This window comes from Rattus norvegicus, chromosome Y (assembly GCF_021556685.1).
Source record: "Rattus norvegicus strain SHRSP/BbbUtx chromosome Y, alternate assembly SHRSP_T2T, whole genome shotgun sequence".
In the NCBI taxonomy this organism is placed as follows: Eukaryota; Metazoa; Chordata; class Mammalia; order Rodentia; family Muridae; genus Rattus; species Rattus norvegicus.
The window spans coordinates 41,798,870-41,870,958 of NC_141555.1; the positions used below are offsets into that span (position 1 = coordinate 41,798,870).

Below are 72,089 nucleotides of genomic sequence, written 5' to 3' on the forward strand. Positions count from 1 at the left end.
TCTTTTACCTTACAGAAGCTTTCGTGTTTTATTAGGTCCTATTTGTCAATTTGTGATCTTAGAGCCTACATCATTGGTGTTTTGTTCAGGAAACTTTCCCTGTGCCCATGTGTTCAAGACTCATCCCAAACTTTTCTTCTATTAGTTTGAGTGATTCTGGTTTGATGTGTAGGTCCTTGATTCACTTGTACTGAAGCTTTGTACATGGTCATAAAAATGGGATAATTTGCATTCTTGTACAAGCTGACTTCCAGTTGAACCAGCACTAATTGGAAAATGCTATGTATCTTCCTTTGGAAGGTTTTATCTCCTTTGCCAAATATCAAATGATAGGTGTGTGGGTTCATTTCTGGGTCTTCAATTCTATTCCACTAGTCCATCCATCTGTCTCTTTACAAATACCAAGCAGTTTTTATCACTATTGCTCTGTAATACTGCTTGAGTTAAGGAGTGATGATTCCTCCAGAAGTTCTTTTATTGTTGAGGATAGTTATAGCTGTCCTGGCATTTTCTTATTCCAAATGAATTTGCAAATTGCTATTTCTATCTCTATTAAAGAATTCAGTTGGATTTTTGATGGATATTGCATTGCATTGAATGTGTACATTGCTATTGGGAAAATAGTCATCTTCCCTATATTAATCATGTCAATCCATGAGCAAGGAAGCTCTTTCTATCTTCTGAGATGTTTCTCAATTTTTTTCTTCAGATACTTGAACTTCTTGTCATACAGATAATTCACCTGCTTGGTTAATCTCACACCAAGATATTTTACATTATTTGGGACTATTGTGAAGTGTGTGGTTTCATTATTTTCTTTCTTAGCCTGTTTATCCATTGAGGAGAGGAAGGGTCCTGGTATGTTTGAGTTAATTTTATACCCTGACACATTATTGAAGTTGTTTATCAGGTTAAGAAGTTCTCTAGTTAAACTTTTGGGGTCAATAAGTGTATACACTTCATCTGGCAAGGAAGACACGACATTGTCGGATTCTTCTCTACAGCCTTTATGGCAATACCACCTCTTAGGTGATACAGGGACCTCTAGTGGCAAAAGCACTTGCCTTCTATACACAACAGGCTGTGGCTATGCTAATTGTCCTTCAGGGATTGGCGGAGAATGAATCACCCCACTATCACCCCTGCTACTTTTCCTTCAGGTATTGGCGGCGCATGAATTCCTCATTAGCTTATTACCATCCCGTCAAACTGATGCCAGGGGCAAAACCCGCACATGTGCAGTATCTTTGGTCACAACAGGAGGGCACCGGATCACCTAATTACCCTACAGCCACCCTGGCAAGGAGACAAGCCTGTGCATATGCAATAAATCGTTTACTTCCAGACGGGACTGGATTTCGGCACCATTTATGCTTTACCTCAACGCTCCCTACACTGAAGTGTTGTTGAATTTTGTCAAATGCTTTCTCAGCATCTAATGAAATGACCATGTGTCCTTATCTTTGAGTTTGTTTATATGTTACATAACATTGACGATTTTCTGTATATGAAAACATCTCTGCATCCCTGATCATGATGGATGATTGTTTTTTAGATTCGGTTCACAAGAATTATATTGAGTATTTTTGCGTCAATATTCATAGAGGAAATTGGTCTGAAGTTCTTTTTCTTTGTTGGATCTTTGTGTGGTTTAGGCAGTTAACATGATCTACCTGTGTCTCTCAGGAAATATCTATATCTGGTTGCTAGCAGAATTTACTTTTTAGATACATCAATCTTATCTAGTTTTGGTGGCAGAGGTATATATATATATATATATGTATGTACATAATTTTGATGGCTCCTACAGCTATGTGGTTAGATGGAAGTGTAAAATGGATTCTGCGCAACTAGTTCAAGAATGTAGAGTTGAGAATTGACACAAATAGAATCCCTCTTGTCTTATGTTTCTACTGAAATTGAGGTTATACTGGTCCTCAAGCCATTCTTATTTCTACCCATCTTCTCTTATCTTATGTTTGGCCTTCAGAGACAATGATGGTAAAACATCCGACCCTCCAGTCTAGCAATGGGGACACAGGAAGATAGATAGTGTAGTACTGATTCCAAAAAGTGCTAAAAAAGTGATTTCTATAGTCATTTTGTCCTTTGCTTTGATGAAAATGGAATTAGAAACAATTTTTGAGTACACATACAGGAATATTAAAGTCTCTTTTCAAGGAATGTACAATGAGAAAGTGAAATACAATATTCATTCAATTAAGGTCTGTAGGCAAAATAGTGGACTTTGGGAAATAGAGAAAACCTGGGATACTGAACTGTAAGTCGCAGGAATGTACCTGGGAATAAAATATTATCTGGAAGAGTCTCCTCCACTCTATATTCCTAAATCTTTTCTTGCCATGCTAAGCACCTGACTAACTTTGTTCATTCAGAGCATGTACCCACTAATGAAGCAAAGGGAAGTCTCTACCTTTAGAGAGAATTAGTATGTAAAGGTTTCCACTGTGTCACAGGAGAAATTCTGGAAATGGCACCCTCAAATATGGTCATTGCAAGGGAAGCTGTTTAGTAGGTAGGCTATGGCAATTCTCAGTGACATCATCATTAGTCCTCCCTGAAAAATCTCTTGTATCCTGGAGAGCCCAAGCTTCTTCTGTGATGTCACAAGTGTTGTCATGACTGCAACTGCCTCTCAGATTCTCATTCAGTACCTCTAGGGTTTACAAAATGGCAACTAATGGGGGGTAAACAGCCATTTGGGAGGGAGAACACAAAGGATGAAGTGACCAGACATGGGGAGTAGGAAGCTAGCCTTCTGTCTTGGTATAAAAAAAGGAAGGAATACGTGGTCAATGGGTAAGCTCTTTAAGTATTGTGTAGGGGTTGAGTAGGTTCACTGAAGAGATAACATTTATCTGAGCTTCACACTTATGGGAATCAGGAGCTGGGAGCCTCTCAGAAGCATCTGGACTTTCCTGCTTGTTATTTTTCTTGGGAGTCAGACAGTTTATGTATTTCATTTCTTTATCCCAAATGTCAGGTTTTGGTAGGGCACTCTAGTTTTTCCAAGGAGCTCATAGCTTTTATCCTTTTGCTAAGAAGGAAAGGTCCTAAAGAAGAAAGTAAAGCAAGTATTGTGTCCTCAGCACAGAGTAAACTCCTGCATGCATTGGATTCTAATAATGAAGTTCGTGTCTGACACGGAGATGTGGGAAGGAGAAGTGCTTTTAGATGAAACTTAATCATATCAGTCTTTCCACTTGTATTACTCTGAATACCATTCCATGACAGTGGCCCCTTAAAATACTGAATCAATTGGTGTGATTAGCTGGCAGATTTATTTTCTTTTATTTCTATCATTTTTTTTTTTTTTAGTTTTTAAACAAATTTTATTGCTTTTTTAATTGGATATTTCTAAATTTACATTTAAAATATTATTTCTTTTCCCAGTTTCAGACTATATGATTCCTTACCGGTCCCCTTACCCTTTTCCTATAACCACCCTTACCGCCCCTGGACATTTACTTTACCGGGAGCCAAACCTAGGCAGGACCAAGGGTTCTCCTTCCATTGTTGTCCAACAAGGTCATCCTCTACAACATACGTAGTTGGAGACATAAATATGTTCATGTACATTTTTTGAACATTGGTCTACTACCAGAAAGATCTGCTTCATTAGCATTCTTGTTCTTAAGGGGTGGAAAGCACCTTCACCTCTTCTAATCCTTTCTCAAAATCTACCAACAAGAAGTCCATTTTCAGTTCACTTTTTGTCCAATAGGGTTCATGTTGTGGTTTGCCCTGAAGTTATCTGTGTTTGATACTAATTCCAATGCCCCAAGGTCAGCTGCATAGTCCTGTACTCAGGACTCAGGTTACTTCACCAGAACCACCTGCCTATTGAATTTGTGAAGTATATGTGAGTGGCAGGAACAGGATAGAAGGAGGGTTGTCATGGGAGGAGAAGGAAGAATGGGCGGGAGAGAAGTTTGAAAGAAGAGGAGAAGACTAGAGGAAAAAGGAGAGAAAGGAAGATGACAGAGTGAGAAGCCATGGTAAGTGAATCTAAGATTTTGCTCTGTGTATTTACATGTTATTATTAATGTTCCTAAGGGATGGATGGTACCCAGATTTGTATGTTAAAGTGGGCAATTATATCTATTCTACTAGATCAAAGATTATTGTGTTGTGTGTTTTTTATGTAAGGGTTTGTGTATAGGAAAGTGTGTGGTGGCAAAAAACACTGTGCAGCCGAGGAGTGGGAATGTGTTTCCTCCAAGATATCTAGCAGAGAATTTCAGACATATTGGTGCCAGAGTTAGCAGGGTAACAGGAAATTTTACTTTTTTATTTTCATATTTTTACAAAACACATTCTTTTCTGTATATAATATGCTCTAGCTGTGTCTCTCAAGAAATATTGGGGTTGGGGATTTAGCTCAGTGGTAGAGAGCTTGCCTAGGAAGCGCAAGGCCCTGGGTTCGGTCCCCAGCTCCAAAAAAAAAAAAGAAATATCTATATCTGTTGCCTGGCAGAATGCACTTCTTAGCGTCATCAATCTTATCTAATCTTATCTTATATATATATCCTTTGCGTGGCTCCTGCCGCTACGTGGATAAGTAGAATTTTCACATGGATTGTGCTTATCTAAGTCAAGAATGTAGAATCCACAAAGGACAATGTCAAATAGACTCCCTACTTTTCTTATGAACATATTGAAGTTGAGGTTTCCCTGGACCTCAAGCCATTCCTCTCCCTGTCCTTCTTGTATCTTATTATTCCAGAAGAATGAATAAATGTAGAACAACCGCAAACCTCAAGTCTGGCCACGGGAACACTGTAAGGTAGATAATGCAGAACTGATATCAAATGGGACTAGAGAATCGAATTCTATAGTCCATGTTGTCCTTTGCTTGACTGATCCCTGATTATTTTGGGATAAATTAAGGATTTGGGAGTTTATCATTTCAAGTAGGTACACAATATTTACACTCTTATACTCATTCTATAGCTAGGCCACATTTGTTGCCAAAATCATTCCAGAAAATGGAATTGGAAAAAAAAAAGTTTTGAGTACACATTCAGCAATATTTATAAAGTCCCATATCGAGGAATGTACAATACGAAAGTGAAATAAAATATACATTCAATTGAAGGTCTGTAGGGAAAATACTGGCCTTTGGGAAACGGAGAAAACCTACAAAATTGAACTGTATTTCACAAAATGTACCTGGTTATAAAATTAATATCCAGAAGAATCTCCTCCACTCCATGTTACAAGATCTTTTCTACCAATTCCAGGACCTTGACTAAATTTTCCCGTTCAGAGCATGTATCCACTAATAATGCAAAGGGAAATCTCTAGCTTTAGAGAGATGGAGTAAATGTTTCCACTGAATCATAGGAGACAAACCAGGAAAGGGCACCCTCAACTCTGGTCAATGTAAAGAAAACTATTTAGCAGGGAGACAAGGGCAGTTTTCAGTGACATCATCATTAGGCCCTGCCTGAAAAATCTCTTGTAACCTGGAGAGCTTTGTCTTCTTCTGTGATGTCACAAGTGTTGTCATGACTGCATCTGCTTCTCAGGTATTCCTTCAGTACCTCTAGAGTTTAGTAAATGGCATCCATTTCAGAGTAAACAGCCATTTGGGAGTGAGAACAAAGAGGATGAAGAGATCAGATATGGAGATAAGGAAGCTTCCCTTCTGTTTTGCTCTAAAAAAAGGAAGAAATATGTGTGCTTCTGAAAGCTCAGTGACTCCTTGGTACGGGTTGAGTGATATTTCTGAACAGATAGCACTGATCTGAGTCTTCCACAAATGGGAGTCAGGATTTGGGGTCCTCTCAGAAGCATCTGGACTTCCCTGTTCTTCTGGGTCCTGGAAATCAGAGAGTTTATATCATTCATATATATCAAAAGCCAAGTGATGGGAAGGGCACAGTTGTTTTCCTGAGAGCATATGGCCTTAATTCTTTTTGACAAGAAGAGAAAGGACCTAAGGAAGAAAGGAAGGACAAGTATTGTGTCCCTAGCTCAGAGTAAACTCCTCCATGCTTTAGATATCTATTGTGCAGTTTGTGTCTGATACAGATATCTGGAAGAGAGAAGTGTTTCTAGTTGAGTCTTCACCATCCTAGTCTTTCCACTATTATATCTGTAACTACCATACCCTGACAGTGATCCATTAGATTTCTGAGTCAACATCTGTGTTTGTGTTTAGCTGTCAGTTTTCTTTTCATTTATTTCTTATATTTTTTTTATTTTTACAAATTTTATTTGTTTTTTTAAACAAATAAATATGTACATTTACATTTAAAATATTATTTCTTTCAAGAGTTTACTACCATAAGATACCTAACTGGTCCCTCTCCTGTTCTTCTATAAACTACCTTACTGTCCTTTCACATTTATTTTAACTTTGAGTCAAACCAAGGGAAGGACCAAGGCCTTCTACTTCCATTGGTGCCCAAAAAGCCATCCTCTGCCACATATGCAGTTGGATTCATAGGTCTGTCCAAGTACAGATTTTGAATATTGGTTTAGTACCAGAAAGCTCTGGTTCATTAGCATTTTTTTTTCTTTCGGTGTTGAAAGCTCCTTCAGCTCTTGTTATTCTTTCTCAGAATCTACCAACAAGAGGTCCATTTCAGTTCACCTGTTTGCCACTAGCATTCAATTCTTTATTTGAAATGCTCTAGCTGTTTCTCTCAGGACATATGTATATCAGTTTCCTGGCCAATAGCAATAGCACTACTTAGCTTCATCACTCTTATCTAGTTTTGGTGTCTGAAAAGAAAAAAAAATATATATATATATATGGTGGTTAGGTGGAATGTCAACATGGATTCTGTGCAACTATGTAAAGAATGTAGAAATTGTAGAAATTACTAATGTCAATGTCTAATAGACTCACTCCTATACTTATGAAGGTATTGAAGTTGAGGTTTCACTGTCCCTCAGGCCTTCCTTTTCCTGCCCATACCCCTGTTTCTTTTATTTGGCCTTTAAAAGAATCATGGTAACACATCTAAAACTTTCAAGGCTGGCCATGGGACCACAGGAAGGTACATAATGTAGTACAGTTATCAAATTTGATTAGAGAACCGAAATGTATAGTCCATGTGGTCCTTTGCTTTATTGATGTATGGATATCTTTGGATAAAATAAGGATTTGGGAGTTTATCATTTGAAGTAAGTACACAGTATTCACACTATTATACTCACTCTATAGCCGGGCCACATTTGTTTCCAATATCATAGCAGAAAATGGAATTGAAAACAGTAATTTAGAGTACACATTCAGAAATATTTATAAAGTCCCCTATCAAGGAATGTACAATAAGAAAGTGAAATACAATATTCATTCACCTAAAGGTCTATAGCGAAAATACTGGCCATTATAAAACAGAGAAAACCTAGAAAATGGAACTGTATGTCACAGGAATGTACATGGGAATAAAAATATTATCCAGAAGAATCTCCTACACTCCCAAGTTCCTACATCATTACTACCCATGTCAGGACCCTGACTAACTTTCTCCATTCAGAGCATGTAACCACTGTCGAAGCAAAGAGAAGACTCTAACTTTAGAGAGATGGAGTACATAAAGGTTTCCCCTATGTCACGGGAGACATACCTGGAAAGGCACTCTTGAAACTGGTCAATGTAAAGAAAGCTGTTTACAGGTAGGCCAGGGCAGTTCTCAGAGACATTCATCATTAGGCCCTCCATGAAAAATCTCTTGTATCCTGGAGAGCCCTAGCTTCTCCTGTGATGTCACAAGTGTCTGCAAATGCCTCTTGGATATTCCTTCAGTGCCTATAAGGTTTACTAATTCTCCTGTAGTTCAGAGGAAATATCAATTTGGGAGTGAGAACAAAGAATATGAAAAGCTCAGAGATGGGGAGAACAAAGATGGTCTTCTTTCTTGGTATAAAACAAAGGAAGAAATATGTTGACCCCGGGAAATCTCACTGACTCTTTGCTAGGAGTTGAGTAGGTACGTTGAAGAAATACAATTGATCTGACCCTTCCACACATGGGTTCAGGGGCTCGGAACCTGTCAAAACTAACTGGACTTCTCTCCTTCTAATGGTTCCTTTAAGTCAGAGAGTTTATATCATTAATATATTTATCAAAAAAGCCAGGTGTAGGGGAGGGCACTGTCCTTTTCCTTACAGCTCATGCCTTTTATTTTTTTGCCCAAAAGAAAAGGGTCCTAAGGAAGAAGTGAAAGACAATTAATGTGTCCTCAGCTCAGAGGAATCTCCTTGATTATTTGAATACCTATAGAGCAGTTTGTGTTTGATACTGGGATTTGGGAGTGAGATGTGTTTATAGTTCATCATATCAGTCTTTTCGCTAGGATTACTCTGACAGCCATTGCCTGATTGTGACCCTTTAGATTTCTCATTCAATATGTATTATTCGATGGCAGTTTTCTTATTTTTAACTTAGTTAATATTTATTATTTTTAGCAAGATTTTTTTTTGCTTTTTTAATTTGATTTTCCATATTTACATTTCAAATATTTTCCTTTCCCAGATTGCTTTCCATGAGATCCCTAACCGGTCCCCATGCCCTTCTTCTATAATCCCTCTTATTGCTCTTTGACATTCCATTGAATTGGTAATAATACCTAGTTTAGACCAAGGGCATCTCATTCCATTGGTGACCAACAAGACCATTCTCTGCTACATATGAAGTGGGAGCCATAGGTCTATTCATGTACAATCTTTGAATATTTGTATACTGCCAGAAAACTCTGGTTTGATGGCATGTTTTTCCTTATAGGATTAAAAGCTCCTTCAGCTCTTGTAACCCTTCTCAAAGTCTACCAACAAGAGATCGGTTTTCAGTTCACTGGTTGGCCACTACCATTCACTTCTGTATTTGACATGTTCTAACTGTGTCTCTCAGGATAGACCTATATCCGTTTCTTCTAATCATGCAATAATAAGATTCATCCATCTTATCTAGTTTTGCTGGCTAATATATCTATCTCTATCTCTATCTATATCCATATCTATATCTGTATATCTATATATCTGTATATCTATATATCTATATATCTGTATATCTATATATCTATAAATCTATATCCATATATCTATATATCTATATGTCTATAAATCATATATATATATCATCTATACACACACATACACACACACACACACACACACACATATATATATATATATATATATATATATATATATATATATATATACATGATATAGCTATGAATTTAGATGGCATTTTAACATGGATTCTGGGATACAAGATCAAGAAGATAGAATCCACAAATGACAGTGCCAAATAGATTCTCTCCTGTTCTTATGAACCTAATGAAGCTGAGGTTTCACTGGACCACACTCTATTCCTCATCCTGCACATCCTCCTGAATCTTATGTTTGGCCTGAGGAAAAAATCAGGGTAAAACATCCAAAACCCTCAAGTCTCGTCATGGGAATCCAGTAAGGTAGATAATGCAGAACTGATATCAAATGGGACAAGAGAACCGAATATTATAGTCCATGCTGTCCTTTGCTTTAATGATGTCTGGTAATGTTTGGATAAAATAAGGATTTGGGAGTTTATCATTTGAGGAAGGTACACAGTATTTACACTGTTATACTCACTCTATTGCTGTGCCCCCTTTGTAGACAAAATCATTGCAAAAAATTTAATTGGAAAACTGAATTTTTGAGTACACATTCAGGAATATATATAACGTCCCCTCTCAAGGAATTCAGACAAAATAATTAATACAATATTTATTCATTTGAAGGTCTGTAGGGAAAATACTTGCTTGGAGATACAGAGAAAACCTAGGGAATTGAAGTGTATGTCACAGGAATGGACCTGGGAATAAAATTATTATCCAGAAGAATCTCCTCCACTCCATATTCCTAGATATTTTCTTCCCATGCTAAGCCCCTAACTAACTTTCTCCATTCAGAGAATGTAACCACTAATGAAACAATCGAAGTACTTAGCATTGGAGAGATGTAGTATGTAAAGGTTTCCACTGTGTCACAGGAGACACTCATGGAAAGGACACCCTAGAAATTGGTCAATGTAAGGAAAGCTGTTTAGCATGTAGGCCATGGAAGTTCTCAGTGACATCATCATTCGGTCCTGCCTGAAATATTCTTGTATCCTGGATAGCCCTAGCAGGTTCTGTGATGTTTGTAGAGTTGTCCTCAAAGAGACTGCCTCTCAGATATTCCTTCAGTAACTCTAGGGTTTACTAATTGGCCTCTAATTCAGAGTAAACAGCCATTTGGGAGGGAGAAGAAAGAGGGTCAAGAGAATAGAGATGGGGAGAAGGAAGCTGGCATTATATCTTGCCATAAAGAAAAGAAAAACTATGTGGTTCTTGGGAAAACACACTGGGAAGATGGCTTTTGTTCTTTTGTTCTATGGGTTAACCAAGCTAATGGAGAAGTTGCTGAACATCTTAAGGACCTTTGGGCAGATGATAAATATTCTAGATACTCCTTTTTTAGATTTTAATGATCCTGGGGATTCTATGGCTGATGGTATATGTTTCCCAGGAAGAGTGCTAGAAACAGATTGATTTTTTTGATGCTTTAGAAGACATGGAATTTTTCTGATACACTTGGGCTAATGGCACAAGGTATAAATGAGTTTTTTTTCGATGTGGAGTTTCCATCAGAACTTTGGAAGTATAAAAAACATTTTTGTATTTTTGAAGTCTAATTTTCACAATGACAAATTACTTTGAGGACCGAGAACAGTTTCTGTAACCCTAGAGAGGGGTGATGAAATTCCCTGAAATCCTAGGGCAGACGGTGAACATGCCTTTTTGGTAGAAGGAGGAGGTACTTGAGCATTTTGGGACAATATGGAATATCTAGCATGCCCTTGTAAGGATTGGCAACTTTCCACAATTCCTTCATCATTTTTGGAAAATTACAAATCCCTTTGGACATATGGAGAATTTGTGCGACTCTCCTGAGGAATAGTTGTACCTTTTGGTTTCTCTTTGGCAGCATAAGATGGCAAAGGATACCTTTTGGCAGAAGGGGTAAGGTTGAAACTGTCTTCGTTCGAGGAGAAATTTCTCAAGACTCCATCAGAAGGGTCAAATCTTAACCCTTTGTTTCTAGAAACTGGATTCCTGAGGTCCATTTTGGTAGAGGGAGAATGGTGACCATTTCTCCCCAGAGTGGACATGTGAAATAAATCTACTTGGGTAGATGGGGACAGTTGTAAAGCAAGCTGTTGAGATGCAGTAGATCCTAAGACATCCTTCTCAGATGAGGAAGGTCTTAATGTACCGTGTATACGTGTAGAAATACTGACTGTGACGTCAGAATGTGGTATAGGTATTAGAGCGACCTCAGAAGATGTGACCTCTCCTAGACCATCATGGACATATGTGAGAGGGCTGAGAGCCTCATGATCAGATAACGATGTTTCTAGATATTGTTGTGTAATTGAGGAAGTTCCAAAAAAAATTTCTTCTGCTGGAGAAGTGGAAACAGACTTTCGTGTAGAAGTGTCAGGTTCCATAGCCTGCTTGATAGGCAAAACAGGTTCCAAGGCCCCTTCAGAATATAAGGTAAAATCCAAAGTCTTTGATGTATTTTGCAGATGTTCTGGGCCAGCTTGTGGGTATAAAGAAGGACTGGAAACCCCTTGTTCATATTTGAAAGAGTGTGTAGCATCTTCTGTATTTGGGGAAGATGGCTGACCTTGAGGAGATAAGGAAGGTCCTATAGCCCCCTGTGAAGTTTGCAGAGGTTGTATGCATTCTTTTGCCCAAATGGAAAAGAAGGAATCCCTTTCCTCAGTTATCAAGGATGCTGCAGAAACTGGTGTTTGCATATCATGTTCCCCCACTCCTCGTTAACATATGGTTGAATCCATAACCTTCTCTAAGATAGAAAATGTCCTACAACATCTTTTTTTATTTGTGTCACATCCACAAGTCATTTCTAAAGATGTGGCTGTGGGTAGATATCCTTTTGTAGATGTTTCTTGTCCCACAATCTCTTTATGAGGTAGAGTACTACTCAGAAAATCCTGCTCAGTTTTGGGAAATTCTAGCATCTCTGATGTATATGTGGAAAATTTTGGAGCCTCTCCTTTCAGGACAGAATGACCTAGAGTTCTCTGACGAGGTAGGGGGTGTTTTATCTTCTCTGTACATTGTATAAATATGGACAGTGCATGGCTCATTGACTGTGTGTTTAGATAAACTTGTCTCGTTTTGGGCCTGATGATAAGTCAAGAGGGTCCTTTTCAATTTTAGAGGATATTTGAGTAATGTTCTGTATAGGGACATTGGATGTACTGGGGGAGATGGAGAGTGTGCTAATCATATTTTTTATGTACAGAATGCACAAGAGTCCCTTGGGTGGACTCAGAATTTTCTACCACATTTTCCTTGGGTATAGAACTCTCAAGAGCCCCTTCTGAAGCTGGCAATGGTCCTTGATCTAAAGGTGTACATGCAGAAAATTTTGTCTCTGCCAGGGCTGGTATGTGTGTTATGAGGTTCACTTGGGGATTTGTGACTGTATTTTGTCCCCCTTGGAACATAAGTGATGATTTAAGCACATTTTTTAATAGTGGAGGACTTGGAAGGTCCTCTAGGTTTAATAGGGAAGTTCTGAAATCCCCTTTGTCAGCAGAATCAGGTTTCAAACTCATTTTACCCAAAGCAGATTGCATAACGCACTTTGTTGGAGATGGGGGACACATTTGACTGTCTTCGTGAGTGGACAAAGCTCTCTGCCCTGCTTTGGCAGCTGGTGAAGGTAATACAGTCTCGTATGGAGAGGGGGCAGTACTTAATCCATTTGTGGATTATGAGAAATCACTGAGATTACCTTTAAGATAGGAAGTTTTGCAATCCTCTTTGTATTATGGGGCCTGTTGTACCTCCCCTTGACCAGAGTTGTCTTCTTCACCACATTTGGAGGATAAGTGCAAAGACTGGAGACCTGTAGGATAGGGAATGAACATTTGAAACTCCTTTGGGAACTCTGTGGGACAAAGAAATGATCACTAGCCTGAAGATGCAGAAATGAATGCACACACCTATGGTCACTTTGTCTTTGACAAAGGTGCTAAAATTATGAAATGGAAAAAAGACAGAATTTTCAAGAAATTATGGTTCAACTGGATTTCAGGACATAGAAGAATCAATTATGTAAATAAACTCCTGGGGGGGAAATAAATGATCATCTTTATAGATGCTGATAAAATATTTTGAAAAATCAATATTTCTTCATGTTAATTGTCTTGGAAAATATTAGGAATTCAATGCCCATACTTAAACATAGTAATAGAAAATACATAAAAAAAGTTGCCAACAACAAACTTACTGAAGAGAGACTTGAAGCACTACCACAAATATCACGAACTAGAAAATTTTGCCCAATATCTACTTACCCCATCAATATAGTACTGGAAGTCTTATCCACAAAAATTAGACAAAAACATGTAGGAAAACGGAAAAATTTAGAAAGCAAGAACTTAAAATATCATGATTTAAGATGTGATTGTATATTTTAGACCCCAAAATTCCACCAGGGTACTCGTTCATCTGATAAACAACTTCAGCAAAGTGGCTGGATGTAAACTTAACTCAAACAAATCAATAGCATTCTATTTCAAGGATAAACAGTTTGAGGAGAAAATAAGGAAATGACAGCCTTCAAAATAGTCACAAATAATAAAAAATACCTCATCTTGACTCTAAACAAGCAAGTGAAAGCTCTGTAGGACAGGAATTTCAAGTCTCTAAAGAAAAATTTTGAAGAAGATCTCAGAAGATGGAAAAAATTCCCATGCTCTTGCATGTGCAGGGTTAATATTATAAAAGTGGCCATCTTGCCAAAAGTTATCAACAGATTCAAGGCAATCACCATCAAAATTCCAACTCAATTCTTCACAGAGTTAGAAGGAGCAATTTGAAAATTCAGTTGGAATAACAAGAACCCCATGATAGAGAAAAAGTTCTTCAACAATATAAGAACTTCTGGGGTAATCACTATTGATGACTTCAAGCTGTATTACAGAACAATAATGATAAAAATTGAACGGAATGGTAAAGGGACAGTCAGGTAGATCAATGTAATATAATTGAAGGCCCAGAAATGAAGGCACACACCTATGGCCACTTGATATTTGACAATGAACCGAAACCAACCAATGGAACGATAAAATTGTCCACAAACGGTTCTCATTCGACTGGAGGTTAGCATGTAGAAGAATGGAAATCAAACAATTCTTATCACCCTGTACAAAGATCAAGTCGAAGTGGATCAAGTATCTCCACAAGAAACATATAATCTAAAACTAATAGAAGAAAAAGTGGGGAAATTTACTGAACATAACACCAATGTCTTTGCTCCAAGATCAAGAATTGACAAATGGGACTTCATAAAGCTTTTGAAAATCATAGGGCACAGGAATTTGGAAAAAGGTAATAAAATAGGTTAAGAAAAAGATCTTTGCCAAGCTTCCATCTGATAGAGGGCTAAAATCTATCTATAAAAGTCTCAAGGAGTTAGACTCCAGAATATCAAATAGTCCTTTCAAAAATGGTGAATAGCACTAAACAAAGAATTCTCTACTGAGGAATATCAACATCCTTAGCCATCAGGTAAATGCAAATCAACAAATTCTGAGGTTACACAGCACACCACTCAGAATGGTAAGATAAGAAATTCACAACAGATTCTGAAAAGGAGGTGGAGAAAGAGGAACTCTCCTCCTTTTTTGGTCAGATTGCAAGTTGGTATATCCATTCTGGAAATCAGTCTTGTATTTTTACAAGCTGGCAATACTGAGACCTCAGGGAAGGAAAGATTGACACTTCTGCCCACCTGTGCCCACATCCCTAGCCCAAGAAGAAACTGCATAATGCCTCTGGACACATGAATATAGGAGCAGTTAAGCTGAAGGAGCCCTGTAGTCCAAACTGCACCTACTACCAATTCTCATGTGGGGTGGGGAAGACTTAGACTGTCTGAGAGGCAGAAACTCCTGAGAACTCTGCTCACATTCCTGACTCAAAAAAAAAAAAAGAAAAAAAAGACCACCTAGCTCCATCTGGGCATCCTGCACATAGGGACCTACGTGCAGTAGGGGCAGGACCTTTCTCGCTGAGGCTCTCATAGTGAGCTGAAAGTCAGCCTGAGAAGCAACTTCAGGCCTTAGACCAGAAGTGAATCCTACTTTTTTCCTCTAAGTGACCTAAGTGGTGGACTCAGGACAAGCAAAGAAACAACATGTCTGGTACCAGGCACTTCCAGTTCCTAGCAAGCTCCTGAACCTTGCTGATCCCAGCCCAGAGCTCCCTGCTCCTAAACACTGTGGGAGAGAGATGAACACCCAGGAGTGTGGGCAATACTGAGCCTAGAAGGCACAGAGACTGCCATGTCTGCCCACCCATACTCTCATCTCTGGCCCTAGAAAAAACTCCATAGTGCCTCTGGACCCAGGAATATAGGAGGAGTAAAACTGCAGGAGCAGTTCTAGACTGTGAACTGGTCAAACCCCTCCCTGCTCACAAATCCTGAGGGTGGGTGAACTAGATCTTCAGAGGAGCAGATACTCCTGGGAAACCAGAGGAGACTACTTTCTGCCCAGATTCCTGACTAAAGAGGAAAACACCTTGGGCCTTCTGTGTCATCTACCCCCACAGAAGGACCTAGGAGATGTATGGGAAGTTCTTTCTGGCTCCTGCCCACAGGGAGAGATGAAAGCCAGTACACAGGAGCAATTGGACGCATGAGAGCAGAATACTCTGTTCCCATGACTGGGGAAAAAAAACAAGTAAAACAGGTCTACAGCAGTCCTGACACATGAACCTACAGGACGGTCAAGCCACTGACAGAAAAAGCAAGACAAGCAAATTCCAAAGACAACCTGATGGCTAGAGGGAAGCACAGGAAATCAAACAACATAAATCAACACTACTTGTGTTCATCAGAGCCCAAATCTCCCACCAAAGCAAACACTGGATATCTAAACACACCAGAAAAGCAAGATCTAGATTTAAGTTCACACTTTATCATGACGATGGAGGATTTTAAGAAGGTCATAAATAACTCCCTTAAGAGAATACAGGATAACAGAAAATACAGAAGTAAACAGGTGGAATCCCAAAAAGAAGGAACACAAATACCTTAAAGAACTACTGGAAAAACAACAAAAAAGGAGAAGGAAATGAATAAAAGCATCCAGGAGTTAAAAATGGAAATAGAAACAATAAAGAAATCACAAAGGAAGACAACCCTGGAGTTGGAAAACCTAGGAAAGAGACCAGGAGTCATAGATGTGAGAATCACCAACAGGATAAAAGAGATAGAAGACATAACCTAGTGAGCAGAAGTTTCCATAGAAAACATTGAGACAACTGTGAAAGATAATGTAAAACAGAAAAAGCTCCTAGCCCAAAACATACAGGAAATCGAGGACACAATGAGAAGATCAAACCTAAAGATAACAGGTACAGAAGAGAGTGAAGACTGCCAACGTCAATGGACAGTAATACCTCCAAAAAAATTAAGGAAGAAATCTTCCCTAATCTAAAGAAAGAAATGTCCATAAACATACACAAAGCCTACAGAACTCCAAATAGATTGGACCAGAAAATGATATCCTCCCATCCCATAATAGTCAAAACACCAAATGCACAAAACAAATAAAAATATTAAAGGCAGTAAGGGGAAGATTAAATTACATATAAAGGCAAATCTATAAGAATTACACCAGAATTCTCACCAGAGACTATGAAAGCCAGAAGATCCTGGACAGATGACATAAAGACACTAAGATAACACAAACGACAGCCCAGGCAACTGTATCCAGCAAAACTCTCAATTAAAATAGATGAAGAAACCAAGATATTCAATGACAAAACCAAATTTACACAATATTTTTCTACATATCCAGTAATACAAAGGACACTCACTGGCATGCCCCAACACATAGAGGCAAGTAAAATCATAGATAAAGCAAGAATTAATTTTCACAACAAATCAAAGAGAACCACACAATCCTAAAGTAACCACCATTTATGTAATTAAGAGAAAGTGGCCATCACTATTCATTAATATCTCTCAACTTCAATGGACTCAATTCCCCACAGAAAAGACACAGACTGACAAACTGGATACACAATGAGGATCCAGCGTTTTGAACTACAGGAAGCACACTTCAGAGACAAAGACAGACACTACCTCAGCATAAAAGGCTGGAAAAATAAATTCCAAGCAAATGGTCTGAAAAATCAAGCTTGAGTAGCCATTCTAAAATCATATAGAATCGACTTTCAACCAAAAGAGATCAAAAAGCTTAAGGAAGGACATCTCATATTCATCAAAGCAAAAATCCACCAAGATGAACTAGAAATTATAAATATCTATGCTCCAAATACATGAAAGAAACCTTACTAAACCTCAAAAAAAAACATATTGCACCGAAAATAATAATCCAGGAGATTTAATCTCACTACTCCCATCACTAGACAGATAACAGAAACAGAAATTAAACAGAGACATATACAGACTAACAGAAGTTATAAACCAAATGGACTTAACAGATATTTTACAATATTCTATCAGAAAACAAAAGGACAACTTCTTCTCACCACTTCATGGCACTTTCTCCAAAATTGATCATATAATCAGTCATAAAGCAAGCCTCAAAGGATACAGAAAAATAGAAATAATCCATTGCACCCTATCAGACCTCCATGGGCTAAGGCTCTTCTTCAATAACAATTAGGAAAGAACTACTCACATAAACATGGAAGTTGAACAATGCTCTACTCAATGATAACTTTGTCAAGGAAGAAATGAAGAAAGAAACTAAAGATTTCATAGAATGTAATGAAAATGAAGGTACAATATACCCAAACTTTTGAGAAAAAATGAAAGCTGTGCTAAAAGGAAAACTCATAGCTGTGAGTGTCTGTATAAAGAAACAGGAGAGAGCATATGTCACCAGCTTGAGAGCACACCTAAAATCTCTAGAACAAAAAGAAGCAAATACACCCAGGAATAGTAGAAGGCAGGAAATAATCAAACTTATGGCTAAAATCAACCAAGTAGAACAAAATGGACTATACAAAGAATGAACAGAACCAAAAGCTGGTTCTTTGAGAAAATCAACAGGATACATAAACCCTTAGCCAGACTAACAAGAGGGCACACATGGTGTGTCCAAATTAACAAAAAAAGAATTGAAAAGGGAGACATAAATACAGAATCAGAGAAAATTAAAAAAGTAATCAGATCATCCTACAAAAGCCTAAAATCAACAAAACTTGAACATTTGGAGAAAAATGACAATATTCTAGAGTAATGCCAGGTACCAAAGCTAAGTCAGGAACAGAAAAAAATGTTTAAACAACCAATAACTGCTAAGGAAATACAACCAATCATTAAAAACCTCCCTAACAAAAAGAGTCAAGGATCAGATGGGTTTTGTGCAAAAATCTATCCAGAATTCATAGAAATTTTCATACCAATACTGTCCAAACTATTCCACAAAATTGAAAGAGATGGAGCACTACTGAATTCCTTTTGTGAAGCCACAATTACTCTAATTCCTAAGCCACAAAATGACCCAACAAAAAAAGAGAACTTCAGTCCATTTTCCCTTATGAATATCGATGTAAAAATACTCGATAAAAGACTTGCAAAAAAAAGTCAAAGAACACATCAAAACAATCATCCCTCATGATCAAGTCGGTTTTATCCCAGGCATGCAGGGATGGTTTTGTATGTGGAAATCTTCAACCTAATTCATTATATAATCACACTCAAAGATAAAAACCCAATGATCCTTTCATTAGATGCTGAGAATGCATTTGACAAAATTCAACACCCATCATGACAAAAGACCTGGAATGTACAGGAATTTAAGGCCCATACCTAAACATATACAGCTAATCCATAGCTAACATTAAACTAAGTAGAGAGAAACTTAAAACAATCACATTGAAATCAGGGACTAGACAAGGCTGCCCACTCTCTCACAACTTATTCAATATAGTTCTAGACATCTTAGCCAGAGCAAGTAGACACTGAAGGGGGTCAAAGGGATATAGATTGGAAAAAAAGAAGTCAAAATAGTACTGTTTGTAGTTGATATGATAGTATACTTAGTGACCTCAAAAAGTCCACAAGAGAATTAATGAGCCTGATAAACAATTTCAGCAAAGTGGCTGGGTATAAAAATAACTCTGCAGAAAAGCTAAACAAGCAGAGAAAGAAACTAGGGATATGACACCCTTCACAATACCCCCCAAATAATATAAAATATCTCAGGGTTACCTTATACAAGCAAGTAAAAGATATAAGCATATGAGCAGAACCTCAAGTCTCTGAACAAACTGAAGCATACTTCAGAAGGTGGAAAGATCTCCCATGTCCATGGACTGGCAGAAATAATACAGTAAAAATGACCATTATACCAAAAGCAACCTACAGATTCTTTCCAATCCCCATCAAAATTCCAATCCAATTCTTCATTGAGTTAGAGAAAAAAATTAATAAATTCATCTGGAATAAGAAAAAACACATAATAGCTAAAACTGTCCTCAAAAATAAAATTACTTCCCTGGGAACCACTATCCATGAACTCGAGCAGTATTACAGAGCAACAGTGATAAAAACTGTATGGCATTAAGACAGATGTAGGCAAATAAACCAGTGGAATAGAATTGAAGACCCAAAAATCAACCCATACACCCATGGTCACTTATTTTGTGAGAAAGGAGCCAAAACCATCAATGGAAAAAAAAAAAAGATCGCATGTTTATAGAGTGGTGCTGATTCAACTGGGGGTCAACATGTAGAAGAATGAAGATCGAACCAGTGTTACTACACTGTAGAAAGCTTAAGTCCATCTGGATTAAAGACATCCATTTCATCACAGATATACTCAAACCAATAGAAGAAAACGTGGGGAAGCATCTCGAACACATGGGTACTGAATATAATTTCCTGAACAAAACACCAAAGACTCATGCTTAAGATCAAGAATCGACAAACGTGATCTCATAAAACTGCAAAGCTTCTGTAAGGCATAGGACACTGCTGTTAGGACAAAACGGCAACCAACAGATTGGAAAAAAGATCTTTACCAATCCTACAACAGATAGAGGACTTACATCCAAAATATACAAAGAAACCATGAAGTTAGACTGTATGAGAAAAATAACCCTATTGAAAAATGGGGTTCAGAGCAAAACAAAGAATTCACAGCTGAAGAATATCGAATGGCAGGGAAATACCTAAAGAAATGTATAATCTTTAGTCATAAGGGAAATGCAAATCAAAACAACCCTCAGATTTCACCTCACACCACTCAGAATGGATATGATCAAAAACTCAGGTGACTGCAAATGTGGCGAGGATGTGTAAAGAGATGAACACACCTCTATTGTTGGTGGGATTGGAGACTGGAACAAAAATTCTGGAAATCAGTGTGGAGTTTCCTCAGAAAATTGGACATTGAGATATCTGAAGACCCAGCTACACCTTTCTTGGCCATATACCCAAAAGATGCCCCAACATTTAACAAAGACACATGCTCGACTATGTTCATAGCAGCCTTATTTATAATAGCCAGAAGCTGGAAAGAAATCAAATGCTCTTAAACAGAGGAATGGACACAGATATATGGTACATCCTCACAATGGAGTGTCATTAAGAGATACCAAGTTAATATCAATGGAGAAAATAAAACTTTACTGGCTCTTTATCTGACGTATGGATCATATGTTTTAGACACAAAATACCTTATGCTTCATAAATAAAGTAATGCAATTAAATACGCTATATATTTGAATAAATGCTTAAAATAATGGCACAGTAATTATCAAAAATTACATGAAAAATACTAAACCCACAAATCATTGCTGAAGTACAATTACAAATAACAGTGTTTGTATAGTGTTGCTGGAACAAAGAACCCTGGTATAAGTTTGTTGGGTCTAAAATTTAATATAGTTATTAAAGAAATTAATATAAACCTGAAAACTGAAATTATTTGTGATCCAATAGTACCACTTTTGGAATATCTACCTGAAGGAATCTGTCTACTCCAGTTTTAATTCTATGAATGTCTTTACCTTCTAGCTCTTCACAATATCCATGTTACAAAATTGGAAAAATAAATTATATAGGCACTAAACCTTTATTTAACCAACAAAAGAGCAATATTATATCATTGGCATGGATATTGATGAAAATAGATATCATTGTGCCAGTTGAAAATTCAGAAGTATGAAGACAATTATCTAAATCTTATTAAAGTGGCCAACTGCTGTTTGTTTGACTTTGAAGCCTCTTCTATAGAAGGAAAGTCAGATGTCATGTTATAATCATGGTCACATTTTTCCCATGGTTCACATGGCCATAGAGAGGATTCTACTATTCCTGTTTTGCTAAATATCCATGTTGTCAAACTGCCTTCCAATTCTTATTGTTTTTGTCCATACATTACTGCTTTTATGAGCTCTGGTCAGAGAAATGAGTAGGTGTACTGTGCAGCAATTACTGTAGATTTGTGTAACTGGTATAAGTGCTAAGAAAGTGAGAAGAAGGGAGCTGAGTATAAGGCTAGGGAAACATTGCAGAAAAGGAGAAGGCAAAATTTGATGAACGAGAAGATGAAATTTTCCCATCTAGACATGACACAGTTATTGGACCTATGGGCTCACTGCATCTACAGTCATATGACAAAGTCCTGTACATAATTAAGACAATCGATTAGGGAAGATCCAAGCAGGCAGTACTCAGTGAACCAATGGATTATAAAGAAAATAAAACAGGAAAACATAAAGAACATGAAGCTGAAAAGGGAATGTATCCAGAGAGTGTAGAACCAAGTTAAGGATCGGTGTGATCAAGGTACATTGTATACATGTATGAGGAATAAATAAAAATTCTAAAATAAAAAAAATTTCTGAAAATATATTAATGATTTCTATATCCTATGGAAGTCATTTTTCTCAAAAATAGAATAGAGTATCCTAACTTTTTGTAAGTTGCAGAAAATTCAGTGAAAAAATTTAGTTACCTTAGTTCAGTGAATGCTGTCTGCATTATGGAAATATCAAACTGAGGCTCATTAATCTGTACAGTTAACTTATATCACCTGTTCAAATAAAATAAAATGAAAAAAACTGCATAATGATCCACCAAATCCAAATTGCACACTAGAGATTGAAATCCAAATCGAAAAATGTCCTGTTCTTAACCTCAACAATTTTACTCTTTGAAACTCCAAATTCTTATGAATATAAAAGTTCTAACCTGATACTCAGCATATATTATGGTGTCTCTGTGACTTATTTGGTAAGACTTTTAGGGTGGCACATTGCCATCAATTATGTCATTCATTTTTAAAATCCTAGGACAACAAGAAATAAAATCCATGGGCTTTGGTTCTGACAGCCAGGGATTGCACTCTGTACATTATCACTTTATATTAATTAGCTAAACTATGAAAGGCAATTTGCTGCCTCACAAAATTATATTGATTCATTGCTATGGTTATGAAAAGGGTTTCTTTTAAAAATAGAAATAAATTTCTCATGACAAATTTTACTTTCTCTTCTGGTGTTTTGTGGGGTGTTGATGAGCTTAAACCTCTCCTTCCCAACATAGCACTGACAATAGATTATTTCTCACTGTAGATCCTAGTCACACTAAAGAAAGGAAAAACACTGAATATAGTATGTGCTTTGTACTCTGTCCCAACAGATCGTTTTTGACCACTTCTTCATCATCTTCACCACTACCACCACCACCACTACCACCACCACCACCACCACCACCAACACCAACACCACCACCACCATCATCAACATCATCAACACCATCATTATCTAATTTACATGAAATTGAATTTGGAATTTTGATACACCAAAGAATGAAATGAGAAGTATTGTGCTTGAAGAAGATATATTAATGAATACTAAGTCCTGTACAGTCATTTTAATGTTATAAAGATATTGCAAAAGTTGCTTCAGATGATTGAATGAAATGCTAGTGCCCTATACAACAGGGTTTGGGAGTCCCTTAGTGAGAGAATGGTACTTTACAGCAAGGCCTTCATTATCAGATTTTGACTCAACAAATCTGACAACGAAGTGAAATTGTCCCAGAAATAGGATAGTGCCTCTCTAGAAACAGCTTTTATCCATTAATATGCATTTACTTCTATTTCTTAATTGTCATGTTGATATGGGCTTAGGATACATTATGTTCTATTTATTAATGATATTTTAGTATTACTTGGTTTAATTTTGAAAATTTAAAAGGAACATACCTATGCCATGATTGTATCCCATAGAACTTTTAATTTGATCTTGAAGAGTTTCATGAAAACTGAAGTATCGAAAATGTATACCTTCCCATTCAAAACTTGTAACATCCATCATGTGAAACTCCCACTGAACCTCTGTGGATTGATGTCTCTGAAAGCATTTAAAGACTCTCCTACTGCATTATTGCAACTCTACAGAAGCTTCACTCCCATATTGGCCGTTCCAGATTGGCTGTAAATAAATCATTTGCTGTGTCTTCGAAAGGGTTTTAAATATTTTCATTAACTTTTGATGTGGAACTACTTAGGACTTTGAGAAAAGGAGACAGACAGGCCCTAGAAAGTATGTTTTTAAAATTATTTTCTTAAAATTAGACTTTCTCTTGCAATATTTTTGAATTATGATTTCCCTTCCCTCTACTACCCCATTCTTCTATGCCTCTCTAGTCATCTGTTTCTACATTCTTCTGACTTTCAGTAGAAAATAGTCATCTATGGGATAAAAATAAAATGAAAGTTAATGAACTGGAGTAGAACAAAACAAGCAGATAGAAAAGAGCCAATGCATGCTACAAGAATCAGATACAGACACAGAGACCCAGACTTCCATTCACATACTCATGAATTCCATGGAAACATAAAACCAGGAAAAAATATATACACAAAACATACAGAGAAAAAATTAATAAATAAATAAACAAATAACAAAAGGAAAAAAAAACATTCTGAAGAAAAAGTCCTAACAAGGATTTTCCAAAGATAATATTGAGTTCCCTTAGTGCTTTATATGCAGTCTACCCTTAAAATTAGTTTGGTTTCCCAGTGAAATTGCCTTGGAGAAAACTAAGTTTTCATTTTCTAATGATAACCCATTGAAGATAACTTCCAGTTTAGAGAGAAGGTGAGATGCAGGGCTTGGCTTCTTTCAAGGGCTAATTAATAATTAAGGAGATCTGTGAGATGCTGTCCTCTGAGCATGATACATTTGTGGCACTCAGGAACTCACAATAGTTACATCTATCTGAACAGACTCTATACAATATTGATACTGCCTATTCAAAGGAACTAAGCGCAGTGCTGGAAATAGAAAATGATGTAGCTACGGGTGTCTTACCAGATGTTACATGTATAGCTTCATGCACATGTTCACAGAAGAGGCTCAGTTTATATCCAGGGGGTCATGAAGCAAAAAAGATAAAAGACATGCACGTTCTATGGGATTTGGTGTAAAGAGAGTATGTTGATTGGGAAAGATATTAGATTGAGAGTGTAGAGGGCTTCCATACATGTGTTGTGCAAGTGTGGAATTGTCAAAGAATAACTTGCTTTCTTAAAACTTTCAAATGTAACCACTAAGAACGGTTTGGCAGACATTCTTTCAAATCTACTCTATTTGTTTTTAAAATTGGGTCTCATAGTGTAGCTCAAATTGAACTAGAACTCCCAGTGTTCTATCTACTGCTTCCCATGCTCTTGTAGCAGGTTTACTCTACATTGACAAAATTATAGAATATGTGTAAATCTTCTGTTTATGAAGTTTGATTACATAATGCAATATTCTGTCATGTGTTTTTCTTTTAACAATATATCTTGAATACATGTGCATGGGGAATTTCTTCATGGAACATCATCCATTTAATAAATGGTAGTATACTCATTTGTTTAAATAATAACCTCATGGTGGCTTTCATATTATTTTCATTTTCATTAACTAAAGTTAGCTACAGAAAATCAGCATGGACACTGACTCAGGCACTGTACTCTGTGGTGATTATTTACATTATATTTTGTATAAATTACAAAACACGTTGTTGGAATGATGTCAAGGCTGTTAAGTAATGTAATATTTGTATAAATACTGCCAATTTCCATCTCAGAGACTATAATAAATACATATAGTAATCAATTTTATGTGAAAGAACCCATAGTATACCATTCAAAATTAAATGAGACATATATTTTAAAAGGGTATCAGTCTCTGACTTCTGTCATATTTTGAATAGGGGAAGTATTGACGAAGTTGAAGCAGAGGGCAACCTGTATAGGAAGACCACCAGTCTCAAATAACCCGGACCTCTGAGATCTACCAGACACTGAGCCACCAACCAGGCAGCATACACAAGCTGGTCTGATGCCCTGACACATGTATAGCAGAGGACTGACTGGTCTGGCCTAATCCTTGAGAGCCTTGAGGCCACAGGGATTATGGTGTCTGGCAGGATTTGGGGAAAATCCTCTTGGAGTCAGGGAAGGAAGAGGTGGAATGGGATAAAGAACTCTGGGAGGAGACCAGGAGAGTGTACAATGAAAAGAATGTAAATAAATAAAATAATTTATAAATAGATTCACTTATAAATTCAAATGCTAGATTCTTTTTAACATCTACATTGCAATTCAATCATGAAGTTTAGCGTTTTATGCTTACTGAACTGTGTAAGCTTTAATCCTTAACTTCCTCTTCATACTATTTGCGAATTTTCTTTCTTATTACATTGCATCAATTCTGTTTGCATATGTAGAAGGCTTACTCTTTATAATTTGTGCAGAAAATAGATTTATTAATCTTTTTATTTTAATGATCTGTTATGTGTGAATGTCTATGTATAGATTTGTGCATATGAACACAGGTACATGGGGAGACCAGGAGCTGCTTTTGTAGATGGTCACAAGTGGCTTCATGGGTGTTGGAAACCGAACGTGTTTGCTATTAAGAACAGTAAGTATTCTTAACCACTAAGCTAATACTACAGTACTCACTCCATAATAAAATCAACCTATTTATAATTTTCTGATGTATTTCAGGGTATCATTAAACTTGAGACATCTTGCCACGTTTTAAGTGCTATGACTACATACAAGCATTATTTTTTCCAGCTTTCTTTTCTTTATCATCTTAAGATGTGTTGGATTAAATATGTTAATATTATGCACTAAATCCTTCAAATGTTTACTTACAAAACCTTGGGTTAGTGTCTGTTTCTTTCCTCTGCAATGACTATATTAATTTTACACCTTGCAGTTCTCTCTTTACACAGTCCATCTGATGTGTTTTTGCTTTCATATAGAATGAAATAAGAGCTTTTTAGTTGTTCTTTGAATAGTTAATGTACTAAGAAAATGTGTTGAATTTTCTATTTGAAGGGCAATACATTAATTTTTAAAATATTCCTAGAGTTTTGTTTTTTTTTCTTAGTATTATTGTTCTCATTAGTCTCATTATTAATATTCTGTGTAAGCTTTTATGTGTTCTGGTCATATAGTGAATATAGAAGTCTTCCAAACATATATGAGTAGGTATCTAATTTAGGTTCTTGGCTTTTCATGCCATGAAATTTTATCTGCTAAACCACCTCACTGGAACCCACTCTAACACTTTAAGGTGACATATAGCTCCAGGCTGCTTTTATATATACAATGTTTTCATCATTTGGCTTTTAATAAATATTTTTGAATATTCTAATATATTTTATTTTCCATGTCCACTTAGTAACTCAAGTATGCTTTTTTTAATATTTAATTATTTTAATCATAATTATGCATTTGATACCTAGATAATGTAAAATTATCTTAGATACAATTGAATACATGCAATTAGTTACCTAAAGCATGAAGCTTGGTACATAATTTTGTTCATTATTACTATGCATTTGCATAAAACAGGATATTTCAAAGTCACAATCCTGATGCCAATTTTACACAGTATGACAGCTAATAACTATCTGTGATTTTTAATCACTTAAAAGGATTTAGGATTATATTGTTAAATCTTATTTCCCCAACATCAAGTAAATAGATTTTATTTTGCTTCAATTAAGTAAATGTGCTATAGCAGGAAAATTTAATTTCCTTTTATTAGTTAAGACTAAATTTAACTTTTACATCCTCCTGCCTATCAGAAAGTCAATATTCTATTACAGGAAGATGTGCCAGGCACTGGTCGAATTTCTAGTATAACCTGTAATTACAATCATCAGTCTTGTCAGTTTTAAGTGATTGTTCACAACATGCCTGGAGAACACAATGATCAACATGGCAGAATATCCACGATGGCAGGGCAGTGGCATAAATAGCTTGGTAATAGCAAAAAAACTCTCTAATTTTGCTTAAGTCCTGTTTAATGAACATGGATGGTACTGGTAATTTACCCATGTATAGAAGGCTATTGAAGCTGTGGTTATGGGGTAGAATGAAAAGCCCCTTACTTACTTAAGCAAGTATCTTACCTAACAACAATCAAAGCCATGTGTCCTTATATACAGAATTAATTACAGTCTCTGCAACAAAGATCACAGGAAAAACCCCAGCCATTCAACCTGCAGGTTAGCAATTTCAAGTCCAGTCTCAATGGCTCTATCTACAAAATGTCACTTGATTCAAGGCTGAGAAACATTACAGAGGAGGGTGCGAGAAGATTGTAAAAGACTAAAGAGTACTATGAGATGGGTTCTCAAAGTAACACCAGAAATTACACTCATAATGTCTCACTAACATGACTGCCTATACAACAGCTGAGGAAGAGAGGGAATGGGGAAGAATTAAAGTTTAGTTTTCTTTCTGTTTCAACTCCTCCTCCTCCTCCTCTTCCTCCTCCTCCTCCTCCTCCTCCTCCTCCTCCTCCTTCTTCCTCTTCCTCTCCCTCTCCCTCTCTCTCTCTCTCTCTCTCTCTCTCTCTCTCTCTCCCCCTTATTGGTCTTAACCTTTGTACATGGTCATAAGAATGGGATATTTTTCGGTCCCCAGCTCCGAAAAAAAGAACCAAAAAAAAAAAAAAAAGAATGGGATATTTTCCCTTCTTCTACACGCTGGCTTCCAGTAGAACAAGCCCTATTTTTGAAAAATGCTATGTTTCTTCCTTTGATGATTTTATCTCCTTTGCCAAAGATCAACTGATAGGTGTGTGGGTTCATTTCTGGGTCTTCAATTCTATTTCATTGTCGATCTCTCTGTCTCTGTACCAACACCGTGCACTTTTTATCACTGTTGCTCTGTAATACTTGTTGAATTCTGGGTTGAAGATTTCCCCAGAAGTACTATTATTGTTGAAGATAGTTTTCACTTTCCTGGCTTTTTCTTAATCCAAATGAATTTTAACATTGTTTCTTCTATCTCTATTAAAGAATTCAGTTGGATATTTGATGGAGATTGCATTGAATGTGTAGTTTGCTTTTGGCACAATGGTCACCTTTACTATATTACTACTGTCAATCCATGAGCATGGAAGCTCTTTCTATCTTCTGAGACCTTCTTCAATTTCTTTCTTCAGATACTTGAACTTCTTGCATACAGATCATTCACTATCTTGGTTAAATTCACACCAAGATATTTTATATTATTTTGGACTATTGTGAAGTTTGTGAAATCACTATTTTCTTTCTCAGCCTGTCTATGGATACATTGAGGAGAGGAAGGCTCCTGGTATGTTTGATTTAATTTTATACCCTGACATTTTTCTGAAGTTGTTTATCAGGTTAAAAAGTTCTCTGGTGGAACTTTTGGGATCACTTAATTATACTATCATATCGAGAGAGAGACCCAACCGCCTGGTCAGGTTGGCACTCCTGAGGCTGCAGAGCGGAAGAGACCACCAACTCTGCTCACCCCTGCCCACATCCCTGGCCCAAGAGGAAAGTGTATAAGGCCTCTGGGCTCCCGTGGGGGAGGGCCCAGGAGCGGCAGGACACCTGCCTGAGACACCGCCTGAACCTGAAAGAAACAGACCGGATAAACAGTTCTCTGCACCCAAATCCCGTGGGAGGGAGAGCTAAACCTTCAGAGAGGCAGACAAGCCTGGGAAACCAGAAGAGACTGCTCCCTGCACACACATCTCGGACACCAGAGGAAAAAGCCAAAGACCATCTGGAACCCTGGTGCACTGAAGCTCCCGGAAGGGGCGGCACAGGTCTTCCTGGTTGCTGCCGCTGCAGAGAGCCCCTGGGCAGCACCCCACGAGCGAACTTGAGCCTCAGGACCACAGTTAAGACCAAATTTTCTGCTGCAAGAAAGCTGCCTGGTGAACTCAAGACACAGGCCCACAGGAACAGCTGAAGACCTGTAGAGAGGAAAAACTACACGCCCGAAAGCAGAACACTCTGTCCCCATAACTGACTGAAAGAGAGGAAAACAGGTCTACAGCACTCCTGACACACAGGCTTATAGGACAGTCTAGCCACTGTCAGAAATAGCAGAACAAAGTAACGCTAGAGATAATCTGATGGCGAGAGGCAAGCGCAGGAACCCAAGCAACAGAAACCAAGACTACATGCCATCATCGGAGCCCAATTCTCCCACCAAAACAAACATGGAATATCCAAACACACCAGAAAAGCAAGATCGAGTTTCAAAATCATATTTGATCATGATGCTGGAGGACTTCAAGAAAGACATGAACACACTTAGGGAAACACAGGAAAACATTAATAAACAAGTAGAAGCCTACAGAGAGGAATCGCAAAAATCCCTGAAAGAATTCCAGGAAAACACAATCAAACAGTTGAAGGAATTAAAAATGGAAATAGAAGCAATCAAGAAAGAACACATGGAAACAACCCTGGATATAGAAAACCAAAAGAAGAGACAAGGAGCTGTAGATACAAGCTTCACCAACAGAATACAAGAGATGGAAGAAAGAATCTCAGGAGCAGAAGATTCCATAGAAATCATTGACTCAACTGTCAAAGATAATGTAAAGCGGAAAAAGCTACTGGTCCAAAACATACAGGAAATCCAGGACTCAATGAGAAGATCAAACCTAAGGATAATAGGTATAGAAGAGAGTGAAGACTCCCAGCTCAAAGGACCAGTAAATATCTTCAACAAAATCATAGAAGAAAACTTCCCTAACCTAAAAAAAGAGATACCCATAGACATACAAGAAGCCTACAGAACTCCAAATAGATTGGACCAGAAAAGAAACACCTCCCGTCACATAATTGTCAAAACACCAAAGGCACAAAATAAAGAAAGAATATTAAAAGCTGTAAGGGGAAAAGGTCAAGTAACATATAAAGGGAGACCTATCAGAATCACACCAGACTTCTCGCCAGAAACTATGAAGGCCAGAAGATCCTGGACTGATGTCATACAGACCCTAAGAGAATACAAATGCCAGCCCAGGTTACTGTATCCAGAAAAACTCTCAATTAACATTGATGGAGAAACAAAGATATTCCATGACAAAACCAAATTTACACAATATCTTTCTACAAATCCAGCACTACAAAGGATAATAAATGGTAAAGCCCAACATAAGGAGGCAAGCTATACCCTAGAAGAAGCAAGAAACTAATCGTCTTGGCAACAAAACAAAGAGAATGAAAGCACACAAACATAACCTCACATCCAAATATGAATATAACGGGAAGTAATAATCACTATTCCTTAATATCTCTCAATATCAATGGCCTCAACTCCACAATAAAAAGACACAGATTAACAAACTGGATACGCAACGAGGACCCTGCATTCTGCTGCCTACAGGAAACACACCTCAGAGAAAAAGACAGACACTACCTCAGAGTAAAACGCTGGAAAACAACTTTCCAAGCAAATGGTCAGAAGAAGCAAGCTGGAGTAGCCATTCTAATATCAAATAAAATCAATTTCCAACTAAAAGTCATCAAAAAAGATAAGGAAGGACACTTCATATTCATCAAAGGAAAAATCCACCAAGATGAACTCTCAATCCTAAATATCTATGCCCCAAATACAAGGGCACCTACATACGTAAAAGAAACCTTACTAAAGCTCAAAACACACATTGCACCTCACACAATAATAGTGGGAGATTTCAACACCCCACTCTCATCAATGGACAGATCATGGAAACAGAAATTAAACAATGATGTCGACAGACTAAGAGAAGTCATGAGCCAAATGGACTTAATGGATATTTATAGAACATTCTATCCTAAAGCAAAAGGATATACCTTCTTCTCAGCTCCTCATGGTACTTTCTCCAAAATTGACCATATAATTGGTCAAAAAACGGGCCTCAACAGGTACAGAAAGATAGAAATAATCCCATGCGTGCTATCGGACCACCATGGCCTAAAACTGGTCTTCAATAACAATATGGGAAGAAAGCCCACATATACATGGAAATTGAACAATGCTCTACTCAATGATAACCTGGTCAAGGAAGAAATAAAGAAAGAAATTAAAAACTTTTTAGAATTTAATGAATATGAAGATACAACATACTCAAACTTATGGGACACAATGAAAGCTGTGCTAAGAGGAAAACTCATAGCTCTGAGTGCCTGCAGAAAAAAACAGGGAAGAGCATATGTCAGCAGCTTGACAGCACACCTAAAAGCTCTAGAACAAAAAGAAGCAAATACACCCAGGAGGAGCAGAAGGCAGGAAATAATCAAACTCAGAGCTGAAATCAACCAAGTGGAAACAAAAAGTACCATAGAAAGAATCATCAGAACCAAAAGTTGGTTCTTTGAGAAAATCAACTAGATAGATAAACCCTTAGCCAGACTAACGAGAGGACACAGAGAGTGCGTCCAAATTAACAAAATCAGAAATGAAAAGGGAGACATAACTACAGATTCAGAGGAAATTCAAAAAATCATCAGATCTTACTATAAAAACCTATATTCAACAAAATTTGAAAATCTTCAGGAAATGGACAATTTCCTAGACAGATAACAGGTATCGAAGTTAAATCAGGAACAGATAAACCAGTTAAACAACCCCATAACTCCTAAGGAAATAGAAGCAGTCATTAAAGGTCTCCCAACCAAAAAGAGTCCAGGTCCAGACGGGTTTAGTGCAGAATTCTATCAAACCTTCATAGAAGACCTCATACCAATATTATCCAAACTATTCCACAAAATTGAAACAGATGGAGCCCTACCGAATTCCTTCTACGAAGCCACAATTACTCTTATACCTAAACCACACAAAGACACAACAAAGAAAGAGAACTTCAGACCAATTTCCCTTATGAATATCGACGCAAAAATACTCAATAAAATTCTGGCAAACCGAATTCAAGAGCACATCAAAACAATCATCCTCCATGATCAAGTAGGCTTCATCCCAGGCATGCAGGAATGGTTTAATATACGGAAAACCATCAACGTGGTCCATTATATAAACAAACTGAAAGAACAGAACCACATGATCATTTCATTAGATGCTGAGAAAGCATTTGACAAAATTCAACACCCCTTCATGATAAAAGTCCTGGAAAGAATAGGAATTCAAGGCCCATACCTAAACATAGTAAAAGCCATATACAGTAAACCAGTTGCTAACATTAAACTAAATGGAGAGAAACTTGAAGCAATCCCACTAAAATCAGGGACTAGACAAGGCTGCCCACTCTCTCCCTACTTATTCAATATAGTTCTTGAAGTTCTAGCCAGAGCAATCAGACAACAAAAGGAGATCAAAGGGATACAGATCGGAAAAGAAGAGGTCAAAATATCACTATTTGCAGATGACTTGATAGTATATTCAAGTGATCCCAAAAGTTCCACCAGAGAACTACTAAAGCTGATAAACAACTTCAGCAAAGTGCCTGGGTATAAAATTAACTCAAATAAATCAGTTGCCTTCCTCTATACAAAAGAGAAACAAGCCGAGAATGAAATTAGGGAAATGATACCCTTCATAATAGACCTAAATAATATAAAGTACCTCGGTGTGACTTTAACCAAGCAAGTAAAAGATTTGTACAATAAGAACTTCAAGACACTGAGGAAAGAAATTGAAGAAGACCTCAGAAGATGGAAAGATCTCCCATGCTCATGGATTGGCAGGATTAATATAGTAAAAATGGCCATTTTACCAAAAGCAATCTACAGATTCAATGCAATCCCCATCAAAATACCAATCCAATTCTTCAAAGAGTTAGACAGAACAATTTGCAAATTCATCTGGAATAACAAAAAACCCAGGATAGCTAAAGCTATCCTCAACAATAAAAGGACTTCAGGGGGAATCACTATCCCTGAACTCAAGCAGTATTACAGAGCAATAGTGATAAAAACTGCATGGTATTGGTACAGAGACAGACAGATAGACCAATGGAATAGAATTGAAGACCCAGAAATGAACCCACACACCAATGGTCACTTGATTTTTGACAAAGGTGCCAAAACCATCCAATGGAAATAAGATAGCATTTTCAGCAAATGGTGCTGGTTCAACTGGAGGGCAACATGTAGAAGAATGCAGATCGATCCACGCTTATCACCCTGTACAAAGCTTAAGTCCAAGTGGATCAAGGACCTCCACATCAAACCAGACACACTCAAACTAATAGAAGAAAAACTAGGGAAGCATCTGGAACACATGGGCACTGGAAAAAATTTCCTGAACAAAACACCAAAGGCTTATGCTCTAACATCAAGAATCGACAAATGAGATCTCATAAAACTGCAAAGCTTCTGTAAGGCAAAGGACACTGTGGTTAGGACAAAACGGCAACCAACAGAGTGGGAAAAGATCTTTACCAATCCTACAACAGATAGAGGCCTTATATCCAAAACATACAAAGAACTCAAGAAGTTATACCGCAGAGAAACAAATAACCCTATTAAAAAATGGGGTTCAGAGCTAAACAAAGAATTCACAGCTGAGGAATGCCGAATGGCTGAGAAACACCTAAAGAAATGTTCAACATCTTTAGTCATAAGGGAAATGCAAATCAAAACAACCCTGAGATTTCACCTCACACCAGTGCGATTGGCTAAGATCAAAAACTCAGGTGACAGCAGATGCTGGCGAGGATGTGGAGAAAGAGGAACACTCCTCCGTTGTTGGTGGGATTGCAGACTGGTAAAACCATTCTGGAAATCAGTCTGGAGGTTCCTCAGAAAATTGGACATTGAACTGCCTGAGGATCCAGCTATATCTCTCTTGTGCATATACCCAATAGATGCCTCAACATATAAAAGAGACACGTGCTCCACTATGTTCATCGCAGCCTTATTTATAATAGCCAGAAAATGGAAAGAACCCAGATGCCCTTCAACAGAGGAATGGATACAGAAAATGTGGTACATCTACACAATGGAATATTACTCAGCTATCAAAAACAACGAGTTTATGAAATTCGTAGGCAAATGGTTGGAACTGGAAAATATCATCCTGAGTGAGCTAACCCAATCACAGAAAGACATACATGGTATGCACTCATTGATAAGTGGCTATTAGCCCAAATGCTTGAAATACCCTAGATCCCTAGAACAAACGAAACACAAGATGGATGATCAAAATGTGAATGCTTCTCTCCTTCTTTAAATGACGAAAATGAATACCCTTGGCAGGGAAGGGAGAGGCAAAGATTAAAACAGAGACTGAAGGAACACCCATTCAGAGCCTGCCCCACATGTGGCCAATATATATACAGCCACCCAATTAGACAAGATGGATGAAGCAAAGAAGTGCAGACCGACAGGAGCCGGATGTAGATCGCTCCTGAGAGACACAGCCAGAATACAGCAAATACAGAGGCGAATGCCAGCAGCAAACCACTGAACTGAGAATAGGTCCCCTATTGAAGGAATCAGAGAAAGAACTGGAAGAGCTTCAAGGGGCTCGAGACCCCAAAAGTACAACAATGCCAAGCAACCAGAGCTCCAGGGACTAAGCCACTACCTAAAGACTATACATGGACTGACCCTGGAATCTGACCCCATAGGTAGCAATGAATATCCTAGTAAGAGCACCAGTGGAAGGGGAAGCCCTGGGTCCTTCTAAGACTGAACCCCCAGTGAACTAGTCTATGTGGGGAGGGCGGCAATGGGGAGAGGATTGGGAGGGGAACACCCATAAGGAAGGGGAGGGGGGAGGGGGATGTTTGCCCGGAAACCGGGAAAGGGAATAACACTCGAAATGTATATAAGAAATACTCAAGTTAAAAAAAAATTATACTATCATATCATGTGCCAATAGTGATATTTTGATTTCTCCCCTTTCCAATTTGTATCCCATTGTCTTCCATTTGCTGTCTGATTGCTCTGGCTTTGACATGAAGAACTGTATTGAATAAGTGGGGACAGAGTGGGCAGATTTGTCTTGTCCTTTATTTTAGTGCGATTGCTTCACGTTTCTCTCCATTTAGTTTGATCTTAGCTGGAGGTTTTCTGTATATTTCTTTCACTATGTTAAGATACGGACATTCAATTCCTGATCTTTCCACGACTTTTATCCTGAATTGCTGTTGAATTTTGTCAAATGCTTTCTCAGTATCAAATGAAATGACCATATGTCCCTATCTTTGAGTTTGTTTACATGTTGGATCACATTTATGGTTATCTGTATATTAAAACATTGCTGCATCCCTGCTCATGACGGATGAATATTTTGATGTTTTTTTAGATTTGGTTGGCAAGTATTTTATTGAGTATTTTTGCATCAATATTCATAAGGGAAATTGATCTGAAGTTCTCTTTCTTTGTTTGGTCTTTGTGTGGTTTAGGTATTAGACTAATTGTGGCTACATAGAAGCAATTTGATAGTGCTCTGTTTTAATTTTGTAGATTAGTTTGGACAGTATTTTTACAAGGTCTTCTATGAAGGTTTAATAAAATCCTGTACTGAACCCAACTGGAACTGGGATCTTTTTGGTTGGGAGACCTTTAATAAATTCTTTTATTTCTTTAGGATTAATGGGGTTGTTTAGATGTTTTATTTGTTCCTAATTTAATGTTGGTACCTGGTATCAGTCTACAAAATTGTCCATTGCCTCCATATTTTCCAATTTTCTTGAATATAGGCTTTTATAGTGAAATCTCATGATTTTTGCAATTTCTTCAAATTCTGTTTTTATGTCTCCCCTTTCATTTCTGATTATGTTAATGTGGATACAGTCTCTGTGACCACGGTTTGTCTGGGTAAGGGTTTATATATCTTGTTGTTTTTCTCATAGAAACAGATTCTGGTGTTGTTGATTATTTGTAAAGTCCTTTTTGTTTCTACTTGATTCATTTCATCTCTGAGTTTGATTATTTCCTGCCTTCTACACATCTTGGGTTTACTTATTTCTTTTTGTTCTAGAGCTTTAGGTGTGCGGTCAAGCTGCTGATATATGCTCTCTCCTGTTTCTTCTCCCAAGCATTCAGAGCTATAAGTTTTCCTCTTAGTACTGCTTTCATTGTGTCACATATGTTTGGGAATGTTGTATCTTCATTTTCATTACGTTCTAAGAAGTCTTTAATTTATGTCTTTATTTCTTCCTTGACCACATTGTCATAGAGTAGAGCATGGTTCAAATTCCATGTATACATGAGCTTTCTATCATTATTGTTTTTGTTCAAGACCAGTCTTAGTGTATGGTGATCTTACAGAATGCATGGGACTATTTCTATCTTCCGGTATATATTGAGACCTGTTTAGTGACCGATTATATGGTTAATTTTTGAGAAGGTTCATTGAGGTTCTGAAAATAATGTATATATTTTTATATTTAGGATGGAATATTCTATAAATATCTGTTAAATAAATTTGGTTCATAACTTCTGTTAGTTTCTCTACATCTCTGTCCAAATTCTGTTTCCATGATCTCTCCAGTGATGAGTGTGTGGTGTTGAAGTCTCCTACTATTATCTATCATGTGAAATGCAATGTATGCTATGTACTTTAGTAAGGTTTTTTTTTGTTTTTTGTTTTTTTTTTTAATGAATGCAGGTGCCCTTTCATTTGGAGATACATAGGATGGAGAGTTCATCTTGGTGGATATATCCTATGATGACTATGAAGTCATCATCCTCTTTATCCTCCTTAGAAAGGCATTTCCTTCCTTATCTTTTTTTAAAGACTTTTGGTTGAAATTCAATTTTATTTGATATTATAATCCAATTTCAGCTTGCTTGTTCAGGCAATTTTCTTGAAATTTGTTTTCCAGGCATGTACTCTGAGGTAGTATCCGTCTTTGTCTCTGAGGTGTGTTTCCTGCCTACAGCTAAATGCTTCATACTCTTTCTGTATCCATTCTGTGAGTCTGTGCCTTTTCATTGCGGACTTGAGTCCATTGATGTGGAGAGATATTTATTGTTCTAATTAGAGGTAGAATTATGTTTGTTTGTCTCTCTTTTCATTTCATTGCAAGGAAATTATATTCTTGTTTTTGGTATGATGTATTTTCTCTCCTTGTGTTGGTGTTTTCCATGTATTTTCTTTTGTACGCCTGGATTTGCTGAAAGACATTTCATAAATTTGGGTTTTTCATGGAATATCTTGGTTTCTCTGTCTATGTTACTTGAAAGTTTTACTGGATACAATAACCTGGTCTGGCAATTTTGCTCTCTTAGGGTATATTTGACATCTGTCCAGGATATTCTCACTTTCATAGTCTCTGGTGAGAAGTCTGGTGTAATACTTATAGGTCTGAGTATATATGTCACTCGGACCTATTTCCCTTACTGCTTTTAATATTCTTTCTTTGTTTTGCACATTTGGTGTTTTGACTATTATGTGATGGGAGGAATTTCTCTTCTGTTCCAATCTCTTTGGAATTCTGTGTGCTTCTTGTTTGTTTTGGGGCATCACTTTCTATAGGTCAGGGAAGTTTTCTTTTTTAATTTTGTTGAAGATATTTACTGGCCCATTAAGTTGGGAGTCATATCTTTCTTCTATACCTATTAACCTCAGGTTTAACTTTTCATTTCCGTCTGGATTTCCTTAAAGTTTTGGTCCAGGAACTTTTTGTTTTTACATTATCTTCATCAGTTGTGTCGATGTTTTCTATGGAATCTACTGCCCCTGAGATTCCTCTTCTATCTCTTGCATTCTGTTGGTGATTCTTGTATCTCCGGATCCTTGTCTCTTCCTTTGTTTTTCTATGTCCATCTTTGTCAACTTTTTGCTTTCTTTATTATTTCTATTTCTATTTTCAAATCGTCCACCTGTTTGGTCATGTTTCCTGTAATTGTTTCATGGATGTTTGTGTTTCCTCTCAAAGGGCTTCTACTTGTTCACTTGTGTTTTCCTGGATTTTTCTAATGCAATTCTTTAGGTATATCTCAAATTCCTCCGTCACTATCAACAAATGTGATTTGAAATCTAAATCTTGCTTTTCTGGTGAGTTTATATATTCAGTGTTTTCTTTGGTGGGATAACTGGGCTCTGCTGATTCCAAGTAGTATTGGTTTTGTTTCTTAGGTTTCTACGCTTGGCCCTAGTCATTGAGTTGTCTTTGGTGTTCTGTTCTCATGTGTGTAAGCAGCTGTCACCCCTATGGGATTTGGGTACAGGGAACTGTTTGCCCATTCAGCGCAGTTCTCGCTGCAGAACAGAATCCTGTGTACAAGTGGCAGACGGTTCCTATATCACAGTGTCCAGAAGCACTGTTCAATTTCTCCTTGCATCAGGGATCTGTGCTGAGGTGCGGAGATGTGTCAATATGTCCTGCAGCCTCAGGATTTCCCACAAATCATTTTTGTTGGACAAATTTAAATGTAAATATAACATTCTAGTTCTTGAGTTGATTTTCTGGAAATTTAACTGTGAGAGGAAAGGCCACACTCTCTACTTAAAGAGAAGCCTATAACATTCTAGTTCTTGAGTTGATTTTCTGGAAATTTAACTGTGAGAGGAAAGGCCACACTCTCTACTTAAAGAGATGCCTATACAAATACAGAACCTACTAATGAAATGGAAGTTTCTTTATAAATATTTCAGATTTAAAAAAGTATTCATTTTCTGTGTTTTTTACTTCTTTTTGTTTGTTTTAATTTAATATTGAGAAATATTTACAGTACATCAAAATAAGTGTGAAATGCATCACAATAGAATCCTTTGCATTCCACAATTTTTCTACAATTGCAGAGTCCACTGAGATGTCCAGTATGTACAACAGACCTCCTGCTTCATAAATGTCAGAGCTTTAAGTATGTCTCATATTCTCTACACTTAGATTTTTATGAATGGATGCAGATCTAATTAATAGATCTAATAAAATGGTATACCTGATTATGTCTCCTGCCCCCATGAGAAATTATGTATTGCTTTGTTTTTTTTTTTGTTGTTGTTGTTGTTTGGGGAGCTGGGTTTTTTTATTATTCCCAATAGAAAATTAATCTAGTAATGAATTAGTGAATAGAAACGAAAATTATGTACGATGATGAGAAATTCCCCAAAACAGAGTGTAAGCAAACGTAAATCTGAAATGTGTGTGGGTAGACATGCACACATGCTCATTACCCATGTAGCTGACAAACACTCAATACCAGATCAACATAAGTGATTTGGGAAATTAACTTATTTCACACACAAGCAAACTCATTTGGAATACATTGTTTTCTCAGGCTCGTCTTTAAGTGAACAAATGGTGAAATGGGATGTAAACAAATACTGTTACCCTGCATTGTTGTTTATACTAACATTTTAATACATGTACAATCTCCATGTGCTCTTTTTCTATTCTGTTTCTCTGTGTCTGTGTTTCTGCATGAATACATAGGCACACATATGTATGTGGCATACATGTGAGTATGTGTGCATGTGTGTGTGTGTGTGTGTCTTATATAGTATTTATAAACATAGGTAACATGTGTATTTATAATTTGGAAATACTGAAGCTCACATTTGATTTGTGGATCAACCATGCGATTGATCTACTCACATATATTTGAAATTCCATTATATCAAGTAAACAGAGATAGAACCTAATAGGCTGGTGGTATCTCCTATTCTAACCTTGTCAGGAAAAAGTATTTTTTGGCAAGAAAACCCAATCTTCAGCAAAGACATATACACCCAACAAAACAGGAAAGGTTATATCATTTGAAGGGAAAAGATATCAGACTGGGAGAAAAACGAGTTAGCCACCTCTCCAATACTTGAGAGACATGTGATTAAACTTCAGAAGTTATAATGGGAAGGGACAGGCAGAATCCCAAAGGAGCCAAAGTAAGCTAAACACTGGAGCTTCTCATTACATGAGAGCTCATTGATTGGTAAGGATGGTAAACATAATGATAAGAACTTTGCAGTCCATACTCAGTCTCCATATAAGGCTACAATGTGAACAAGATGAAAAGTAGTCGCCAGCGCAGTGCTTACAGCTACTTTACAAGTTACAGTGTGAAAACAGAATGTGCCTGTAGAAAGAAGAGAGGGTGGCATCTGAAAACAGAAAAGGCTGTGCTGGAATTGAACATCTTTCCATGTAGGTTACCAAGCAAGCACACAGCAGCTGCCATATGCAAAAGTGAGCAAAGAGGAATGAACTGTATAGATACTATATGTACAGAAATACAGGCAATTTGGTGGAATTCTAAGATGTTGAGATGAAAGGATAGGACGAAATTTCTATCAAGCCAGGCACCATGTCTTTTTGAATACTCACATTCAAAAGACTGAGAGAGAGGAATAAGGAATCAGGTTAGCCTGGAATACATATCAAGACAACACCTCATTTTTTCTCTTTTTTAAATTAAATCAATAGTCTGATTGATAGAATAACATGAACAATATTAAGAAAACAGAAATTTAATGCCTATGCAGTGATAGTTTCACTAAGAAAACATGTTCTATAAAGAGACAGAAACTATTAAGTTACAGATAACAGCTGCCATAGTGAAAAATCCAGCATGAAGGGTTATGGTCCTGTTTGGTTGATCCTTCTTCTCTTTCATGGCTCAGATGCACCTCAGACCATGTCAATATTGTGCAGACATCTAGATGTTCCCTGGCTTTAAATTTATGTATGTAAACCTGTAAACATTTTTTATCAAATGATTATTTGATTTTACATTTTTTTCAAAAATAAAGGGTCTTGTGGAAATTATACCTTTACTGTGTGGGTTTCAATATTCATAAGAGCAATCAGAGAATAATCGGGACCCAACACACACACACACGGTGGTTGGAGAGACTATACCTGTGGCAAAACGAAAGCGTAGAAATGACTGGGTTGATCTGTTTTTCTGCATAACATTTATAACTAGTTAGTGATTAGAATGGGTAAAAACTTGAGATACAGTCAACGTTTTCTTTCCTTAATTTGAATGATTGCTTTATACAGCATGTGAATCTGAACTCAGACCCATGGTAAACCTTCTGCCTGAGCTTCATTAGTGCCAAGAATACAAGTTTGCACCATCTTTGTAAATATTTGGACACTTTGCTCAATGCTTAGCACATTTTGGAAAATCCCCTGGTGTTAAGAAAGAAAGTTTTAAATATGAAAATCTGTGAGAATAAATCATTTCTAAGTTTGATTTTTGTGACTACAGAGAAAGACTTTGACTCCGATGTAAGTGAGTGTCTAAAACTGTTAAAAAATCATTATCTCTCATCTACAAGAATCCTTCTAATGGCTTACTGTTCTGTCTTCCAGGAGATGAGTGTCAATTGTGTCAATTGCTCTTTGTGGAAGGAAAAGGGATTGTTTTAAAAATGCTTTGCAATTACCAAGAACTTTGAGGTTTCTGGAGAATGCTTCCTCCTGTTAACCTTCATTCTGCTCTCATAGCATTAGCTATCTACATAAATCCATCTCTACACACCCCCATGCACTTCTTTCTGGCGAACTTATGTATCCTGGAAGTTGGTTACACTGGTTCTGTCATACCCAAGATATGGAGAGCCTTGTAAGTGAGATCTGAGGAGTCACTCAGGAGGGATGTGCCACACTTTTTCTTCACACTTTCAGGTATAACTGAGTGCTGCTTTGGCAGCCATGGCCTTTGACCACTGTATGGCCCTAATTAACTATTCAACACAAATGAGTCGAGAGGTATATTCCCATTTGGCAATTTTTCATCGGGAATAGGTTGCCTTGTAGGGTTGGGACAAAACTACTTGAGACCCACATGTAACCACCTACAAGTAGGTGATAAATTCTTGGTCATCTTCCATACCACAGTGATATCCATGCTGAACCCCATTGTCTATAGGTAATGAACCAAGAAATCAAGGCAGACCTGAAAGAACTCTGGGTTGGAAGGAAGGTCTGATAATAAATAGGTAATTAAGGATCCCAAAGTGCTCTTTCAAAAAGGTGAAAAGTCTGTGAAAGAAAGAAAACAAAACCACTATGCTCTTTCTTGCTGGCTTCAAACAAACTTTAAGAAACATAACTTTGTTTTACAGTGTTCTCTTTATTCACCACCATGCTTAATTGCAATTAATTGTAAAGCATGCTTGCTACTAAATTACTTTAGTAGATTAGTCCAGTATTTAAACGTTTTCATCTGGGCAGAGTTTAAACCACAAACTAATATCTCAGGGGCCTTGAAAATTCCCTATATCCATTCTTAGCTCTTTGGAAATTTTCCAGAAATTGTTTGTAAATGATCTCAGCTCATTATGCTACAATTCCATATTCCTCAGTACATGTAAATTCATTGCATTGGACTGGAACTGCTAAGTAGTTCTCAGGAGAGTGAATTGTTAGCCTCTGCTTTGTGTACCATTTGGTCAGTCCATACTTCAGTTCTGGGCACCCAGGGCCTACGATTTTGGAACATGAGTAGTCTTTCCTCCCCTTTTTGATTTCTAATAGGGCGGTGTAAAAGAATTTCAACCAGGTGATTCTCAACATCAATATCATAGTTTCAGATAAACACACACACACACACACACACACACAGATGAACAAACACACACGTACAAACACACAGATACACACAGACATAAACACAAAGATACACACACACTAACACACACAGACACATGCAAAATTGCTCTTTACATCAAGTTTACTTAATTACTTACACACACACAAACACACAAGCACCTGCTTCTTACATTCAAGTTTGCTAGTTACACACACACACACACACACACACACACACACACACACATATACACATATCTGCTTCCTACCTTCAAGTAGACTTAGTTATTTTCATAGTTATTTGTTTATATATTCACTGTACCTACTGCACACTGCCCCCCTCAGGTTCACCCTTCTCACAATCTTTCTCCTAGCCCTTTCTCCTCTGATCAGGAGTGGACCCCATGGGTATCTCCTCACCTTGGATATCTAGTCTCTGTTATCACATCCTCTGCTACAGAGGCCAGATACAGCAGCCTAGATGGAAAGGGGTGTGGAGGTAGAAGTCATATCCAGAAAGTGGCAGAGACCTGGGGTAAGAGATGCCCACGAAACAATGAGTGTTTCCTTAGCTGAGACTCACAGCCTCACTGATATGGACCTGAAGAAGCCATCTCCTGTAGCCAGAGAGCAAACCAAATGGAGTGAGAGAGATACCAACTTTTGACCCAAAATTTATTCTGACCACAAGAAATGAAAGGTCCGTGCATAGAGCAGAGAGTGTGGAATGATTGACCAATGGTTAGTGCAGATTAAGACCCACCCCGTGGATGAGCACTGATCCCTGACATTATTAATGAAACTCTGATAGGCTTGGAGAAAGGAATCTAAGATGGCTTCCCTCTGAGAGACTCCACTAAACTACTGACTCATACAGAAGCAGACATCAACTAGCCAAACCATGGGTAGAGCTTGGGACTCTGATGGAAGAATAGAATGAAAAGGATTATGGCCTCTAAGGACATAGGCACTACAGAGTCTTCATGTGGGTACCGAACAACTAGAATTGGGCTTTCCCAAAACATGTTGACCATAGATGGGACATCTGTGTCTTTAAAATTCATTTATTTATTTACGCACTTTACAACTCAATATCACAGATGTGCATTCTGATTTTTTTAAAGCAGGAATGAAATTTTTATACAGATGTTTAGATTTCTATTGTTTTAAAGATTCTTATAAGGGTACTTTTGAAGATAAATAATACAATTTACAATAATACATTTCTCTGTAAATTCAAATTGCTTACTTATGAAGTTATGTTGGCCTTGGAAGTAATTTGTTTTCTTTAGGTGTACTATGTAATATTTGTTCTAATACAGTATTGGGTATCACTTTTTTAAGCACTAAGCAAGAGAAGCACACTAGAACATGATCACAATTGTGTAATACAATATTCAATAAATTAGTCATCTATAGGAAAAATACTGCCAGTTGGGGAAAAGAGAAATCATAGAATATTGAACTGTAAGTCACACGAATGAACCTGGGAATAAAATATTATCTAGAAGAATATCCTATACTTTATTTTCCTAAATCATTTCTACCCATGCCAAGCCCCAGACTAACATTCTCCATTCAGAGCATGTTACCACTAATGAGGACATGAGAAGTCTCAAGTCTTAGAGAGATGGAGTACATAAAGTTTTACCCTGTGTCACAAGAGAGTCTCTTGGAAAAGGCACTCTCAAAACTGGTAATGTAAGGAAAGCTGTTCAGCAGGTAGGCGTTGGCAGTTCTCAGTGACATCATCATTAGGCCCTCCCTGAAAAATCTCTTGTATCCTAGAGAGCCCTAGATCCTTCTGTAATGTCACAAGTGTTGCTGTGACAGCAACTGCCTCTCAGATATTCCTTCAGTACCTCTAGGGCTTGCTAATTGGCCTTTAATTAAGAGTAAACAGCCATTTGGGAGGGAGAACAAAGAGGATGAGGAGATCAGAGATGGGGAGAAAGAAGCTGCCCCTCGGTATTGGTATAAAAAAGGAAGAAATATGTGGTCCATTGCAGAGCTCAGTTAGTCATGGGTAGGGGTTTAGTGGGTTCCCTGAAGAGACAGCCTTGATCTGAGCCTTCCACATATGGGAATCCGGAGATGGAAGCATCTCAGAAACATCTGGACTTCCCTGATCTTATGGTTCCTGAAAATCACAGAGTTTATATCATTCATTCTTTATTCCAAAACCCATGTGTTGGGAAGGGCACAGTTGTTTCCTGAGAGCCCATGGCCTTTATTCTTTTTGTCAAGAAGAAAAACATCCTAAGGAAGAAGGGATGGACACGTATTTTGATCTTAGCTTAGAGTAAACTTCTCCAGGATTATGATCCCTTTAGTGCAGTTTGTGTCTGACACTGATATGTGGGAGAGAGAAGTGCTTCTAGTTGAGTCTTCATCATCTCAGTCTTTAACTAGTATTACTCTGACTACCATTCCCTGACAGTGACTCTCTAGATTTCAGAGTCAATAGGAGTGATTAGCTGGCAGTTTCTTTTTATCATTTTTTTGTTTACTTTTTACCAAATACTATTACTTTTGTGATTGTTATTTCTATAATAACATTTTGAATATTTTTCCTTTCTCAATTTCCTGCACAAAAGTTCCCTAACCGGTCCACCTCCCCTTCTTCTATAAACCCCCTTGCATCCCTTTGACATTCCCTTGAACAGGGTGCCAAACCAAGGGAAAACCAAGGAATTCTCTTTCCATTCGTGCCCATCAAAGCCATCCTCTGCTACATTTCCAGTTTGAACCATAGTTCTCTCCTTGTACATTCTTTGAATATGAGTTTAGTACCAGAAAGCTCTGGTTCATTGGATTTGTTTTTTTTTATGGGGTTGAAAGTCCCTCCAGCACTTGTAATCCTATCTCAAAATCTACCAACAAGAGACCCTTTCCAAGTTTACTGGTTTGCCAATAGCTTTCATTTCTGTATTTGATATGCTCTAGCTGTGTCTCTCAGGAAAGAACTATATCCAGTTCCTGGGATCAGGGACTTCTTAGCTTCATCAATATTATCTAGTTTTGGTGGCTGATATAGATATCTGCACCAGGAATCTAGAGAAGACCTTTTAGTGCAGTTTTTGTGTTGTAAGAGGTTCATCTCAATTACAAATTTCCAACGGCCACATTCCCTTAGCATGATTTTCATATGATGCTTTGATACAGTGCTTATTATTTTCTATAGTTCTTGGCAAAAGAATAAAAATAGAAACAGTAATCTGTCAATGTACAGTAATATATTTGCATGAATCCATCATGTAGAAGAATTACAGGATAAAGAATTGGAAAACCAGATGTCTTTCCTTTTGTGGACCAAGACTTGATAAACTGGACAATATAAAAATCTTAGACAGGTTGTCTGAAGTTTGTTCTTTCTTTCAATCATGGGTTCCTAGGGAAGGATTTCAGGTATCAAGAGTCAGAAATAATTACCTTTATTTCTGACCCAACTCACCTGCTGAATAACTCATTCTCAGAAATGAAGAAACTCTGTTTCCATCCTGCAATAATGTGTATATATCTATATATCGTTCATAGAATGGATACTTTTGACTCTTAGTTTCAAAGCAAAAGTCTGGGGAGACACAGGATTAATTCTTTTACACATTAATTCTCAGGTTGATGTTTGGTCTCAAAAGTTCATTGCAGGAGTTGCTTTACAACAGTCATTCTCTGATCTGGAAGAAACACATTTTAAATGTTGTGAAATCTGTTACAAGAATATCAACTACCTTTCTCCCTTCCCATTTTTGAACTGAATTATTTTCCACAATATGTCTGTTGTCTCAGCTGCAGTCTGTATTCCCACAGACTAGTCTGAATCTTGCTTTTAGCACTGCATTTATGATACATCAATGTGATTTCCTTTCCACGTTCACCACTAGTAGAATTTTTCAATTCTTCAATTCATCTGATGGGTCTAATCTACATTGTCACCAAGGATGACACTTGAGAGTTTAGGGATCCTTAGGTATAATGCTGTATCCACGAATAACCTACATGGATGACTGGCAGATTAGAGAATGACCATGTCTATACCATATATGTATTCCTGTAGGTTTCACAAAACTTCTCTCTTTGGTTGAATTTTATCCAGTTCAACTAATACAGTACAAAAGAAAGGATAAAAGTCATGCACATGTCCTGAAAACATAGCTCATGCGTTTTGAGCATTTGCTAAGCATAGAACCAAAAGGGTAACCCAATTCTATGTGAAAATCTCACACTCAACTGGCTTCAGTGGGGATTGCATGTATATGGTGCATAGCACATAAAGCAGGCAAAACAATTGTGTAAAAAAGAAACAATAACAGTGTCCTTTGCCTTACATAAGCTTTGCAGTTTTATGAGATCCCCTTTGCCGATTCTTTATCTTAGAGCATAAGACATTTTTTTTTTCAGGAAATTTTCTCCAGTGCCCATGTGTTTGACATTCTTCCCACTTTCTTTTCTATTAGTTTGAGTGCATTTGGTTTGATGTGGAGGTCCTTAATCCCCTTGGACTTAAGCTTTGTATAGGGTGATAAGCATGGATTGATCTGCACTCTTCTACATGCAGACCTCACATTGAACCAGCACCATTTGATGAAAATGCTATCTTCTATTAGATGGTTTTGGCTCCTTTGTCAAAAATCACGTGACCATAGGTTTGTGGTTTCATATCTGGGTCTTCAATTCTATTCAACTGGTCTGTCTCTCTGTCTCTGTAACAATACCATGCAGTTTTATCACTATTGTTCTCTAATACTACTTGAGTTCAGGGATAGTGATTCCCCAAGAAGTCATTATATTGTTGAGGTTTTTGTTATCTTGGGTTTTTCGTTATTCCAGATGAATTTGGAAATTGTCCTGTCAAACTCTCTGAAGAATTGGATTCGTGTTTTAATGGGGATTGCATTAAATCTGCAGAACGCTTTTGGTAAAATGGCCATTTTTACCATATTTATCTTGCCAATCCATGAGCATGGGAGATCTTTCGACCTTCTGAGGTCTTCTTCAATTTCTTTGTTCAGAGGCTTGAAGTTCTTACAGATCTTAAACACAAATTTTTCTCTCCTTCTTTAATAGGGGAACAAGAATACCCTTGGCAAGGAATAGGGAGGCAAAATTTAGAACAGAGGCAGAAATATCACTCATTCAGAGTGTGCCCCATATGTGGCCCATACATATACAGCCACCCAATTAGACAAGATAGATGAAGCAAAGAAGTGCAGGCCAACAGGACCCGGAAGTAGATCTCTCCTGAGAGACACAGCCAGAATACAACAAATACAGAGGCGAATGCCAGCAGCAAACCACTGAACTGAGAATGGGACCCCCATTGAAGGAATCAGAGAAAGAACTGGAAGAGCTTGAAGAGGCTCGAGATCCCATATGTACAACAATGCCAAGCAACCAGAGCTTCCAGGGACTAAACCACTACCTAAAGACTATACATGGACTGACCCTGGGCTCCATCCTCATAGGTAGAAATGAATAGGTAGTAAGAGCACCAGTGGAAGGGGAAGCCCTTGGACCTGCCAAGACTGAACCCCCAGTGAACGTGTTTGTTGGAGTGAGGGTTTTAATGAGGGGGGATGATGGAGAGGGAAAGCCCATATTGAGGGGGAGGGGAAGGTGTTAGGGTGATGTTGGCCCAGAAAACTGGAAGAGGAATAACAATCGGGAAGGTAAATAAGAAATATTCAAGTTAGTAAAGATAAAAAAAATAAAATAAAATAAAAAACAAAAGAAATAATAGCAATAATAATGTTAGTGATAATAAACTGACACAAACTACTGTTCAAAATAGGCACCAAATATATATTCAAGGCAAAAACATAAAAACTAAGTATAAAAAAATGTTTTTAGAAACAAGGAATTCATTATCTCTCCCAAGTGGTTCCCACTGTGACTATATTTCGTGAAACCAGAGACAGACAGTTCTGTTTTTCCTGATTTCTATTTTTACTCCATTGGTGAAGGGTTTCATTTCCTGAGAATCATTAGAGCAAAACTATTGAGTTTCTCACTAGTTCTTTTATACGATCACCCCTAGAGTATGATATTTTAGGAGAACCTAAATATTTGACTACAAGGATGCATCATGGATATCTTTTCCATCATGAAATTGGTATCCAGTGTGGGCCATAGTAGCTACATCGAAAGTCCAATCAACATGTTTACCTCTGGCTTGTTGTGAACAAATTATCAGTCCCAAGGCCCCTGAATGTTTCAGTGACCTATCTCCACATATGGATTATCAGATTACAAGATGGCTACACCACACATAAAAAAAAAATTTCTTAAGAGTTGAAAAAACAATTTATTCTGAAAAATATATATTAGCTTTTTTCAAAAAGTGCTAAAATGATACAATCATAATATAAATTGCATGACCTTAACCGAACTGAAAATTCACAAGAAGCACAAAAATTAAAAAAAAAAAGAATGAGTGACAAAACTTCCAACCAAATCAAACAATGCTAATACCTGATGAAAACAAAACTCAAACCAAAAACAAAACTCAGTAATTAAGCTAAACAGCATTCTCTTGTTGAAGATTTATCACAACAGGTGTACCCTGAGGCTGCCCTTGGAACATAGTGGGAAGGCAGTCAGTCACCAATTGTAATAGAGTTTTAAAGATGAATCTAGCTATGCCTCTTTGGGGCCTTTACAGGTCAAGGACTTCCAAGGCTAATATGAGACATGTACAGAATTTGGTTTCTAGGCTTTGAATTTATCTTGACTGATTTCCAATAATAAACTTGAAAATCCCTCAGAACAAGAATGAATTAACCCTCTGAGACAAATCCTGAATGCCCAGCCATTTTTGATGTGCTTCAACACTTCTTTCAAACCCTCTCATGTTCATGTTCAGTGTGAAGGGAATTCCAATGTCTGAATGGAAACTCACTTCCCCTTCCTACCTGGGCTACAGCATTTACTCAGCTCAAATATTTTCACTCCCAAGGAGATCAAGATTTAAAAAATTCGTCCTCTCAAAGTATACCACTAAATTAATAGCATGAATTTTCTACCATTCAAAGTCTTCCTAATGCATATTTCCTGAAGCCCTTAGCTTTATGTATTTTAGTAACCAGTTCTGCATCAGGAAGTCCTTATTTAGATACAATGTTTCTCCTTGGCTTTGAACCAGCGGCTCAGTCTTAGGTACTGGATTTACCTAAGCACAAGTTTCTCCCTTTTGAATTCAGCTGTTGCCAGTACTGTTCCTTAGGTTTTTCAAATTGAAGAATTGTCAAAATTCTTACTGTCCCTACAGAGTTATGACTCGTAATGACCTGGTTCAATCCTACAATCCTGAGGACTGAGCATCTACAGTTCCATAAAATCCAAATGGTGTCTCTAGATATCTCTGAAATGTTGTTTTCATAGTGGGATTCAGTTGTTACTGTTTTCAAATCATTCCTCTTAAACTTTAAAATGTAAGCATTGCTCATGTACAGAATTCTTTCTCAAGAAAGGAGGAGGATTTCTGAATTCTTTCATTGACATTGGGTTTGACTTACTTGTGGATGTACACCTCATACCTTGGATCAATCCAGCATGCCCCAACAGCACAGAGCAAGTCACTTATTTGTAGGGTGTGTGTGTGTGTCTGTGCGTGCGTGCGTGCGTGCGTGTGTGCGTGCGTGTGTGTGTGTGTGTGTGTGTGTGTGTGTGTGTGTGTCTAGGTCAGTCCACGAGAACTCCTTCTACATGTTGGAGAAGCACACTTTTTCAAAGATACCATGGCCTCCTTTGTTTTCCATGCCTCTTTAACATATCTAATCACATCAAAATGCACCATTTACTTATACCTCTGGGTCACAGATTAAACTCATAATATCCTCCAATCTCCACAGGGAATCAGAGCTCAATAATAAATAATTTTTCGAGACTTTAGATTCAAATTTTGTCCTAAAACTCATTAAGTATTTATTGTTCTGTAAATGAAAATGCAGCTGGTATTTTGGACATTTGAGTTTCATGGCCAGAAATCATCAGCTAAACGCATTCCCTCCATTCTTGGCAAGTTCATGCTATGCTTCCCGAATGTCATGTTTGCTGTGACTACCTAGTTATACAGTCTTATGATATGCAACTGAGTTCTAATATAGTTTTCTTAATACTTAATGGTTCTGATCAGAATCTGCAAAGTGGGGAATCGATCTCTTTGTGCTAAACATAGGTTGCAAACTGCCTCTGGATATTTTTTGAATACCATCTTGTATAAATGCATGAGCTTTTTAGGTGGTTTATCATTATCTATTAACTTTCTACATACCATAGCATCAGATTATTTTAAATTTCCATGTAAAGTGATTTCTAGTCCCTCCTGGCTTAGAATTGTGTGGGGATACTTAGATCAATCTGTGTAGCCCTACGCAATTCTTCTTGATATACTTTCTTCTATGGATGGTGTAATATCTACAACCTTTGACATACTGCTTTTGATACACCTTCCTTCACCTGTGTAAATGAAAATATTTTCATCTCTGGATGGTGTAATATCTACAAACTTTGACATACGGACCTTTATGCACCTTCCTTCACCTGTGTGAAAGAAAAATATTTACAGCAGACTGATCCTGTAATGTTTTGGATACTACATGATTCCCTTAGCTAAAATATGACTATGCATTCTTATTCAGGCTCAAACAGATTCATGGGGAGACGCCATTGACTAGAAATGTCTACTACTACTCAGATGTCCTCTATGAATACAGTCAGAAGAACAGTTACTTCAGTTCAGGTGTGGAACTGATGAATTATCAGACATTTTCTATATTTAAAAAAATTACTAAGACAAGGACTGAGGGAATGCTTTCATCTATGTAGAACATTAATTTAGCCTCACATACAAATGTGTAATGTGAAGTAGTTGAAACACTGTACTGCAGAAAGAATAATATAATATGGGGTATGGTCTTTCTGGACTAGAGTATGATGTCAATACAGTCTTATGTGACAGATTTTCAAGCACATATGAACATCTGAGAATTCCAGGAGAGTAAATCTTGCTCAAGATAATAACCTTCATATAATTTTTGATCCTCATCGGGACCAATTACTGATAGGTATCAGAGTTCTGACTCATTTTAAGTTCTTTTTTTATCTCATGCTAATTTTTGATGCTTTTTTTCCCCCATGGAATACTTAGTCAATAGACCAGTGTACCAGATATCAGCTGCATGACCAGAGGTTGGTAGCCATTTACCTCATTGCTCAATTCATAGATACAAAGAAGTTTTTTTTTTTTATGAGAAGGCCTTGATCTTATAAAATGTAGAATGTTGTTTTCTGTGGCTTTCCTTTGCTCCCTCCATTCTCACATGGTTCATATCAGTGAAGAAACAGCATAAAGAATGTGAAAAACACTTGCTGGGTCACAGGATAGACAAAATCAACAAAACTTTCCTTACATGGAATTAGAACATAGTGGAGAGTAGATACATTCAGCTTAGTCAATGAAATGCTCCCCCTGTATACCTAATGGACAAATGTTTACCCACCTGGATTGACTTGTTAGCCATGCCTGCTTACCCTGCTTACCCAGTTCCCAGGAGACTTTATTCTCAGCAAGGGATAAGGTGGTGGACCAACATGTGGGTTCCTCAGTATTGACCAATTACTCCAAGATAAGCAGAATCCTCCAAAAGGAGCTCCCATTTCCATAGTCTACCTCTCTTCAGGTCTGAAGCTATGAGCCCAGTCAACAAGAAAATCTCCATAACCCAGACAAAGTAAATCTTTTCTTTCTTTAGTGCTGGGGAGGATGGGCAGCTCTAATGGTGTCTTCCTTATTGTAGGATCTTCCTGAGACAGGAGAGGGGGAAGAGCATTGGAGGAGGGTAAATCTTGATCCATTTAGAGTTTCAGTATAATAATAAAAATACTACTACTACTACTACTACTACTACTACTAATAATAATAATAATAATAATAATAATAATAACAACAATCATCATCATCACCATCATCATCATCATCATCAATACAATCACCATGACCATCAAAAGTATTTTAGGCTGGTAAGATGATTCAGCATTTAAGAGAACTGACTGCTTTTCCATAGGTCATGAGTTTAATTACCAGCAAAAACATCGTGGAATACAAACATGCATAATGGCATTTGACTCCCACTTCTGTCGTGTCTGACAGTTACAGAATACTCATACAAATCAAATGAAATAAATCTTTAAAATAAATAAATAAAAGTTTATTTATCAAAGTTTAAGTTACTGTGCTTCTGTAGCTGATCAGCTTTTTGTATTCCTCTGAGGACAGAAAATGCAATCTCTGTCTATGAAAATCCATGATGAGAGCTCACACATTACCTGCCGAATCCCAAGACTTTTATTCAAAACACAGCTTCTGCTTTTCTGAGAATTATATAGTTTCTTATTAAACTCCTATCCTTTCTTCATGGCCTGCCTCTGCGTGGCACACAAGAAAATTAGTTCGTACATGAGGACATTACAGTTGCATTTTCCTGTGGTGTGAGAAAACTGAGGTTAACACAGAGGGGTCAGGACTGTCAAAAAAGAAGTGGGCATATTGGCTATCTTTTGTCCAAATGCTGTTGGTTGAATGGGTCAGCTTTCCTGGGAGTTTACCAAACTCACAGGTCATCTTCTGGAGCTCAGTAATCAATTTCTCCAAATTCTTAATCTGATTTACTAGCTCACTGAGGTGGAAGGTTGGGATGACGACTTCCCAGCAGACCCTGTAGAGAAACACAAGGGAACATGCATAGTAATGGCCCAGTCACAGGAGAGAAAATGCTGAGTCCCCCAATGAAGCTTGATGAAATGGGAAATCTACAGATACTTGGAAGCACTGAAAGATGAGGAAAGCTCTCTTCAAGCTGGACTTATTAGCTATTTTCTTTCTCGCAACCGTGATCGCTAAACATGTGCCTCACTGCCTTCTGCAGTCGCCCTGGCCCTTAACAACAAAATCTGGCCAAGACAAGAATAAATGGAAGATATTTTCAGTTCGTATCTGATGGGATGCATGTAAGTCCTGTAGTCCATAGTGTTTAGGACCACCAAGCCTTAATCATGTATGTTCAAGACAAAGTGTAAGAGACCTTGATGCATGTGAGTGGAGTAGCCTTGTCATAAAATTCCAATGGCATGTCCAGGAATCCTGTGAAGATAAAATTCAATACTCTACCCTGAGAGTCAAAGCTTTTATCGCTGTGCCTCTTCTTGGCATTCTTCCTCATTCAGAGTGAAACTAAGGAATGCATAGTAGACAAGATGCATGCTTGACAATTCCTGACCCTCTGCCAATAAATTTATCAGATATTCCTGAAACTGGGTCTCTTCTTTAGGGATCCAGAGCCTTCAGGTCATAAGTCCTACTCCTAGAAGGCCTGAGCCAAGACTACTTCCTCTAGGAAGTTCCTCAGAACCAGCCCACTGCTCTCACTCGCCTTTTTGCACCAGATAATTTATGTTTTCACTTCTTTAACAAGAAAGTATCTTAATTTCTTCCTCCTCTCTCTTTTGTCTCTCCATGCTCTCTGTTTTCTCTGTAAATAGCTTGATCATCCTGAAAAACATTTGAGTAGGTAAACAAATATGTATTAACTAATTGCCACGAGGGCAGTTTCTGTTTCCATAACACTAGTGACATCACAGAGAATACAATGGAAATTCCAGCATACATTAGAGTATCCGGAAGATAGTCCAGTTCAACAGCACATAACTTCCCTTTAACAAGATCTTCTCCAAATAAACAAACCAAGTTGCCCTTTCAAGGATCTTTGCCTGAGACACAAAGGAAGACTTTCTATCAATATCCCTTCTAACCCATAGATATCACTGATCTATTGAATTTTTTACCACCTTCATGCATGAATAGTGAAGACTCAGTTCTCAACCACAGCCCACAAATGGTCCCCCACTCCTTTGGTAGCACACTCAAAATGACAAAGAAGAAAATAAACTGAGAACATAGTTCAGAATTCTTGTCAGTATTGTGTTGATTCGACACAGTTAATCCAACTCTGGGGATATCTTCTGTAGCTAAATGACCAATTTTTCCAAATTCTTCATCTATTCCCCCTGCTAAGTAATATTGGAGGGTTGGGATGATGTCTTCCCAGTAGGCCAGGTACATAGATAAGTACTAGTGAGCAAAGACTTGGGGAATATCCACAGACTACAACAGTATGGATAGGGGAGAAAAAATACAGAAAACATTTAAATTCTGATAAAAAATTCCCTCAGAGCCTCAAAAATTATTTATTTAAGCCATGAGACTGATTGTGATGTGATCAGAGGCACACAGTTCTGGATACAGGTGCATTGATTAACACAGGTGTAATTTGAGTCATCAATAGCAAACACTCAGGGAAAGCATGATGGGTCAATCTTGGAATGAGCAATGAGAAGTCAAACTGAAGTATATATAGGTATGTGGAAGAAACAGATGGACAGAGACAAAGAAAGACAGACAGACAGACAGAGAGAAAGATACACACACACACAAACACAACTCACTCACACACACAGAAATCAAAGGAGCAGTCATAGGAAAACGATGTAGTAGATCATTGGTAAGGAGCGCCAGCCAGGGAAGAAAAGTCAAATTCTTCATTTGGGTGCCACATATGACAACTTCTATACTCCTGAAAGGCAGTCACTACTACATTTATGTACAACATCCATTAGGAAAATACAGACAGGGAAGGTAAAGTAAGGGAAGAGACTAGGTATTACTACATGATGCATGTTTATTAAAGTCCCATGTTATCTTTCTCCTGAGGCTGTGAGTCCCTGTAAAGAGAAGACAGTCCATGGTCAGCCTGGCATGCATTTCTTGGATTTCTGAAAATTTTCCTTCCATACATGATCCTTGGCCCCTAGGCTTGTTGGGAATTGTTGAATATTCTACATCTTCTCAGTTGTTAAATTCTTATCTAGTAGATTTGGACATCAATTCTCTTTTTAATTGTTGTTCTCCAGTAGACAGCAAGTTCAGATCACACTGGTTTTTATGAGATAATCGAGTGCATAAACTGCCATGAAATATGTTATCATTAGTAAAGACCTTTGTAGGAAAGCTGAAAAATAGGACAGAGAGGCAGAAAGACAGACAAAGAGAGATGAGACAGAGAGACGGAGAAAGACACATACACAGAGAGAGAGAGTGAAAGAATACTATGCCTTGTGTATATGAAGCCAGAAAATAATTTGTGAATCTAGAAGAAAAAGTATAAATGACTGCCTGTAAATCCCATTGACTAAGAAAGAAGCCTGGAGCCAGTTGTGCTATTGAGACTGCACACAGATTGGCCTATACCAACGTGAAACACTAGACTTCCATGAGCAAATCCTTAGCCTGGATAATGCAGTTATGTTGGTCTAGAAAAACAAACACTGATTTGGCCCCTCTGTCTCTCAGTACTCTGATCTGCCATGTCACAAGAGGCTGAATGGTCATCCACTTACCCTGAGATGCAGCTCACAAGGAACAGCACCTACCTTAAACAGTACTTCATCTGAGCCTACCCTTCATTGTAGATGGTACTCGGGAAGCTAACTGACAGGTTACACTTTGCCTAGCTGTGTGTCAAAGTTCAGACATGAGACTCCCACTCTCTGATTGTCAACACTTCCATGTTTCCATTGGGACGGCAGTGTCACAATGGCCTGATACTGTCTTCTCACTCCTATCACTTTCTTCATGTGACCAAGTTGACAGTCACGTTCAGTTTATTCTCAGATCCACAGGATGCAACTTGGCCTCAGAGCCCTCATGTCTGCCCACAGAACAAAGAGAACAATCTCACAGTTCACAATGATAATGCAGACATGCCACGGTATTACCTCCAAATTTTACTTTCAAATTTAATCTCTTATTTCTGATTATACTACTCTTTAAAGAAGGTCATGTTGTGGGAGAGCATTTGGTTTCTGCCCCATCCACAGATTATGGTTTTCTTACATAGACTTTTTTCAATGACAAGGTTTCTGTAAACTTGTATCAAATTAACCATTTGAGCACAGAAACACACACACACACACACACACACACACACACACACACACACACACATACACACATACACACACACATACACACAAACACACGGAGTGTAGGGATAATAGTGATGTGCATGTTGAAGAAATTTAGGACAGTCGATTTAGCATATAAGATGTGGAGGGTTGCACTAAAATCTAAGCCCATAGGATGAAGGATGGGGAACAATTGTGAGTGGTGCTTTCCCCCCATTTGGACATATGAACCATGAAGTATGAGACAGTAGATCTGCATGGTCAAAGCCAAAGTACAGAAACATACACAGTCAATTGATTGTGAATAGCTCATCTCTCTGATCTCTAATGGAAGAGTTAAGATGTTTCCACACCTCTCCTGCATAATATTTCATTGCAGTCCAATGCTAGCACACTGAAGGATATTCAAGAATATATCTGAAAGGTGATCTTTTGACCTAGCTTCATATAGAGATAAAGCAAGAGTGTCAGAATTCCCAGAGCTCTGATGACCAGAGGGTGTTGTTTTCCTCTCATTAACTTAGCAATGCCTCAGAAATCCAAGGAGGCAATCTCCTAAGGCCTATTCACAGCTGCACATGGTGTATTTTGGCTTCACACCACCTTAGGCTGTAGTTACAGAAACCAGGATGAAAACTACAAATTCCATCAGCATACAGTTGCTGGGAAGATCACCAGAATCACTGATAGGTCTCTATAGAACCATGACTGTAGATAGACATGCCTTGCAGGGATAGTACATGGTTGTTTAGTTCCCCCAATTACTGTATAGGACATGTAGGGAAGTCAGGAAGGAGCCAGTCCCTGTTCTATTTCACTAACTGACATTTCTTCAATGTCATAGAAATCTGCCTGCCAAAGGACACTGTCATTAGGACAAAACAGCAACCAACAGATTAGAAAAAAAGATCTATACCAATACTTCACCTGATAGAGGGCTATAATCCAATAGATACAAAGTACTAAAGAAATTAAACTTCAGAGAGACAAATAACCCTATTCCAATTGGGTCCCAGAAATGATGAAAGAATTCTCAATTGAGGAAAATCAAATATCTGAGAAGCTTTTAAAGAAATGTTCATCTAAGTATGGTGACTAAGTATGTCATCAAGGAAATGTAAATGAAAACAACCCTAAGATTCCACCTCACACATGTAAGAATAGCTGGAATAAAAAACTCAGGAGACAGCAGATGTTGATTAAGATGTCAAGAAAGAGGAAAGCTTCTTCTTTCTTGGTGGAATTACAAACTTGTTCAATCACTCTGAAAATCGTTCTGGAGATTCCTCAGAAAGTTGTAAATTGCACTACCTGAGGACCAAGATTTACCTAGCCAGGGTATATACCCAAAACATGCTCCAACATGCAATAAAGACACATGGTCGGGCTGGAGAGATGGCTCAGTGGTTAAGAGCACCCGACTACTCTTCCAGAGGTCCTGAGTTCAATTCCCAGCAACCATATGGTGGCTCACAACCATCTGTAAAGAGACCCGATGCCCTCTTCTGAACATAGCTACAGTGTACTTATACATAATAAATTAATACATCTTTAAAAAAAGACACATGGTCAACTATGTTCATAGTGTAGGACACCCTTATGGGAGACCCCACTCCAATTGCAAGATCGTACTCCCCAAGAAACGTGAGAGATCGAGATCGGCTCTTGATATAAAGCACATGAGTCCATTTATTATCAGAGCTCTGGGATAGCTCGTATCTCACACAGGAGACATGGGAGTCGACCCCAAGACTCAAAATTTAAGGCTTTTTTTTTTTGGTTCTTTTTTTTCGGAGCTGGGGACTGAACCCAGGGCCTAGCGCTTCCTAGGTAAGCGCTCTACCACTGAGCTAAATCCCCAGCCCCAATTTAAGGCTTTTTATAGGGGAAGGAAATGGGATTCAGCGTGGTTATACTTGATTGGTTGATTTATATATCAGCAAGGGAAATGGGTACAATGTCTCATCAGCATGCAGTACGTATGGGCTGGAGTGTTCAAGATATAGGAGAGCGTCTTATCTTTATTTGAAGAACAGGGAGTTTGGTAACTATTAACTATAGAGGAACAGCCAGTTTGCCCATTCGGATGGCCCATGACTCAGCGGAGATGGTGGCTGCTAGTGCCTGGAACAATCTCTTGACCTTGTTTTTAGGCTTGGCCGGGCATGTCTCAGGCCCGTTCTGTCTTTTCCCCTTATGTGCTGTTCTTCTGTAGTTTTTATGAGGTTTTTATTTTAACTCCTTCAATAGCAGACTTATTAATGATAGCAGGAGCTTGTAGGAAACCTAATGGCATTCATCGGTGGAATGGATACAGAGAATGTGGTACATCTGCGCAATTTTGTACTATTCAGTTACCAAAACCAATGATTTCAAGAAATTCATAGACAAATGGATTGAACTAGAAAATATAATACTGACTGAGGTAACCCAGTTACAGAAAAACATACATGGTATGAAATCACCAAAAGTGGATATTGGCACAAAAGATCAAATTACCCAAGATGCAGACCACAGACAACTGGAAGGCTAAGAAGGACACCCAAGATGTTCATGCTTTGCTACTTTTTAAAAGGGGGAACAAAAATATCTATGAATTTAGAGTAGAAACGGAAGGAATCCCATTAAGAGCATTCCATATATATATAATCAGTCAGCAATACTAGATAAGATTGCTGAAGCTAAGAAGGGCAGGCTGCCAATATCCGGATACAGATACTTCCTTAGACACACAACTAGAGCATGTAAAATACAGAAGTGACTGCTAGTGGCAATCTGAACTGAAAATGGATCTCTTGTTGTTAGATTTTGAGAAAGGATTGCAAGATCTGAAGGGGCTTTAATCCCCATAAGAATAGCAATGGGAATGAACCAGAGCTTTCTGTTACTAAGGCAGTATTCAAGGACTGTACATGGATAGACCTATGGCTCCAACTGCAGAGGATGGCCTAATGGGCATTAATGGAAGGAGAAGATCCGGGTCCAAAGTAGGTTTGACTCCCAGTTGAAGGGAATATGAATGTGCAGTAAGAGGGGATATAGAAGAAGGGTAAGGGTACCAGTTAGGCCTCTTATGGACAGAAAACTGGGAAAGGAAATTACATTTGAAATTTAAATATAGAAATATACATTTGTTTGTTTTTGTTTTTTTTTTTTGTTTTTTTTTTTTTTTTTTTATTAACTTGAGTATTTCTTATATACATTTCGAGTGTTATTCCCTTTCCCGGTTTCCGGGCAAACATCCCCCTCCCACCTCCCCTTCCTTATGGGTGTTCCCCTCCCAACCCTCCCCCCATTGCCGCCCTCCCCCCATAGACTAGTTCACTGGGGGTTCAGTCTTAGCAGGACCCAGGGCTTCCCCTTCCACTGGTGCTCTTACTAGGATATTCATTGTTACCTATGGGGTCAGAGTCCAGGGTCAGTCCATGTATAGTCTTTAGGTAGAGGCTTAGTCCCTGGAAGCTCTGGTTGGTTGGCATTGTTGTACTTTTGGGGTCTCCAGCCCCTTCAAGCTCTTCCAGTTCTTTCTCTGATTCCTTCAATAGGGGACCTATTCTCAGTTCAGTGGTTTGCTGCTGGCATTCGCCTCTGTATTTGTTGTATTCTGGCTGTGTCTCTCAGGAGCGATCTACATCCGGCTCCTGTCGGTCTGCACTTCTTTGCTTCATCCATCTTGTCTAATTGGGTGGCTGTATATGTATGGGCCACATGTGGGGCAGGCTCTGAATGGGTGTTCCTTCAGTCTCTGTTTTAATCTTTGCCTCTCCCTTCCCTGCCAAGGGTATTCTTTTTCCTCATTTAAAGAAGGAGAGAAGCATTCACATTTTGATCATCCGTCTTGAGTTTCGTTTGATCTAGGGATCTAGGGTAATTCAAGCATTTGGGCTAATAGCCACTTATCAATGAGTGCATACCATGTATGTCTTTCTGTGATTGGGTTGTCTCACTCAGGATGATATTTTCCAGTTCCAACCATTTGCCTACGAATTTCATAAACTCGTTGTTTTTGATAGCTGAGTAATATTCCATTGTGTAGATGTACCACATTTTCTGTATCCATTCCTCTGTTGAAGGGCATCTGGGTTCTTTCCATTTTCTGGCTATTATAAATAAGGCTGCGATGAACATAGTGGAGCACGTGTCTCTTTTATATGTTGAGGCATCTTTTGGGTAAATGCCCAAGAGAGGTATAGCTGGATCCTCAGGCAGTTCAATGTCCAATTTTCTGAGGAACCTCCAGACTGATTTCCAGAATGGTTGTACCAGTCTGCAATCCCACCAACAATGGAGGAGTGTTCCTCTTTCTCCACATCCTCGCCAGCATCTGCTGTCACCTGAGTTTTTGATCTTAGCCATTCTCACTGGTGTGAGGTGAAATCTCAGGGTTGTTTTGATTTGCATTTCCCTTATGACTAAAGATGTTTAACATTTCTTTAGGTGTTTCTCAGCCATTCGGCATTCCTCAGCTGTGAATTCTTTGTTTAGCTCTGAACCCCATTTTTTAATAGGGTTATTTGTTTCCCTGCGGTCTAACTTCTTGAGTTCTTTGTATATTTTGGATATAAGGCCTCTATCTGTTGTAGGATTGGTAAAGATCTTTTCCCACTCTGTTGGTTGCCGTTTTGTCCTAACCACAGTGTCCTTTGCCTTACAGAAGCTTTGCAGTTTTATGAGATCTCATTTGTCGATTCTTGATGTTAGAGCATAAGCCTTTGGTGTTTTGTTCAGGAAATTTTTTCCAGTGCCCATGTGTTCCAGATGCTTCCCTAGTTTTTCTTCTATTAGTTTGAGTGTGTCTGGTTTGATGTGGAGGTCCTTGATCCACTTGGACTTAAGCTTTGTACAGGGTGATAAGCGTGGATCGATCTGCATTCTTCTACATGTTGCCCTCCAGTTGAACCAGCACCATTTGCTGAAAATGCTATCTTTTTTCCATTGGATGGTTTTGGCTCCTTTGTCAAAAATCAAGTGACCATAGGTGTGTGGGTTCATTTCTGGGTCTTCAATTCTATTCCATTGGTCTATCTGTCTGTCCCTGTACCAATACCATGCAATTTTTATCACTATTGCTCTGTAATACTGCTTGAGTTCAGGGATAGTGATTCCCCCTGAAGTCCTTTTATTGTTGAGGATAGCTTTAGCTATCCTGGGTTTTTTGTTATTCCAGATGAATTTGGAAATTGTTCTGTCTAACTCTTTGAAGAATTGGATTGGTATTTTGATGGGGATTGCATTGAATCTGTAGATTGCTTTTGGTAAAATGGCCATTTTTACCATATTAATCCTGCCAATCCATGAGCATGGGAGATCTTTCCATCTTCTGAGGTCTTCTTCAATTTCTTTCCGCAGTGTCTTGAAATTCTTATTGTAGAGATCTTTTACTTGCTTGGTTAAAGTCACACCTAGGTACTTTATATTATTTGGGTCTATTATGAAGGGTGTCGTTTCCCTAATTTCTTTCTCGGCTTGTTTCTCTTTTGTATAGAGGAAGGCAACTGATTTATTTGAGTTAATTTTATACCCAGCCACTTTGCTGAAGTTGTTTATCAGCTTTAGTAGTTCTCTGGTGGAACTTTTGGGATCAAATATACTATCATGTCATCTGCAAATAGTGATATTTTGACCTCTTCTTTTCCGATCTGTATCCCTTTGATCTCCTTTTGTTGTCTGATTGCTCTGGCTAGAACTTCAAGAACTATATTGAATAAGTAGGGAGAGAGTGAGCAGCCTTGTCTAGTCCCTGATTTTAGTGGGATTGCTTCAAGTTTCTCTCCATTTAGTTTAATGTTAGCAACTGGTTTGCTGTATATGGCTTTTACTATGTTTAGGTATGGGCCTTGAATTCCTATTCTTTCCAGGACTTTTATCATGAAGGGGTGTTGAATTTTGTCAAATGCTTTCTCAGCATCTAATGAAATGATCATGTAGTTCTGTTCTTTCAGTTTGTTTATATAATGGATCACGTTGATGGTTTTCCGTATATTAAACCATCCCTGCATGCCTGGGATGAAGCCTACTTGATCATGGTGGATGATTGTTTTGATGTGCTCTTGAATTCGGTTTGCCAGAATTTTATTGAGTATTTTTGCGTCGATATTCTTAAGGGAAATTGGTCTGAAGTTCTCTTTCTTTGTTGTGTCTTTGTGTGGTTTAGGTATAAGAGTAATTGTGGCTTCATAGAAGGAATTCGGTAGGGCTCCATCTGTTTCAATTTTGTGGAATAGTTTGGATAATATTGGTATGAGGTCTTCTATGAAGGTTTGATAGAATTCTGCAGTAAACCCATCTGGACCTCGGCTCTTTTTGGTTGGGAGACCTTTAATGACTGCTTCTATTTCCTTAGGAGTTATGGGGTTGTTTAACTGGTTTATCTGTTACTGATTTAACTTCGATACCTGGTATCTGTCTAGGAAATTGTCCATTTCCTGAAGATTTTCAAATTTTGTTGAATATAGGTTTTTATAGTAAGATCTGATGATTTTTTGAATTTCCTCTGTATCTGTAGTTATGTCTCCCTTTTCATTTCTGATTTTGTTAATTTGGACACACTCTCTGTGTCTTCTCGTTAGTCTGGCTAAGGGTTTATCTATATTGTTGATTTTCTCAAAGAACCAACTTTTGGTTCTGTTGATTCTTTCTATGGTCCTTTTTGTTTCTACTTGGTTGATTTCAGCTCTGAGTTTGATTATTTCCTGTCTTCTACTCCTCCTGGGTCTATTTGCTTCTTTTTGTTCTAGAGCTTTTAGGTGTGCTGTCAAGCTGCTGACATATGCTCTTTCCTGTTTCTTTCTGCAGGCACCCATCGCTATGAGTTTTCCTCTTAGCACAGCTTTCATTGTGTCCCATAAGTTTGAGTATGTTGTATCTTCATTTTCATTAAATTCTAAAAAGTTTTTAATTTCTTTCTTTATTTCTTCCTTGACCAGGTTATCATTGAGTAGAGCATTGTTCAATTTCCACGTATATGTGGGCATTCTTCCCTTATTGTTATTGAAGACCAGTTTTAGGCCGTGGTGGTCCGATAGCACGCATGGGATTATTTCTATCTTTCTGTACCTGTTGAGGCCCGTTTTTTGACCAATTATATGGTCAATTTTGGAGAAAGTACCATGAGGAGCTGAGAAGAAGGTATATCCTTTTGCTTTAGGATAGAATGTTCTATAAATATCCGTTAAGGCCATTTGGCTCATGACTTCTCTTAGTCTGTCGATATCACTGTTTAATTTCTGTTTCCATGATCTGTCCTTTGATGAGAGTGGGGTGTTGAAATCTCCCACTATTATTGTGTGAGGTGCAATGTGTGTTTTGAGCTTTAGTAAGGTTTCTTTTACGTATGTAGGTGCCCTTGTATTTGGGGCATAGATATTTAGGATTGAGAGTTCATCTTGGTTGATTTTTCCTTTGATGAATATGAAGTGTCCTTCCTTATCTTTTTTGATGACTTTTAGTTGGAAATTGATTTTTTTTGATATTAGAATGGCTACTCCACCTTGCTTCTTCTGACCATTTGCTTGGAAAGTTGTTTTCCAGCCTTTCACTCTGAGGTAGTGTCTGTCTTTGTCTCTGAGGTGTGTTTCCTGTAGGCAGCAGAATGCAGGGTCCTCGTTGCGTATCCAGTTTGTTAATCTATGTCTTTTTATTGTGGAGTTGAGGCCATTGATATTGAGAGATATTAAGGAATAGTGATTATTACTTCCCGTTGTATTCATATTTGGATGTGAGGTTATGTTTGTGTGCTTTCATTCTCTTTGTTTTGTTGCCAAGACGATTAGTTTCTTGCTTCTTCTAGGGTATAGCTTGCCTCCTTATGTTGGGCTTTACCATTTATTATCCTTTGTAGTGCTGGATTTGTAGAAAGATATTGTGTAAATTTGGTTTTGTCATGGAATATCTTGGTTTCTCCACCAATGTTAATTGAGAGTTTTGCTGGATACAGTAACCTGGGCTGGCATTTGTGTTTTCTTAGGGTCTGTATGACATCAGTCCAGGATCTTCTGGCCTTCATAGTTTCTGGCGAGAAGTCTGGTGTGATTCTGATAGGTCTCTCTTTATATGTTACTTGACCTTTTTCCCTTACTGCTTTTAATATTCTTTCTTTATTTTGTGCGTTTGGTGTTTTGACAATTATGTGACGGGAGGTGTTTCTTTTCTGGTCCAATCTATTTGGAGTTCTGTAGGCTTCTTGTATGTCTATGGGTATCTCTTTTTTTAGGTTAGGGAAGTTTTATTCTATGATTTTGTTGAAGATATTTACTGGTCCTTTGAGCTGGGAGTCTTCACTCTCTTCTATACCTATTATCCTTAGGTTTGATCTTCTCATTGAGTCCTGGATTTCCTGTATGTTTTGGACCAGTAGCTTTTTCCGCTTTACATTATCTTTGACAGTTGAGTCAATGATTTCTATGGAATCTTCTGCTCCTGAGATTCTCTCTTCCATCTCTTGTATTCTGTTGGTGAAGCTTGTATCTACAGCTCCTTGTCTCTTCTTTTGGTTTTCTATATCCATGGTTGTTTCCATGTGTTCTTTTTGATTGCTTCTATTTCCATTTTTAATTCCTTCAACTGTTTGATTGTGTTTTCCTGGAATTCTTTCAGGGATTTTTGCGATTCCTCTCTGTAGGCTTATACTTGTTTATTAATGTTTTCCTGTGCTTCCCTAAGTGTGTTCAGGTCTTCCTTGAAGTCCTCCAGCATCATGATCAAATATGATTTTGAAACTAGATCTTGCTTTTCTGGTGTGTTTGGATATTCCATGTTTGTTTTGGTGGGAGAATTGGGCTCCGATGATGGCATGTAGTCTTGGTTTCCGTTGCTTGGGTTCCTGCGCTTGCCTCTCGCCATCAGATTATCTCTAGTGTTACTTTGTTCTGCTATTTCTGACAGTGGCTAGACTGTCCTATAAGCCTGTGTGTCAGGAGTGCTGTAGACCTGTTTTCCTCTCTTTCAGTCAGTTATGGGGACAGAGTGTTCTGCTTTCGGGCGTGTAGTTTTTCCTCTCTACAGGTCTTCAGCTGTTCCTGTGGGCCTGTGTCTTGAGTTCACCAGGCAGCTTTCTTGCAGCAGAAAATTTGGTCTTACCTGTGGTCCCGAGGCTTTGGTTCGCTCGTGGGGTGCTGCCCAGGGGCTCACTGCAGCAGCAGCAACCAGGTAGACCTGTGTTGCCCCTTCCGGGAGTTTCAGTGCACCAAGGTTCCAGATGGTCTTTGGCTTTTTCCTCTGGCGTCTGAGATGTGTGTGCAGGGAGCAATCTCTTCTGGTTTCCCAGGCTTGTCTGCCTCTCTGAAGGTTTAGCTCTCCCTCCCACGGGATTTGGGTGCAGAGAACTGTTTATCCGGTCTCTTTCCTTCAGGGTCCGGCGGTGTCTCTGGCAGGGGTCCTGCCGCTCCTGGGCCCTCCACCACGGGAGCCCAGAGGCCTTATACAGTTTCCTCTTGGGCCAGGGATGTGGGCAGGGGTGAGCAATGTTGGTGGTCTCTTCCGCTCTGCAGCCTCAGGAGTGCCCACCTGACCAGGCGGTTGGGTCTCTCTCTCACCGGGTCTGGGAGCAGAGAGCTGCTGTGGGCCGGGATCTTAAGTTCTTTTTTTATCTCATCCTAATTTTTGATGCTTTTCTTCCCCCATGGAATACTTAGTCAATAGACCAGTGTACCAGATATCAGCTGCATGACCAGAGGTTGGTAGCAATTTACCTCATTGCTCAATTCATAGATACAAAGATTGTTTTTTTTTTTTTTTTATGAGAAGGCCTTGATCTTATAAAATGTAGAATGTTGTTGTCTGTGGCTTTCCTTTGCTCCCTCCATTCTCACATGGTTCATATCAGTGAAGAAACAGCATAAAGAATGTGAAAAACACTTGCTGGGTCACAGGATAGACAAAATCTAAAAAACTTTCCTTACATGGAATTAGAACATAGTGGAGAGTAGATACATTCAGCTTAGTCAATGAAATGCTCCCCCTGTATACCTAATGGACAAATGTTTACCCACCTGGATTGACTTGTTAGCCATGCCTGCTTACCCTGCTTACCCAGTTCCCAGGAGACTTTATTCTCAGAAAGGGATAAGGTGGTGGACCAACATGTTAGGCTTCCTCAGTATTTACCAATTACTCCAAGATAAGCAGAATCTTCCAAAAGGAGCTCCCATTTCCATAGTCTACCTCTCTTCAGGTCTGAAGCTATGAGCCCAGTCAACAAGAAAATCTCCATAACCCAGACAAAGTAAATCTTTTCTTTCTTTAGTGCTGGGGAGGATGGGCAGCTCTGATGGTGTCTTCCTTATTGTAGGATCTTCCTGAGACAGGAGAGGGGGAAGAGCATTGGAGGAGGGTAAATCTTGATCCATTTAGAGTTTCAGTATAATAATAAAAATACTAATATTAATAATAATAATAATAACAATCATCATCATCATCACCATCATCATCATCATCATCAATACAATCACCATGACCATCAAAAGTATTTTAGGCTGGTAAGATGATTCAGCATTTAAGAGAACTGACTGCTTTTCCATAGGTCATGAGTTTAATTCCCAGCAAAAACATCGTGGAATACAAACATGCATAATGGCATTTGACTCCCACTTCTGTCGTGTCTGACAGTTACAGAATACTCATACAAATCAAATGAAATAAATCTTTAAAATAAATAAATAAAAGTTTATTTATCAAAGTTTAAGTTACTGTGCTTCTGTAGCTGATCAGCTTTTTGTATTCCTCTGAGGACAGAAAATGCAATCTCTGTCTATGAAAATCCATGATGAGAGCTCACACATTACCTGCCGAATCCCAAGACTTTTATTCAAAACACAGCTTCTGCTTTTCTGAGAATTATATAGTTTCTTATTAAACTCCTATCCTTTCTTCATGGCCTGCCTCTGCGTGGCACACAAGAAAATTAGTTCGTACATGAGGACATTACAGTTGCATTTTCCTGTGGTGTGAGAAAACTGAGGTTAACACAGAGGGGTCAGGACTGTCAAAAAAGAAGTGGGCATATTGGCTATCTTTTGTCCAAATGCTGTTGGTTGAATGGGTCAGCTTTCCTGGGAGTTTACCAAACTCACAGGTCATCTTCTGGAGCTCAGTAATCAATTTCTCCAAATTCTTAATCTGATTTACTAGCTCACTGAGGTGGAAGGTTGGGATGACGACTTCCCAGCAGACCCTGTAGAGAAACACAAGGGAACATGCATAGTAATGGCCCAGTCACAGGAGAGAAAATGCTGAGTCCCCCAATGAAGCTTGATGAAATGGGAAATCTACAGATACTTGGAAGCACTGAAAGATGAGGAAAGCTCTCTTCAAGCTGGACTTATTAGCTATTTTCTTTCTCGCAACCGTGATCGCTAAACATGTGCCTCACTGCCTTCTGCAGTCGCCCTGGCCCTTAACAACAAAATCTGGCCAAGACATGAAAAAATGGAAGATATTTTCAGTTCGTATCTGATGGGATGCATGTAAGTCCTGTACTCCATAGTGTTTAGGACCACCAAGCCTTAATCATGTATGTTCAAGACAAAGAGTAAGAGACCTTGATGCATATGAGTGGAGTAGCCCTTGTCATAAAATTCCAATGGCATGTCCAGGAATCCTGTGAAGATAAAATTCAATACTCTACCCTGAGAGTCAAAGCTTTTATCGCTGTGCCTCTTCTTGGCATTCTTCCTCATTCAGAGTGAAACTAAGGAATGCATAGTAGACAAGATGCATGCTTGACAGTTCCTGACCCTCTTCCAATAAATTTATGAGATATTCCTGAAACTGGGTCTCTTCTTTAGGGATTCAGAGCCTTCAGGTCATAAGTCCTACTCCTAGAAGGCCTGAGCCAAGACTACCTCCTCTAGGAAGTTCCTCAGAACCAGCCCACTGCTCTCACTTGCCTTTTTGCACCAGATAATTTATGTTTTCACTTCTTTAACAAAAAAGTATCTTAATTTCTTACTCCTCTCTCTTTTGTCTCTCCATGCTCTCTGTTTTCTCTGTAAATAGCTTGATCATCCTGAAAAACATTTGAGTGGGTAAACAAATATGTACTAACTAATTGCCACGAGGGCAGTTTCTGTTTCCATAACACTAGTGACATCACAGAGAATACAATGGAAATTCCAGCATACATTAGAGTATCCGGAAGATAGTCCAGTTCAACAGCACATAACTTCCCTTTAACAAGATCTTCTCCAAATAAACAAACCAAGTTGCCCTTTCAAGGATCTTTGCCTGAGACACAAAGGAAGACTTTCTATTAATATCCCTTCTAACCCAGAGATATCACTGATCTATTGAATTTTTTACCACCTTCATGCATGAATAGTGAAGACTTAGTTCTCAACCACAGCCCACAAATGGTCCCCCACTCCTTTGGTAGCACACTCAAAATGACAAAGAAGAAAATAAACTGAGAACATAGTTCAGAATTCTTGTCAGTATTGTGTTGATTCGACACAGTTAATCCAACTCTGGGGACATCTTCTGTAGCTAAATGACCAATTTTTCCAAATTCTTCATCTATTCCCCCTGCTAAGTAATATTGGAGGGTTGGGATGATGTCTTCCCAGTAGGCCAGGTACATAGATAAGTACTAGTGAGCAAAGACTTGGGGAATATCCACAGACTACAACAGTATGGATAGGGGAGAAAAAATACAGAAAACATTTAAATTCTGATAAAAAATTCCCTCAGAGCCTCAAAAATTATTTATTTAAGCCATGAGACTGATTGTGATGTGATCAGAGGCACACAGTTCTGGATACAGGTGCATTGATTAACACAGGTGTAATTTGAGTCATCAATAGCAAACACTCAGGGAAAGCATGATGGGTCAATCTTGGAATGAGCAATGAGAAGTCAAACTGAAGTATATATAGGTATCATGTGGAAGAAACAGATGGACAAAGACAAAGACAGAAAGACAGACAGACAGACAGAGAGAAAGATACACACACACACAAACACAACTCACTCACACACACAGAAATCAAAGGAGCAGTCATAGGAAAACGATGTAGTAGATCATTGGTAAGGAGCGCCAGCCAGGGAAGAAAAGTCAAATTCTTCATTTGGGTGCCACATATGACAACTTCTATACTCCTGAAAGGCAGTCACTACTACATTTATGTACAACATCCATTAGGAAAATACAGACAGGGAAGGTAAAGTAAGGGAAGAGACTAGGTATTACTACATGATGCATGTTTATTAAAGTCCCATGTTATCTTTCTCCTGAGGCTGTAAGTCCCTGTAAAGAGAAGACAGTCCATGGTCAGCCTGGCATGCATTTCTTGGATTTCTGAAAATTTTCCTTCCATACATGATCCTTGGCCCCTAGGCTTGTTGGGAGTTGTTGAATATTCTACATCTTCTCAGTTGTTAAATTCTTATCTAGTAGATTTGGACATCAATTCTCTTTTTAATTGTTGTTCTCCAGTAGACAGCAAGTTCAGATCACACTGGTTTTTATGAGATAATTGAGTGCATAAACTGCCATGAAATATGTTATCATTAGTAAAGACCTTTGTAGGAAAGCTGAAAAATAGAACAGAGAGGCAGAAAGACAGACAAAGAGAGATGAGACAGAGAGACGGAGAAAGACACATACACAGAGAGAGAGAGTGAAAGAATACTATGCCTTGTGTATATGAAGCCAGAAAATAATTTGTGAATCTAGAAGAAAAAGTATAAATGACTGCCTGTAAATCCCATTGACTAAGAAAGAAGCCTGGAGCCAGTTGTGCTATTGAGACTGCACACAGATTGGCCTATACCAACGTGAAACACTAGACTTCCATGAGCAAATCCTTAGCCTGGATAATGCAGTTATGTTGGTCTAGAAAAACAAACACTGATTTGGCCCCTCTGTCTCTCAGTACTCTGATCTGCCATGTCACAAGAGGCTGAATGGTCATCCACTTACCCTGAGATGCAGCTCACAAGGAACAGCACCTACCTTAAACAGTACTTCATCTGAGCCTACCCTTCATTGTAGATGGTACTCGGGAAGCTAACTGATAGGTTACACTTTGCCTAGCTGTGTGTCAAAGTTCAGACATGAGACTCCCACTCTCTGATTGTCAACACTTCCATGTTTCTATTGGGACGGCAGTGTCACAATGGCCTGATACTGTCTTCTCACTCCTATCACTTTCTTCATGTGACCAAGTTGACAGTCACGTTCAGTTTATTCTCAGATCCACAGGATGCAACTTGGCCTCAGAGCCCTCCTGTCTGCCCACAGAACAAAGAGAACAATCTCACAGTTCACAATGATAATGCAGACATGCCACGGTATTACCTCCAAATTTTACTTTCAAATTTAATCTCTTATTTCTGATTATACTACTCTTTAAAGAAGGTCATGTTGTGGGAGAGCATTTGGTTTCTGCCCCATCCACAGATTATAGTTTTCTTACTTAGACTTTTTTCAGTGACAAGGTTTCTGTAAACTTGTATCAAATTAACCATTTGAGCACAGAAACACACACACACACACACACACACACATACACACATACACACACACATACACACAAACACACGGAGTGTAGGGATAATAGTGATGTGCATGTTGAAGAAATTTAGGACAGTCGATTTAGCATATAAGATGTGGAGGGTTGCACTAAAATCTAAGCCCATAGGATGAAGGATGGGGAACAATTGTGAGTGGTGCTTTCCCCCCATTTGGACATATGAACCATGAAGTATGAGACAGTAGATCTGCATGGTCAAAGCCAAAGTACAGAAACATACACAGTCAATTGATTGTGAATAGCTCATCTCTCTGATCTCTAATGGAAGAGTTAAGATGTTTCCACACCTCTCCTGCATAATATTTCATTGCAGTCCAATGCTAGCACACTGAAGGATATTCAAGAACATATCTGAAAGGTGATCTTTTGACCTAGCTTCATATAGAGATAAAGCAAGAGTGTCAGAATTCCCAGAGCTCTGATGAGCAGAGGGTGTTGTTTTCCTCTCATTAACTTAGCAATGCCTCAGAAATCCAAGGAGGCAATCTCCTAAGGCCTATTCACAGCTGCACATGGTGTATTTTGGCTTCACACCACCTTAGGCTGTAGTTACAGAAACCAGGATGAAAACTACAAATTCCATCAGCATACAGTTGCTGGGAAGATCACCAGAATCACTGATAGGTCTCTATAGAACCATGACTGTAGATAGACATGCCTTGCAGGGATAGTACATGGTTGTTTAGTTCCCCCAATTACTGTATAGGACATGTAGGGA

General features: G+C 38.2%; 1 pseudogene; it reads left to right on the forward strand.

Annotated features, from left to right (window-relative positions):
- Positions 41,566-42,161, forward strand: Olr1769-ps (olfactory receptor pseudogene 1769; annotated as a pseudogene).